Source organism: Salarias fasciatus, chromosome 12 (assembly GCF_902148845.1).
Source record: "Salarias fasciatus chromosome 12, fSalaFa1.1, whole genome shotgun sequence".
In the NCBI taxonomy this organism is placed as follows: Eukaryota; Metazoa; Chordata; class Actinopteri; order Blenniiformes; family Blenniidae; genus Salarias; species Salarias fasciatus.
This window is the reverse complement of record NC_043756.1, coordinates 32399760-32470535: the sequence shown is the minus strand read 5'-3', so window position 1 is coordinate 32470535 and position 70776 is coordinate 32399760. Positions and strand designations below refer to the sequence as shown.

The following is a 70776-nucleotide window of genomic DNA, read 5'->3' as shown; positions in this document are numbered from 1 at the left end:
CCTGGCCCGCCGCCGGGAGGGCGGAGTCAGCCGTCTGGAACTGAAACAACCACAAGACACCGTGAAGACGGGAGTCCAGGAAGACTGCTGGTTTCCAGCTGGAGGCTCTGATCCGGTCCCGGAGCGGCTCAGGTTCTGTCTGGAGCTCCAGTGAGAACCATGCGGACTGAGTCATTGTCTTGCAGCCGACAGGCCCACAGGGGGCGCTGCAGGACCACAGTAAACCATGGAGGGAGCTGCGGGTCCTGTTCTCCTTGCAGACCCTTCTAGAACCTCCCTGGTCCTGGAGAACCGGTTCTAGCAGAACTCTGGACTGGATCAGTCATGGAATTGAATTCTTTGTCATCTTATAGGGACCTGAGGCCAGATCCTGGCCAGAGTCCTGGATCAGATCCTGGCCAGAGTTCTGGATCAGATCCTGGCCAGAGTCCTGGATCAGATCCTGGCCAGAGTCCTGGATCAGATCCTGGTCAGAGCTCTGGATCAGATCCTGGTCAGAGCTCTGGATCAGATCCTGGCCAGAGCTCTGGATCAGATCCTGGTCAGAGCTCTGGATCAGATCCTGGCCAGAGTCCTGGATCAGGTCAGCTTCAGGAAGGTTTGACCTTCTGGCTTAGACCAGATTCTAGACCTTCAGAACCTTGGAGAACTGCCCTGGGGAACCAGGCCTTCGGGACCCGAGACCCTGAGAGAGTCCACCTGTTTTTACTGCCCCGCCTCCTGCCTGTAGCTCCTCCCCCTTACCTCCAGCTCCGCCTTGACTCCGTCGGCGGGCGTGTTGCAGATGAAGACGGCGAGGCCGTCTGATTGGCTGGTGGAGCTGTCGGGACAGGGCATGTCCTCCTGGCCCCGCCCCTGCCGGGTCAGCTGACTGCGCACCAGGCGCACCGGGACCTGGCTCACCGGGTTGTCCAGGTGGTCCTTGACCAACACCTACAATCAAGTAAACAACAGCAGTAAACAACAGCAGTAAACAACAGCAGTAAACAACAGCAGTAAACAACAGCAGTAAACAGTCTGATGAGCAGGGTCAGCAGCTGGTCCCGGGTCTGGGGGGTCCAGCTGGTCCCGGGTCTCGGGGTGCTGACCTGGACGTGGTAGGGCAGGCCGGGCTTGATGAAGGGCGGCGTGGAGACCAGGCTGAGGCGGTACGGGGACCGGAGGAACCGGACGGCGGCGAACTCCGCCTCCTGCGAGACGCCGCCTGACGGAGAACACCGGAGAACCTCAGAGGGCTGGAGGGGCGGCTCGGGTGTGTTTTGGGTGTTTTACAGGTGTGTTTCAGGTGCGTTTTGGTTGTTTCGGTTGTTTCAGGTGTGTTCCGGCTGTGTTACAGGCGTTTGGGGTGTTTCAGGCATTTGGGTGTGTTTGGGGTGTTTTACAGTTGTATTTCGGGTTTGTTTCAGGTGTGTTTTGGTTCTTTCAGGCGTTTCAGGTGTGTTTCAGGCATTTTGGGTGTATTTCGGGTGTTTCACAGGCGTTTCAGGTGTGTTCCATGTGTGTTTCGGCTGTGTTACAAGCGTTTGGGGGGTATTGGGTGTGTTTCGGCTGTTTCAGGTGTGTTTCAGCTTTATTTCGGGTGTGTTTCAGGCGTTTGGGGTGTGTTTCTATTGTTTCAGGTGTGTGTCAGGTGTATTTCGGGTGTGTTTCAGGCATTTGGGGTGTGTTTCTATTGTTTCAGGTGTGTGTCAGGTGTATTTCGGGTGTGTTTCTGTTGTTTCAGGTGTGTGTTTCTATTGTTTCAGGTGTGTGTCAGGTGTATTTCGGGTGTGTTTCTGTTGTTTCAGGTGTGTGTTTCTGTTGTTTCAGGTGTGTGTCAGGTGTATTTCGGGTGTATGTCAGGCGTTTGGGGTGTTTGGGCCGACCTGTGCTCTCCTCCAGCAGCACAGCCACGTACAGGAACTTCCCCTCCAGGCTGCTGAGCTCCGTCATTCCGTCCAGTTTGGAGAAGACCTCGTGCACGTTCAGGGTCACGTGCACGTCCCCGTCAGAGGACAGCTGCGGCAGAGACCCGCAGTCAGAGGGACGGCTACACCCGACCCGCCGGGCGGAGGCGGCGCCGCCTCACCCGCCGTCTGCTGACGGAGTTGGGGACGATGACCGGAGGACTCCGCCCGCTGACGTAGCCGTAGCGCAGGAAGACCTCGGCGTCCGCCACCGGGGCGCCGTGCACGTAGCTGACGGGACAGGGACCCCGGGACGTCAGCCGGACGGGGGGACGGACGGAGGGACAGAGGGATGGACGGAGGGATGGATGGAGGGATGGACGGAGGGATTGGATGGACGAAGGGACAGACAGACGGAGGGACGGACGGAGGGATGGAGGGACGGAAGGATGGACGAAAAGACGGATGGACAGAGGGACGGATAGACGCAGGGACAGAGGGACGGAGGGACAGAGGGACGGCGGTCTCTCACCGCGCCGACACCTTGAACCTGAAGCCGGTGAAGTGGGCGGAGCTGATGTAGCTGGACTCTGGCTCCACCCTGATGGACACGCTGGGAAGAACTGAGGACACCAAGACAGGTCAGTCTGTCCCCAGGTCAGTCTCACACAGAACCACAACAGAGCCACAACAGAACCAGAACGGAACCACAACAGAACCAGAACGGAACCAGAGCAGAACCAGAACGGAACCAGAGCAGAACTGACACCACTCTGCTCAGTGTTCCCCATGATCATCTCAGACACAGGACTGGTCCCCGTCCTGGTCCCTGTGCTGGTCCCTGTGCTGGTCCCTGTGCTGGTCCCTGTCCTGGTCCCCGTCCTGGTCCCTGTCCTGGTCCCTGTGCTGGTCCCTGTGCTGGTCCCTGTGCTGGTCCCTGTCCTGGTCCCCGTCCTGGTCCCTGTCCTGGTCCCTGTCCTGGTCCCCGTCCTGGTCCCTGTGCTGGTCCACGTCCTGGTCCCTGTGCTGGTCCACGTCCTGGTCCCTGTCCTGGTCCCCGTCCTGGTCCCTGTCCTGGTCCCTGTCCTGGTCCCTGTGCTGGTCCCTGTCCTGGTCCCCGTCCTGGTCCCTGTCCTGGTCCCTGTCCTGGTCCCCGTCCTGGTCCCTGTGCTGGTCCACGTCCTGGTCCCTGTGCTGGTCCACGTCCTGGTCCCTGTCCTGGTCCCCGTCCTGGTCCCTGTCCTGGTCCCTGTCCTGGTCCCCGTCCTGGTCCCTGTGCTGGTCCACGTCCTGGTCCCTGTGCTGGTGCCTGTGCTGGTCCGTGTGCTGGTCCCCGTCCTGGTCCCCGTGCTGGTCCCCGTCCTGGTCTCTGTGCTGGTCCCCGTCCTGGTCCCCATCCTGGTCCCTGTCCTGGTCCTGTTAGATCTTTTTGGACAGGACCTGCTGCTCCAGAGACTGGAACAGATGATCTGGATTAGGAGTTCTGCCTGAAACTGGTCTGGATCATGTTAGTCTGCCGGTTCCACGCGGTTCCACTCGGTTCCACTCGGTTCCACTCGGCTCGTGCTAAATTTAGACATGGAGTTCCACAGGGTTCTGTCCTAGAACCTGGACTCTGTTTATTTTCTTGGTGTTGTTGGTGAAGGACGCCTGCAGGACGTTCCGTCTGGGTTCTCAGGAGAACCTCGTCCTGAAGTACCGTATTCTTTGACTTCGAAGGTGGTTCTTGCGGTTGTGGTGAAGTCCTGGGAGAACGAGGCCTCGATGGACCAGACCCCCAGCCTGGAACACAAGTAGGAATCACACCGGGGACCCTGTCCGGGGACCCTGTCCGGGGACCCTGTCCGGGGACCGTCCCCTGAGTCTGGCTCACTTGGGCTTGACGGGGATCCTGAAGGGGTTCTGCAGGGACGGGATTCCATTGTTGATGTCCAGCATCTCTGCCGTGTCCACCGTGACGTGGTCCGGGTCCTGGAGGGACACAGAACCACAAGGATCTCAAGACCCGTTGACACTGGACACATCAAGACACCACCGACAGAGGACAGAGACCACCAGAGACCACCAACAGAGGACAGAGACCACCAGAGACCACCAACAGAGGACAGAGACCACCAGAGACCACCAGAGACCACCAACAGAGGACAGAGACCACCAGAGACCACCAGAGACCACCAACAGAGGACAGAGACCAATAGAGACCACTGACAGAGGACAGAGACCACTGACAGAGGACAGAGACCACTGACGGAGGAGACAGACCACCAACGGAGGCCAGAGACTCTGCTGGTACCCCACAGTCCCCGCCGGTCCCTGCCGGTCCCTGCCGGTCCCCGCCGGTCCCCCTGGTCCCCCCAGTCCCCGGTCCAGCAGGTGGACTGACCTTGAAGGTGAGGAAGACGCTGCGGTTGGCCGGCCTCAGCTCCTGGTTCAGGGACAAGGCCCGAACCCGGACTGGAAGAGAGGAAGAGACGGACAGTCAGTCTGGAGACCCGGGGACGAGGACAAGGAGGAGGACAAGGATGAGGACAAGGAGGAGGACAAGGACGAGGACAAGGAGGAGGACAAGGAGGAGGACAAGGAGGAGGACAAGGACGAGGACAAGGAGGAGGACAAGGAGGACGAGTGATGGAGGGAGGAGGGGTGAGTCCTCGGCTCAGGACATGAACAGGAACAACTGCTTTCCTCCAAACTGTCAGTGATCCCAGTCCCTGTTCTCCTGGACCTGGTCCAGTCCCTGTTCTCCTGGACCTGGTCCAGTCCCTGTTCTCCTGGACCTGGTCCAGTCCCTGTTCTCCTGGACCTGGTCCAGTCCCTATTCTCCTGGACCTGGTCCAGTCCCTGTTCTCCTGGACCTGGTCCAGTCCCTATTCTCCTGGACCTGGTCCAGTCCCTATTCTCCTGGACCTGGTCCAGTCCCTGTTCTCCTGGACCTGGTCCAGTCCCTATTCTCCTGGACCCGGTTCCAGTCCCTATTCTCCTGGACCCGGTTCCAGTCCCTATTCTCCGGGACCCGGTTCCAGTCCCTATTCTCCCGGACCCGGTTCCAGTCCCTATTCTCCCGGACCCGGTTCCAGTCCCTATTCTCCTGGACCCGGTTCCAGTCCCTATTCTCCGGGACCCGGTTCCAGTCCCTATTCTCCTGGACCCGGGTCCAGTCCTTATTCTCCTGGACCCGGTTCCAGTCGCTATTCTCCTGGACCTGGTCCAGTCGCTATTCTCCTGGACCCGGTTCCAGTCCCTATTCTCCTGGACCCGGTTCCAGTCCCTATTCTCCTGGACCCGGTTCCAGTCCCTATTCTCCTGGACCCGGTTCCAGTCCCTGTTCTCCTGGACCCGGTTCCAGTCCAGATTCTCCTGGACCCGGTTCCAGTCCCTATTCTCCTGGACCTGGTCCAGTCCCTATTCTCCTGGACCCGGTTGCAGTCCCTATTCTCCTGGACCTGGTCCAGTCCCTATTCTCCTGGACCTGGTCCAGTCCCTATTCTCCTGGACCCGGTTCCAGTCTCTATTCTCCTGGACCCGGTTGCAGTCCCTATTCTCCTGGACCTGGTCCAGTCCCTATTCTCCTGGACCTGGTTCCAGTCCCTATTCTCCTGGACCCGGTTCCAGTCCCTATTCTCCTGGACCTGGTCCAGTCCCTATTCTCCTGGACCCGGTTCCAGTCCAGATTCTCCTGGACCCGGTTCCAGTCTCTATTCTCCTGGACCCGGTTCCAGTCCAGATTCTCCTGGACCCGGTTCCAGTCCAGATTCTCCCTGACCCGGTTCCAGTCTCTATTCTCCTGGACCCGGTTCCAGTCCAGATTCTCCTGGACCCGGTTCCAGTCCAGATTCTCTGACAGTGTTGATGTGAGTGTGTTGTTCTCCGTGTTCTCCTGAAGCTCGGGGTTCCACCGTCTCATTTTCAGTGTTCTGAGGTGAATGTGGAGCCGAGGCGTCTCCGTGGAGACGGGCGTCTCACCGCTCTGGCGCGGGGTGTAGAGCGGTTTGTCCGTCTGGACGACCAGGAAGCCGTTGGAGCGACTGACGGGGACGGACAGGTGTCGGTTGAAGTCCGCCGACTGGACGTGGAGAACCAGGTGGGTCTGGCCGCGGTCCAGCTGCTGAGGGAAGACCTGCGGGGACGGACAGTCTCAGGTCTCCGCCCCCTCCGGACCGGCCGGGACCCGGGACGTCCGTCTCACCCGGACTCTGGCCACGCCTTGGTGCCGGTTCTGGGCGTTGAGGGTGACGGCCTCCCGGGCCAGAACCACGTGGTCCGGAGCCATGGAGGTCTTCAGGAAGACGTGGACCGTCACTTCGTCGGTGACCCCGAACAGCTGCAGCAGGACCGTTTCCACGGCGTCCAGACGCAGCGAGAGCGGCGCTGTGACCAAGAACCTGGAACAGCGGGACGGTTCTGGGTCTCTGGCTTCACCCGACTACAACGTCCAGACACAACCAGATCCAGGAGACACCGGGAGACCCGCAGGAGCAGGAAGAACAGCAAGACACACACTGAGCCCCGCAGATGCAACGGACTGCTACAACGGAACGCTACGACGGAACGCTACAACCAGCAGCTACAACGGAACGCTACGACGGAACGCTACAACCAGCAGCTACAACGGACCGCTACAACGGAACTCTACAACCAGCAACTACGACCAGCCGTCGCTACAACAACCAGCAGCTACAACCAGTCGTCGCTAAAACAACCAGCAACTACAACGAACCTCTACAAATAGCTGCTGCTAAAACCAGCTGCTACAGCTACCAATAGAAACAACCAGAGAGCTACAACCAGCAGCTGCTACAGCGGCTGGTTCCCTGCTTCAACACAGTGTGAACAGGCCTCAGTAAAGGGACTAACACACATCTGTTAACTAACCAGCACTGACCAGCAGTAACCAGCACTGACCAGCAGTAACCAGCAGTAACCACTAGGGCTGGGTACCGTTAGATATTTTTCGGGTACTAGTACTTTTTCGATACCTCACGTACGGTACCGGTTCCTGAACGGTACTGTTTTCGGCTCCTGCCTTCACGGCGCACAGATGACGCCATGACTGCATTTGCACTTCCTGCCACTAGGTGTGCTGTTTGCATGTTCAGCCTTATTTGACACAGACACCACAGAGGAAGCAGGCTGCAGGCTGCAGACCCTCTGCCTGCTGTTAGTGAGACAGGAAGACGTGGTCACATGTTCAACGATGGACGCAGCGTTTTCCAGTAAAAGAGAAGAACTGAACCATCGTTTCCACGTTTATTGACGCGCTGCCGCTTTAAGAACCGACACTGAGACCCGTACGCTCGGCTCTGGTTCAGTACCGGTATATACCCAAGTTTTTCGGTCGGTAATGAGGTACCGTTAAACGGTACCCAGCCCTAGTAACCAGCAGTAGCCAGCACTAACCAGCACTGACCAGCAGTAACCAGCACTAAGTAGAAGTAACCAGCACTGACCAAAAGTAGTCAGCACTAACCAGCACTAACTAGCAGTAACCAGCAGTAGCCAGCAGTAACTAGCAGTAACCAGCACTGACCAGCACTAACCAGCACTAACTAGCAGTAACTAGCACTGACAAGCAGTAACCAGCCGTAACCAGCACTAACTAGAAGTAACCAGCACTGACCAGCACTAACTAGCAGTAACCATCACTGACCAGCAGTAACAAGCAATAACCAGCACTTACTAGCAGTAACTAGCACTGACAAGCAGTAACCAGCAGTAACCAGCACTAACTAGAAGTAACCAGCACTGACCAGCAGTAACCAGCACTAACTAGCAGTAACCATCACTGACCAGCAGTAACCAGCACTAACTAGGGGTAACCAGCACTGACCAATAGTAACCAGCACTGACCAGCAGTAACCAGCAGTAACCAGCACTAACTAGCAGTGACCAGCACTAACTAGCAGTAACCAGCACTGACCAGCAGTAACCAGCAGTAACTAGGAGTAACCAGCACTGACCAGCAGTAACCAGCAGTAACCAGCACTAACTAGCAGTGACCAGCACTAACTAGCAGTACCCAGCACTGACCAGCAGTAACCAGCAGTAACTAGGAGTAACCAGCACTGACCAGCAGTAACCAGCAGTAACCAGCACTAACTAGCAGTGACCAGCACTAACTAGCAGTAACCAGCACTGACCAGCAGTAACCAGCACTGACCAGCAGTAACCAGCACTGACCAGTACTAACCAGCTCTCAGCTTATCTTGTCGTTATGAAGGAATTAAAGTCACTTACGATTTGGACTGAGAGGCCGACGTCCTGCAGACACACAACACACACAACACAAACACACACACTCTCATCCTGACAGTGAGGTACACACACACATACACACAACGACCACACACTGAGCACTGCAGACGCACAATGAACACACACTGAGCACTGCAGACGCACAACGACCACACACTGAGCACTGCAGACGCACAACGACCACACACTGAGCACTGCAGACGCACAACGACCACACACTGAGCACTGCAGACGCACAATGAACACAGACGAGTGTGTAATGGGTTATCCATCAATCACACTGTTTACTCCCAGCTGACGGGAACGGTGTGTGTGTGTGTGTGTGTGTGTGTGTGTGTGTGTCAAAGGTCGGGGTTTTCTGCTCTGAGCTAACTTTGTGCTCGACTCAGTTTGTTTTCTTCTCTCTGCTTCAAAAAACAAACATGAGGAAGCAGTTCAGTGCAGTGTGTGTGTTTGTGTGTGTGTGTGTTGAAATATGCCGAAGCAGAGACGTGGAGCTTCACACACCAGAGACGTCTCGACGTTGAAGTCCTGAACAGGGTTCTGGGTCCTGCAGGGTTCTGGGTCCTGCAGGGTTCAGGTTCAGCACAGCTGACTGCAGAGAGGAGCAGACCAGCAGGTTCTGGCTTTCCTGCTTCACCTGTGGGGTCAGGGGGCGTGGCCTGTCCTCACCTGGGGGGCCGGGGCCCGGGGGGGCTGGTGCCTGCTGGTCTTGGCTCCTTGGGGTCTCAGCCGGGACCTTCCTCTGCCCCCTTCTGGACCGGTGTGTGGAGTCTTCCTGGGGGGCTGGGATCTGGATCAGGTCTCTCCTGATGCTCTGGTGTAATTTGACACCTGGATCCTCAGCTTCATGTCCCAGATCACTGCCAGCTGTTCTCCAGCTGCAGTCCACAGGACGTCCTCTGTCTTCATGTCTTCATGCAGGAGCAGCGTCCACATCAACTGAAGACCGTCGTACCTGCTGTCGTCCGTCTCTCACTCTGTTGTTGTTGTTTGCTTGTCTGGTCACTTGTTTCCTTGTCTCTCTGTCTCTCATCCTGTCTTTCTGTCCCCCCGTCAGGTCCAGCAACATCATGTCTCAGAATTCAAAATAAATAATGTTCAGGAAGCTTGTTAGCAAGAGGAGCTCTGTGCTGTACGCTCGTCTTGGAAGAACAAACCTGGAACAGAACGGCAGAACTGAGGTTCTGCTGCTCCCGTGCTGGACGGGAATGAGGAACCAGGCAGAGTGGAGAACGCCAGGCAACATGAAGAACCAGACACCGACAGTCAGTGGAGTTTATTCCAGATGCAGAGCAGCTGTACAGACTGAAGCACTGATCCACGAGATGCGCCCGGCGGCGGCAACACGCCGGCTCGTACGGCGGCCGCATGTCAGCAAATATATCAGCCACAAGTCGGCTAATATATGTCACAAGTCGGCTAATATATCAGCCACACGTCGGCTACAAGTCGGCTAATATATCAGTCACACGTCGGCTACAAGTCGGCTAATATATCAGTCACACGTCGGCTACAAGTCGGCTAATATATCAGTCACACGTCGGCTACAAGTCGGCTAATATATCAGTCACACGTCGGCTACAAGTCGGCTAATATATCAGTCACACGTCGGCTACAAGTCGGCTAATATATCAGTCACACGTCGGCTACAAGTCGGCTAATATATCAGTCACATGTCGGCTACAAGTCGGCTAATATATGTCACAAGTCGGCTAATATATCAGCCACACGTCGGCTACAAGTCGGCTAATATATGTCACAAGTCGGCTAATATATCAGTCACACGTCGGCTACAAGTCGGCTAATATATCAGCCACACGTCGGCTACAAGTCGGCTAATATATGTCACAAGTCGGCTAATATATCAGCCACACGTCGGCTACAAGTCGGCTAATATATGTCACACGTCGGCTACAAGTCGGCTAATATATGTCACAAGTCGGCTAATATATCAGCCACACGTCGGCTACAAGTCGGCTAATATATGTCACAAGTCGGCTAATATATCAGCCACACGTCGGCTACAAGTCGGCTAATATATCAGCCACACGTCGGCTACAAGTCGGCTAATATATGTCACAAGTCGGCTAATATATCAGCCACACGTCGGCTACAAGTCGGCTAATATATCAGCCACACGTCGGCTACAAGTCGGCTAATATATGTCACAAGTCGGCTAATATATCAGCCACACGTCGGCTACAAGTCGGCTAATATATGTCACAAGTCGGCTAATATATCAGTCACACGTCGGCTACAAGTCGGCTAATATATCAGTCACACGTCGGCTACAAGTCGGCTAATATATCAGCCACACGTCGGCTACAAGTCGGCTAATATATGTCACAAGTCGGCTAATATATCAGCCACACGTCGGCTACAAGTCGGCTAATATATGTCACAAGTCGGCTAATATATCAGCCACACGTCGGCTACAAGTCGGCTAATATATCAGCCACACGTCGGCTACAAGTCGGCTAATATATGTCACAAGTCGGCTAATATATCAGCCACACGTCGGCTACAAGTCGGCTAATATATCAGCCACACGTCGGCTACAAGTCGGCTAATATATCAGCCACACGTCGGCTACAAGTCGGCTAATATATGTCACAAGTCGGCTAATATATCAGCCACACGTCGGCTACAAGTCGGCTAATATATGTCACAAGTCGGCTAATATATCAGTCACACGTCGGCTACAAGTCGGCTAATATATCAGTCACACGTCGGCTACAAGTCGGCTAATATATCAGCCACACGTCGGCTACAAGTCGGCTAATATATGTCACAAGTCGGCTAATATATCAGCCACACGTCGGCTACAAGTCGGCTAATATATGTCACACGTCGGCTACAAGTCGGCTAATATATCAGTCACACGTCGGCTACAAGTCGGCTAATATATCAGCCACACGTCGGCTACAAGTCGGCTAATATATGTCACAAGTCGGCTAATATATCAGCCACACGTCGGCTACAAGTCGGCTAATATATCAGCCACACGTCGGCTACAAGTCGGCTAATATATGTCACAAGTCGGCTAATATATCAGCCACACGTCGGCTACAAGTCGGCTAATATTCCAGCTACAAGTCGGCTACATTTCTTCAACACGGCTCACATTTCACACCATAAACGTTACAAACTCGAGGTGCTTCTACAGTTCCAGTGATACAGAAACAGGTTAACATGTGACGGAACGTCTTCGGGGTTCTTCTGACGCTCTAAAGGAACACGTGTTCTTCACTTCCTTCCTCAGGTCCGATGAACAAAACTCACAGAACCAGGAGAGAACTTCAGCTCAGCAGAACCGAGGGAACCAACAGTTCCACAATACCATCAGAACCAACAGTTCAAACAGAACCAGCAGTTCCATCAGAACCATTAGAACCGACAGTTCCAACAGAACTATTAGTTCACACAGTTCCATCAGTACCAACAGTTCTGTCAGAACAATCAACTCCAACAGAGAGTTCCAAGAGAACCAGCAGTTCCATCAGAACCAGCAGAACCATGGCCTCTGGTTCTGCTCTTGTCAAACCTACAGTTAGTTAAAACATCTTGAAAATAGATACTGAAGTGAATTCATATATTTAGAAGAACAAACAGCTGGTCAAAGGTAGAGAAACGTTCAGAATCAGTCAGAACCTGAACCAGAGTACAGATTCACCAGTAATAAACAAAACATCCGTCCCCCGTGGGAGGAGAGACGAAGGAAAGACGAAGGAAACAAACAGCACAACACACAGAATGAACCTCTGTGATCCAGAACGGGTCTGGTGACTAGATATCTATTTACATTGACAAACGACGGTGGTTTGAAGAAAGACGGGAAAAACTCATGACTGAAAGATCAGAACCAGCAGAGATCAAAACCCCAGTGTTGTCGTGGAAACATCTCCAGTGGGCGGAGTCGCCAGGTTTCATGACATCAGTGTCTGTGGGCGGAGTCGCCAGGTTTCTATGACATCAGTGTCTGTGGGCGGAGTCAGCAGGTTTCTATGACATCAGTGTCTGTGGGCGGAGTCAGCAGGTTTCTATGACATCAGTGTCTGTGGGCGGAGTCAGCAGGTTTCTATGACATCAGTGTCTGTGGGCGGAGTCAGCAGGTTTCTATGACATCAGTGTCTGTGGGCGGAGTCAGCAGGTTTCTATGACATCAGTGTATGTGGGCGGAGTCAGCGGGTTTATTCACCTTATTCAGCTCCGCCCATTTTCCTAGGGGCGGGACTTCCTGTTTTGAGTACCACTTCTGAAAACGTGACACTGGCGGTGTTCACAACTGAGGAAATGATGTGGGAAGAAACGAAAACCTCTAGAAAATCAAACGGATTGAGTTACAGAGTGGGAGGAGCCACAGGTCACATGTGGCGATATTTTCTCCTACTTCCTGTTGTCTCTCGGCGTTGGGGTTCGGACGGCTCGGCTGCGAGTTCTCGGAGCACTGAAGCCTCTCAGTGTTCGCACGACGTTGAAGTCGGCGCTGTTTAGTCACATGAAGAACGGGAACGTGCAGTCAGCCGAGTCCGGTTGTTCCTCCTCACACGGCCGGGACGGGGTGTAGGTACAGCCGGTGGAGTGGTGCAGACCGCGGGACGCCCCCGTGTCGCCGGGGTGGGACGGTCCTTCCGTCACGCTGCAGCCATATTATGGACGGTGAGTCACGACTCCGTAACGACGCCACTGAGCGGATCGGCGCCGAAGCTTTCCCAACACGACCGTCAGCAGCTGACGGAAGCTGCTGCGTCTCGACCGACGCAGCTAATTTAGCATGTCCAGCAAAGAAGGAGGCGATGACCTGACAGCAGCTCGGCGGCCGCCACGCGCCGCAGGCTAGCACGATGCTACCACCACAGCTAACGAGGAGGAGACAGCGGATGCTAACCAAGCTAACGCCGGCCTCACTGGCTGAACCAACAAGAGTCCAGATTAGGTCTTTGAAACTTGGCAACTATCGCTACTCAAACCAAGAAGGGCGGGGCCCGGCTGGAGCCCAGAGCCCGGGGCCGGGGCCCAGAGCCCGGGGCCGGGGCCCAGAGCCCGGGGCCGGGGCCCAGAGCCCGGGGCCGGGGCCCAGAGCCCGGAGCCCGGAGCCAAGAGCCCGGGGCCGGGGCCCAGAGCCCGGGGCCCAGAGCCCAGAGCCCGGGGCCGGAGCCCAGAGCCCGGGGCCGGGGCCCAGAGCCCAGAGCCCGGGGCCCGGCCGGGGCCCGGGGCAGGCGAACCGTTATGATGAAGCTGCTCTGCTGACGCCATGAAGGTGTCGGCCTTCAACAAACGGAACAGAATGATCTTCCAAGGAGCAACAATCACCGTCCGCCAGGATGGTCCACAACGTGCGCTCCAGCAGCTGTTCAGGACGCAGAACCCAGATACCCAGCTCCCCTTCGCTTCACTCAACAGGAAGAGCTTTTCTTCTGGTTCTGCTGAAGACGCTGCAGGGACGGACCGGGCGAGGAATCGCAATGATTTGAAAAAAACTTAGTTTGATTAGTGCTGGGCTACTCAACCCGCGGCCCGCGGGCCGCATGCGGCCCGCAAGCTGTAACGGTGCGGCCCACGGCTGATTGTAAGCAGTGAAAAAAAAAATCGACTTTTAATGAGGAAAAAAACGTTTCTGATATGCGAACACCAGAGGGCAGTGTGTTTGACCTGCTGACAAAAGGCAGATAAGTGTTGCAATTGTGGGGCTGTACCAGCTGGTGGCGGTAATGCGCCAATAGGCTGTTTGCTCACTGCCGAAAACAAAAGACTCAAAGAAGACTGATCGAAGTGGAGTTCATGGCTCCCGCCGGTAAAGTTAAACTAAAGTTATGTGATGAACACAGGAAAGTTCAACCGTCATGGGAGGAAGAATTTGCTTTTCTGGAGGTAAATAACAAGCCAGTGTGCCTTCTTTGCCAAAAACCGTCCATTCCTAAACGAGCGAATCTTCAGCGTCGCCGCGACAGCTGTCAGGAATTTATTACAGTAGGACTGCACCACTCAACCTGTGACAACACTGACACTGTTCTGTCACTGAGACACTTCCGAAAGTTTTGTTTTCCTTATTATTAATCCTACGTGAATTTGACTTTGCTAAGAAATGTGATACATCGTCCTGATTTCAGGTGAGGGTAATTGTTTTAGCTGTGACCTCCTGTAGGGCTGCTGTTGTGCACAATTTCTGAGTAATGCACACCTGTGTTTTTCTTCTGTCATTGTTCTCCAAAAAGTAATCACCTGCAGAGCTATGTTTGTATGCTTTACAATGATTGTTTTTTTGTTTTTTTTTTTTGCCCCCGGTGATCTTTTTTGTGATGCACAAGATTTAATTTTTACTTCATTTATTTCTTGCAGGAGTAGGCCAATTATTTTTGTAAAGAATCCCTTAATTTATTTACTTTTTTGTGGAAAAATACCTGCTTTTTTGTTGTAATTTAGTGAATTTCTCAAACGCATTGCTTGAAAAATATTTAAAATACTTATGTTTTGTTACAAAAAGTGCTCATATGTGTAGTAAGTATATTCATATTTTGTGAATAAAGCCTCATTTTATAATTTGATATCTGACTTTTTTTAAATGTCATGCCATTTCACCTTTTTGCTTTTTATTGGAAATGCAGAAAACAGCCACAAATAGATCTATAAGGCTTAGTGTAATATATTTTCAACAAAGTCTTATTTTAGTTTTACAAAAGACTAATGTAGTTGTCTTTCTATTGTAATGCATTTAAAATTTCATTATTGAATATTAATTACATTATTTAAATGTCTTTTACATAATTCAGTCATATAAATTAGCAAACCTAGGTTGCGGCCCACGCAAACAGAGATGTTTTTCTATGTGGCCCTCGAGCAATGGTAAGTTGAGTAGCCCTGGATTAGTGAATATACGATGCAAAGTAAGATACAGCTTTTTTGACATGATTCTACATTAATTATCTATAAATGTATAAGTATATAAATATAGTGTATACATGAATATAAGCTTCCCATGCCCTAAACAATTCCGAGAGAGAGAAAGCTTCATGTTTCCCACGGACAGTGACATTGATGCCAAACATGTTAAAATCGCTAAAAAGAACAGTTAAAGTAGCTACAGCAGCGACACGACGCCATGTTGTTGTAGCGCAAAGACGGTCGACCGGACGTTGCTCTCAAAAATGGCGCCGCACTGCCTCACTTCCTGAATAAGGTGAACATGACATCAGTGTCTGTGGGCGGAGTCAGCAGGTTTCATGACATCAGTGTCTGTGGGCGGAGTCAGCAGGTCTCATGACATCAGTGTCTGTGGGCGGAGTCAGCAGGTTTCATGACATCAGTGTCTGTGGGCGGAGTCAGCAGGTTTCATGACATCAGTGTCTGTGGGCGGAGTCGGCAGGTTTCATGACATCAGTGTCTGTGGGCGGAGTCAGCAGGTCTCATGACATCAGTGTCTGTGGGCGGAGTCAGCAGGTCTCATGACATCAGTGTCTGTGGGCGGAGTCAGCAGGTCTCATGACATCAGTGTCTGTGGGCGGAGTCGGCAGGTTGGAGGAATCGAATGGAGACTACTGACATTTTCAGCAAAGGGCATTTCCCAGCATGCCCTGAGGCGCTGGGATGGGAGGAGCTTCTGGGGCTCCATTGTTGTCAAAACAGGTGCGTTCACGATGGCAGAGCCAGAGGCAGACGGCGCCGCGGGGCGGAGTTATCAGTCTGCCTCCAACTCGGACAGCCCTGTGTTCTCCATGTTTGTGTTTCTCATGACTCCCACCGTGGGGGTGTGTATTTATGCAAATGAAGCGTGTTACCATTGATGAGGAGAGGGCTGGGGTCCAATCCCCGGCCTGTCTGAACCAGAGCGCTGGGCCAGGCAGCAGCAGCGGCTCCTCTGGGACCCATCTGGTTCGGGTCTCGCCAGTCTTCGACGCCCTACGTAGGTCCTACGTATCAGTGACCCGGGCCACATCTGGGCGGGGCGGCTCAGAAGCCTTGAAGGTCTGCCTCTGGCTTTGCCATCGTGAACGCACCTGTCAGGTTTTTCAATAACTTCCACCCAAAAGCCCAATTACACAGCGACCAGAACCACGAACTACATTACCCATGATCCTCAGCTCCATTACTGTCTGTATCCCAGAGGCTCCACCCATCTCAACAGTCTGATCAGCGTTAGCTCCACCCACAAGTCTGTCCACAACAGGAAGTGGATCAGAGATCCACCTCAGATTCAGATTTTGAGTCCTGGTCCAGGTCCAGGTCCAGGTCCTGGGAAAACTTTTCTGTGCTGGGTTTGCATGTTCTCCTTGTGAATGTGAATGTGACTGTTTGTCCTGTGGAGGACTGAAGGCCGGTCCACAGTCCCTGTCCTCACCAGGTGTGCCTGCTCAGACGTCCCACTTCCTGGTCTCTCTCTGGACCGTCTCCACTGGGTCCTGGTTCAGAGGGTTGTGATATTTTCAGATCAGTTCACCAGTTTGTTCTGATTGATCAGTTCCCAATAACCCCCGAACTGAAAGACCAGCTCCTGATCAGCTGGTTCCTGATCAGCTGGTTCCTGATCAGCTGGTTCCTGATCAGCTGGTTCCTGGTTGAAGGAAACATTAACGGCAGATTCCAGATGAAGAGGTGCAGTAGAACCAGCTGATAGAGCAGCAGGACCAGGATCCGGAGGTTTGACTGACAGCTAGCATCCAGAACCTACAGCTTCAGGGACGGCGAGCGACAGAAACCCACAAAAGAGGAAAAAGACTGAAGTTGGTGCATGAGTCCCCCCCCCCCCCCCTCCCCCCCCCCCCCCCTCCCTCCCCCCTCCCTCACACCACGGTGCTGACGGAGGGATCTGATAGGTTGAGCTGGCCGGTGATGTCAGTTGGGTATGGCTGGAACAGAAGAACACGGAGAGAGAACATTGAGGAACGTTTGTTCTTCTACAAGTCATCGAAATGAAGCATTTCCCATAACCTAAACCCAATCCTAGCTCCGACCCATACCCTAAACCCAATCCTAGCTCCGACCCATACCCTAAACCCAATCCTAGCTCCGACCCATACCCTAAACCCAATCCTAGCTCCGACCGTCACCCTAAACCCAATCCTAGCTCCGACCGTCACCCTAAACCCAATCCTAGCTCCAACCCAAACCCTAAACCCAATCCCAGCTCCAACCCAAACCCTAAACCCAATCCCAGCTCCAACCGACACCCTAAACCCAATCCTAGCTCCGACCCATACCCTAAACCCAATCCTAGCTCCGACCGTCACCCTAAACCCAATCCTAGCTCCAACCCAAACCCTAAACCCAATCCCAGCTCCAACCCATACCCTAAACCCAATCCTAGCTCCGACCGTCACCCTAAACCCAATCCTAGCTCCGACCCATACCCTAAACCCAATCCTAGCTCCGACCGTCACCCTAAACCCAATCCTAGCTCCAACCCATACCCTAAACTCAATCCCAGCTCCAACCGACACCCTAAACCCAATCCTAGCTCCAACCCATACCCTAAACCCAATCCTAGCTCCGACCGTCACCCTAAACCCAATCCTAGCTCCGACCGTCACCCTAAACCCAATCCTAGCTCCAACCCATACCCTAAACCCAATCCTAGCTCCGACCCATACCCTAAACCCAATCCTAGCTCCGACCCATACCCTAAACCCAATCCTAGCTCCGACCGTCACCCTAAACCCAATCCTAGCTCCAACCCATACCCTAAACTCAATCCCAGCTCCAACCGACACCCTAAACCCAATCCTAGCTCCAACCCATACCCTAAACCCAATCCTAGCTCCGACCGTCACCCTAAACCCAATCCTAGCTCCAACCCATACCCTAAACCCAATCCTAGCTCCGACCGTCACCCTAAACCCAATCCTAGCTCCGACTGACACCCTAAACCCAATCCTAGCTCCGACCCATACCCAAACCCAATCCTAGCTCCGACCGACACCCTAAACCCAATCCTAGCTCCGACCGACACCCTAAACCCAATCCTAGCTCCGACCCATACCCTAAACCCAATCCTAGCTCCAACCCATACCCTAAACCCAATCCTAGCTCCGACCGTCACCCTAAACACAATCCTAGCTCCAACCCATACCCTAAACCCAATCCTAGCTCCGACCGTCACCGTAAACCCAATCCTAGCTCCGACTGACACCCTAAACCCAATCCTAGCTCCGACCCATACCCAAAACCCAATCCTAGCTCCGACCGACACCCTAAACCCAATCCTAGCTCCGACCCATACCCTAAACCCGAAACCTGACTCTAAGGACAGAGGTCAGGGGTCGGGCGGGGTCCCCGGGTGCCACTGGTACCTGCAGGTTCTTCCTCCACACGTTGACGGCGGCGAAGGCGAGCTGCATCTGCTTCCTCCGGGCGTCTTTGTGTCGCTTGTAGGCGATTTCAATGAAGATGAGGAAGATTCCAGCCACGATCCCGCCGGCGACCAGCATGAAGACACCTGAGAACCGGGACAGAACCGGTACAGAACCAGGACAGAAACATGAAGACACCTGAGAACCGGGACAGAACCCTGAAGACACCTGAGAACCGGGACAGAACCATGAAGACAGAATCCTGAAGCCAGAACTGTGAAGACGGAACCCTGGTTCTGGAGCAGACTCACCGGCCATGTTCTCGAAGGTCAGCGTAGCGGGCGCGTTACTCCTGGAGTCGCACTCCTGGTACCGAACCCAGGTTTTATCCAGATCCTCCATGAAGCCATTCTCATGAGAACTGAGGGAGACAAGTTTGAGACCGTGTCAGACCGGAACCAGGAGAACCCAGCTCTAACAATGACCAGAGGGGAGACCCGGCCACTGGTAAATCTGGAACCCAATTTAAGATCCTGAAGAACCAGGTTCCGTCGAGGCCCACATGGTCCAGCAGAACATCGGGCTCTCAGAGTGTCTGACTGGAGCTTCCTGGGTTCTCTAACAGCAGAACCGTGGAACCGGTTCTGGAGGCCGACGGTCTTCAGGTTCTCTGTTCAACCGAGCTCCGGTTTCACACAACTGGAAAAAAATTACAACGTTCGAGAGGAGACTTCACCTTGTGCCTGCCGAGAGTGATCTGTGTGTGTGTGTGTGTGTGTGCGTGTGCATGTGTGCGTGTGCATGTGTTTGTTTATCTGTGTGTGTGTTTGTTTATCTGTGTGTGTGTGTGTGTGTGTTTGTTTATCTGTGTGTGTGTGTGTGTGTGTGTGTGTGTGTGTGTGTGTAAAGGCCTCAGTATTCTTCCCCGTCGCCACGGCGTGCACGCCGTAGCCCTACGCCGGGGCTCGACGTGCACCTCCTGAAAATCGTGGGTGCGTTGGACGTGAGAAAGCCAGAGGCAGACCTTCAAGGCTTCTGAGCCGCCCCGCCCAGATGTGGCCCGGGTCACTGATACGTAGGACCTACGTAGGGCGTCGAAGACTGGCGAGACCCGAACCAGATGGGTCCCAGAGGAGCCGCTGCCGCTGCCTGGCCCAGCGCTCTGGTTCAGACAGGCCGGGGATTGGACCCCAGCCCTCTCCTCATCAATGGTAACACGCTTCATTTGCATAAATACACACCCCCACGGTGGGAGTCATGAGAAACACAAACATGGAGAACACAGGGCTGTCCGAGTTGGAGGCAGACTGATAACTCCGCCCCGCGGCGCCGTCTGCTTCGTCTAGCTCCGTCTGAGGCCTCAGCATGCTTCCCCGTCGCAGCGACGCCGTTCCTACGCCGTGCACGTAGCAGCCTACGCCGGGGCGTGACGTGCACCTCCCGAAAATCGTGACTTCGCGTCGAGACGACGTGTGGTGACGTGAACGTCGAGGGCTGTGATTGGTGTGCTTTCGCGCTGTTGAATGAATGAATGAAGCAGAACTCACCCCGAAGGCTTTTCTGATCCCAACAGAGCTTCGGGAGAAATTTAGATCCAGAATGGAGCGGCGCACATCCCGTTAGCGGACTGTTAGCAGTGTTGGCACTGTTAGCAGACGGGGCTGTGTGTAGAGCCGCTCCCAGAACGGCTTTAATCGTCCAAAAGCTCATTAGTTTCACCAACATGTCCTCCTGGTCCGCTCAGCCTGTCCTCCTCCACAGCCCGGGTCCGATATGTCATATATGCAGATATATGTTCAGTCACAGACGGACTGTCATCACCGAGGGCCCACGGCCACCAAACAGACTGCGTCACACACACAACACTGGGCAATACACCACCTGGTGCTGTGCGCGACACTCGGCCCAATGACCTACATATATCAGCACTGATGCAGAACCAGGCCGCCTGACGGCAGCAGCTCAGTCGGTAGAGCGGGTCGTCTTATAACCGGAAGGTTGGCGGTTCGATCCCCGCTCCCGCAGGCGTAAAACTGTCGTCGTGTCCTTGGGCAAGACACTTCACCCACCTCGCCTCAGTGTGAAAGTTGTGAGAGTGAATGGTTGGTGGTGGTGGGAGGGGCCGATGGCGTCAGTCTGCCCCCCCCAGGGCAGCTGTGGCTACAGCAGCTCCCAGTGTGGAGTGAATGGGTGAATGTGATATTGCAGTGTGAAGCGCTTTGGCTCTGTCAGTGCAGGGTAAAAAGCTACACTGGACAAAAAATAAAAATTTAAAAGCCTGGCTGAGGGCCCCTATTGGCTCTTGGGCACATGCCCACTTTGCCATGCAGTGTTCGGTCAGTGCAGTATGTCTATAGATCTATCTACAGGTCTAAGTGAAGCCGCGTTGTTGTTGTGACCGCCAGCCGGCGGTGAAGTTGCAGAGGCGTTCCCTTGAGGCAGAAGCAGGATGTGCTCAGTAGCGGCGTAGGAACGACGTCGCTGCGACAGGGAGCGTCCTGAGGCTCCGCCATCTTCACTGTGAGCTCTGAGCTGAGATCAGCCATGACAGAGTCGCCAGGTGTGTGTTGCCATGGAGACCAGCTGCTCTCAGCAGGGGTGTGTGTTGCCATGGAGACCGGCTGCTGAGCAGCCATGACAGTGAATCAGCAGTTTCTCATCCAGTTTGTTTGGTTGAAGAAACGTCGTTTCTCCAGAACTCAGAGGTGAAACTGAATAATGTATTCCTCCACTGTGAGCGTCAGAAGCCGTTCATGGATTCATCCTGAGGTTTTCCTGTCTGTAGGATCACCCATTCATCTCTCTCTCTCTCTCTCTCTCTCTCTCTGTGTGTGTGTAGATCTGCTACAGGCTCGGAATGATGGACCAGGTTGGTGATGAATTTTACTCTTTTTCAGCCGACTCTTCTGCTTCACATGGATGAAATCCATCTTTCAGATCAGGCGGGTCAGAATGTCGACATGCTCACAGTATGCTCAGCACCCAGCAGGGGGCGGTGTGCTCATAAACACCCAGCAGGGGGCGGTGTGCTCATAAACACCCAGCAGGGGGCGGTGTGCTCATAAACACCCAGCAGGGGGCGGTGTGCTCATAAACACCCAGCAGGGGGCGGTGTGTTCATAAACACCCAGCAGGGGGCGGTGTGCTCATAAACACCCAGCAGGGGGCGGTGTGCTCATAAACACCCAGCAGGGGGCGGTGTGCAGCAGGGGCGGTGCAGGCTGCTGGGTCGCTGTGGGGCGTGGACGTCCATGCGTGGACGTCCGTCTCACCTGAGGATGGCCAGGGACACGTTCTGCTTCCAGGGACTGTCCTTCCTCATGCCGATCCCGAAGCCGGACCGGAAGAACAGTTCTCCGGTCGTCACCAGGTCGCACTTCTGCGACGCCTCGAACTCCAGAACGGCGCTGTCCCAGATGAAGGCGTGCAGCTTGCTGTCGGGCAAAGACAGGAGGGGTCAGGGGTCAGGGGTCAGGGGGTAGAGGGGCGGGGTTGGGGTGAGGGATCAGTTTCAGGGTGAGGGGCTGAGGGTTGGGGTTGGGTGAAGGGTCAGGGGTCAGGGTGGTTGCCTCGGTGGTGGGTCAGGTCAGGTTCAGGGGTCAGGGTCAGGTCAGGGGTCAGGGGTCAGGTCAGGTCAGGGGTCAGGGGTCAGGTCAGGGGTCAGGGGTCAGGTCAGGTCAGGGTCAGGTCAGGGGTCAGGGGTCAGGGTCAGGTCAGGGTCAGGTCAGGGGTCAGGGTCAGAGGTCAGGTCGCGGTCAGGATGGTGGGTGAGGTTCAGGGTCAGGATGGTGGGTCAGGTCAGGGTCAGGGGTCAGGGTCAGGGGTCAGGGTCAGCTCAGGGTAAGGGGGGCCAGCTCAGGGTCAGGGTCAGGTCAGGGTCAGAGGTCAGGGGTCAGGGGTCAGGTCAGGGTCAGGTCAGGGTCAGGATGGCGGGTCAGGTCAGGGTCAGGGGTCAGGGTGAGGGTCAGGTGGGGGTCAGGGCCTACTTGTCGCGGACGGCCTGGATGGCCTCGGCGGCGCTCTCGTAGTTGTGCTTCTCCATGTGGCGGTACATGGTGCTGAGCTCCACCTGCCGCCGGAAGTAGATGTCCACCGAGCTCTGCTTCACCGTGGCGTAGATGAACTTGTCGGACGGGTTTCGCAGCTGCGGGACACACGTGGGGGTCAGAGGTCGCGGCCGGGGCGCGGCGCGGGGCGGGGTCGACGGCGACCTCTGACCCTGGGGTCGTTGATGCCAGTGATGCGCTCCTCAGGCCGGTCCAGCACCAGGAAGGCCGCCAGGTTGGCGGTGTAGGAGGCCACGATGATCATGGCGAATCCGGCCCACACCATCCCCAGGATCCGGGCCGAGAAGCTCCGGGGAGCCCCTGCGGGACGGAGGGTCTGCTGAGGAACCGGACCCGGACCCGGACCGCCCGCGCCCCCCGCCGACGGAACCCACCTTCTCCGATCCCAGAGTTCAGCAGAACCCCCCACGAGAACCACATCGCGGAGGACAGGGTGAGGGCGTCTTCCTCCTCTTCCTCACTGTTCACTTTGAACCTTCCAAACGGGCTGCGCACACACACACACACACACACACACACACACACACACACACACACACACACACACACACACACACACACACAGACACACACACACACAGACACACACACACACAGACACACACACACACACACACACACACGCACACACGCACACGCACACGCACACACACACGCACACACACACACACACAGACACACACACACACACACAGACGCAAATGCACACGGACACGGACACACAGACACACAGACACAGACACAGACACAGACACACACAGACACACACACACACACACACTTTATAATCTCTCCATATATCATATAAAACACAGCAGCAGCTTGTAGCTCTGAATCTTCCAGTCCTCCTTAACCTCTCCATCCGAAACTAATGCTGTGTGTGAGTGTGTGTGTTCCAGTGTGTGTGTGTTCCAGTGTGAGTGTGTTCCAGTTTGTGTGTGTTCCAGTGTGTGTGTGTTCCAGTGTGAGTGTGTTCCAGTTTGTGTGTGTTCCAGTGTGTGTGTGTTCCAGTTTGTGTGTTCCAGTGTGTGTGTTCCAGTGTGTGTGTGTTCCAGCGTGTGTGTGTGTTCCAGTTTGTGTGTTCCAGTTTGTGTGTGTTACAGTGTGTGTGTGTGTTCCAGTGTGTGTGTGTGTGAGTGTGTACCTGAACCGGTCTAGTAGGTAGAGCATCACTGCCACCACGTGGACCGACAGGCCGACCAGCAGCCACAGGGTGCTCTGGAACGGCTGCATGAAGGAGTCCAGAGTGCTGCGAGGGATTTCCTGAGCCCAGGAGAACCGGGAGAACCGGGGGAACCGGGGAACCGGGGGAACCGGGAGAACCGGGGGAACAGGAGAGAACAGAGGAGAGAACAGAGGAGAAATTCATTGAACTTTGCACCACCGGAACACAGAACCATGTGTTCAGAAGAACAGAGACCAGCAGGACTCCAGAAGGCTGAGATCCTGCTCAGATGTTCTTTAAGGACCTGATCTGATCCGAGTCCTTCACCATGGACCCTGAGCTGAACCTGAGCCGGGTTCCGGGCGGGTTCCGCCAGGTTGTGGGCGGGTTCCGGGCTCACCTTCTTGACCAGGATGGTCAGGCCCTGGTACTTGAAGGGCTTGGAGAACTCGATGTACTGAGCGCGCTCGTTGTTGATGGTCAGCGGCGCCACGATCATGTCGGCCAGGCCGCTCAGCAGCTCTCCCATCATGCCGTTCCACTCCTTCTTGTTGCTGTTGTTGACCTGCAGGGGGCGGCAGAGGGGCGGGGCGGGGGGCGGGGCAGACAGGAGGACAGGTGTCCCCAGACAGAGCAGCAGCAGTCGCCGCGGCAACAAGCCTCCATGAGACAGGAAGACGAGTCAACAGGTTGTCTCACACACTCACACACTGTGTCACTCACTCACTCACTCACTCACTCACTCACTCACTCACTCACCCGCTCCTGCGTGCCAAATTTCCCATCAGCCACCAGGTGGACCTCGTAGGTGAAGTTCATGCTCATGGCCAGTTTGATGAGCAGGTCGATGCAGAAGCCGTAACAGCACTGAGGGACGATGGGCTGCCCTGGAACCGGGGGTCACAGGGGGTCACGGGGGGTCACAGGGGGTCGGGGGGGGTCACCGGGGGTCACAGGGGGGTCACAGGGGGTCACAGGGGGATCACAGGGGGTCACAGGGGGATCACAGGGGGTCGGGGGGGGGGTCACAGGGGGTCGGGGGGGTCACCGGGGGTCACAGGGGGGTCACAGGGGGTCACAGGGGGATCACAGGGGGTCACAGGGGATCACAGGGGGTCACAGGGGGATCACAGGGGGTCACAGGGGGGTCACAGGGGGTCACAGGGGGATCACAGGGGGTCGGGGGGGGGGGTCACCGGGGGTCACAAGGGGGTCACAGGGGGTCGGGGGGGGGTCACCGGGGGTCACAGGGGGATCACAGGGGGTCGGGGGGGGTCACCGGGGGTCACAGGGGGATCACAGGGGGTCGGGGGGGGTCACCGGGGGTCACAGGGGGGTCACAGGGGGTCACAGGGGGATCACAGGGGGTCGGGGGGGGTCACCGGGGGTCACAGGGGGGTCACGGGGGGTCACAGGGGGGTCACAGGGGGTCGGGGGGGTCACAGGGGGGTCACGGGGGGTCACAGGTGTGTCACAGGGGGTCACAGGTGGGTCACAGGGGGTCGGGGGGGTCACAGGGGGGTCACAGGGAGGTTGGGGGGGTCGGGGTCCCCCGGTACCTGGGATGGTCCCGTTGGGTCCGGTACAGATCACCTTCTTGATCAGGACCCCGTTGACGGTGAACTCCTCTCTGCAGGTCCCGTCCGGCTTGGTGGGCTTGACGTAAACAAACGGTTCCTGATGGATGGTGACGATCTGCAGAACCCAGCGCAAGAACACGCCGTCAAGAACAGGAACTGATGCGGACACAGGGACGGACATGAAGGACGGTTCTAAAAGATGGTTCTGAGGGACACCACACACACACCTTCAGCTTGGTGGACATCTGGTATCCGACGGGTTTCTCTGTCTCCCCTCCTGGCCAGATGATTTTCCTCTGAGGGTTCATCACCACCTGGACGGACGGACACACAGACACACGGACACACACACACACACACGCGCACGCGCGCACACACACACACACACACACACACACACACACACACACGTCTGGAACTGAGACGTCTCAGTGAGTCAAACCAGCAACAATAAATGCATTTAGACAGAGAAACATCTGGACAGCTGCACACAGGACTGAGGTGTAGGGGTGTGTGTGTGTGTGTGTGTGTGTGTGTGTGTGTGTGTGTGTGTGTGTGTGTGTGTGTGTGTGTGTGTGTGTGTGTGTGTGTGTGTGTGTGTGTGTGTGTGTGTCCTGCTCCAGTAGGGGGCGCTGCTCCTTTGGCCTCACTCACAGCATGCTGTGGTTCCTGCCCCTCAGTTTTAACTGCAAACAACATTCACTTCTTCACCAGGGAGGGGGGCAGCAGAGGAGCTCCGCCCACATGCTCCCTGCAGCAGAGCTCCGCCCACATGCTCCCTGCAGCAGAGCTCCGCCCACATGCTCGATGCAGCAGAGAAGCTCCGCCCACATGCTCCCTGCAGCAGAGGAGCTCCGCCCACATGCTCCCTGCAGCAGAGGAGCTCCGCCCACATGATTCCTGCAGCAGAGGAGCTCCGCCCACATGCTCCCTGCAGCAGAGCTCCGCCCACATGCTCGATGCAGCAGAGGAGCTCCGCCCACATGCTCTTCGTTTAGCTCAGACAGACATTTTTCCCGACAGACCGGTTCTCCAGTCGTCCAGCTGTTCCGTACCTGGGACCCGTTGAAGACCCCGACCTGGACCAGGCGCCCGGGCTTCTGGTAGTTCAGGATGCTGTAGGTGGCGAAGCGCCGGTCCCCGTCGTCGTTGAACTCGATCCGGCCCGTCAGCCCGTCGGGAAACTTTGATGACATCAGCACCCTGAGGAGCCAATCAGAAGGCGGGAGGGCCGCCGTCAACCTCGGCGTTTCTCGGCGGGCGGGGGTCCGTCCGGGCCCGGCGGGCGGAGCGGCCGGCACCGACCGTTTGAAGAGCGGGCCGGTCCTCCAGATGTTGGTGTTGCCCACGCAGCCCCGCGGCGGCTCGGTGATGTTCTCCTTGTCAAACAGCTCGCTGAGCGACTGCGCCACCACCGCCACCGCGTCCCAGATGTGAGCCGACTCGTTCTTCCCGTGGATCAGCTGGAGGCCCAGCAGGCCTGGGCCGGACGCACAACGCCACGCAGCACAGACGCACAACACAGGGAGACAACACAACGCAGACACACAACACAGGGAGACAACACAACGCAGACACACAACAACAGTTAGCTTCCACCAGTGACACACTGCTAACACCGTTAACAGCCGCCAGTGGCGCACTGCTAACACCGTTAGCAGCCGCCAGTGGCGCACTGCTAACACTGTTAGCTTCCGCCGGTGGCGCACTGCTAACACTGTTAGCATTCCCCAGTGATGCACTGCTAACACGGTTAGCATCCGCAAGTGGCGCACTGCTAACACCGTTAGCATCCGTCAGTGACCCACTGCTAACACCGTTAGCATCCGTCAGTGGCGCACTGCTAACACTGTTAGCAGCCGCCAGTGGCGCACTGCTAACACCGTTAGCAGCCGCGAGTTACGCACTGCTAACACTGTTAGCTTCCGCCAGTGGCGCATTGCTAACACCGTTAGCATCCATCAGCTGAAGAAGTGAGCGCAGAACCTTTGGAACGTGATGGAGGTGAAGAACACCGTCAGCATCCTTCTGGAGTTCTGCTCTGCAGGTTCTGTTCGGGATCCGTCGCTCAGCACCGGTCAGAACAGGTTCTACTAGGTTCTAGTCATTGGACACTGAGCCCAGCAGCTGCTCAATCCACAGGACAGGATTCTGGGACCCACATCAAGTGCAGAATCAGAACCAGAACCATGACCAGGACTCGTGAAACTGAGGAGATGGATAATCCTGGTTCTGGACTTGATGTGGGTCCAGTCCACCACTCCCAGACGGGTTCTGAAGGTAGAACCCGTCGGCTCTCAGCGTTCTAATGTGGGCTGCAGACCAGTTTCTGCTGACTTACCCAGAATCCCGTTCTGTCCCCTCAGAAGCAGAGGACGATTGGTCCCAGACCCCCTGGGGGGGCGGCACTGGGCGCTTCCCTGAACACAAACCTGAGAAACCTCAGCAGCCACTGGACCCTGACCTCTGACCCTGACCTCAATCTAGGACCCTGACCTGAGACTCTGACCTGGGACCTGAATCTGGTACCCTGACCCTTCCTTTTGTTTTTGCGACCTTCAGACCCCCCGTTGACCCTGGATCTTAACTTTTCTGGTCCAGGCTTCTTTAAATGAAGAAATAAAGCAGACCCTGACTCTGACCTAGAACCCTGACTCTGACCTGTGACCCTGACTCTGACCTGTGACCCTGACTCTGACCTAGAACCCTGACTCTGACCTGTGACCCTGACTCTGACCTGTGACCCTGACTCTGACCTAGAACCCTGACTCTGACCTGTGACCCTGACTATGACCTGTGACCCTGACTATGACCTGTGACCCTGAGTCTGACCTGTGACCCTGCCTCTGACCTGTGACCCTGCCTCTGACCTGTGACCCTGACTCTGACCTGTGACCCTGACTCTGACCTGTGACCCTGACTCTGACCTAGAACCCTGACTCTGACCTAGAACCCTGACTCTGACCTAGAACCCTGACTCTGACCTGTGACCCTGACTCTGACCTAGAACCCTGACTCTGACCTAGAACCCTGACTCTGACCTAGAACCCTGACTCTGACCTGTGACCCTGACTCTGACCTAGAACCCTGACTATGACCTGTGACCCTGACTCTTACCTGTGACCCTGCCTCTGACCCGTGACCCTGAGTCTGACCTGTGACCCTGACTCTTACCTGTGACCCTGCCTCTGACCCGTGACCCTGAGTCTGACCTGTGACCCTGACTCTGACCTGTGACCCTGAGTCTGACCTGTGACCCTGAGTCTGACCTGTGACACTGACTCTGACCTGTGACCCTGACTATGACCTGTGACCCTGACTCTGACCCGTGACCCTGAGTCTGACCCGTGACCCTGAGTCTGACCCGTGACCCTGACTCTGACCTGTGACCCTGAGTCTGACCTTGGACTTGGTCAGCGCTGCTCCTAAACAAAGATTCCTTCCCTCATGGCTGTCTCTGATTGGCTGAGCCTGGTCAAAATTCCAGGAGCCAATCAGAGCAGAGGGGCGGAGCTCATGCTGGCTGACTGATCAGCTGTAGCCCCTCCCATCAAGGTGGGCGGGGCCTCCTCTGATCAATGGGAACGGATCAAGCAAGCAGCAGGGGGCGGCGGCTTCTTACCAGTGCTGTGATTGGACACACGTCACCGTCACCATGGCAACACTGACTGCGTTCACACACTCACCAACACACAACACCCTCCCCCTCCCCCTCCCCCTCCCCCATCTCACCAGCTCCTCCACCCTAGACCCCACCTGCACCGACTGCTCAGCTCCTCCACCCTGCCAGTGCAGTGCCACCAGCTCACCCCTCCCCCCTCCCCCCTCCACCCCAGCTGTACAGTCTGTCCACCCCTCCACCCCCCACCCCCCTCCCCCCTCCCCCCTCCACCCTCCACCCCAGCTGTACAGTCTGTCCACCCCTCCACCCCCCTCCCCCCTCCACCCCCCACCCCAGCTGTACCTTCTGTCCACCCCTCCACCCCCCGCCCCCCTCCACCCTCGCACGGAGCTCATACGGCGGCTGGACGACAAACGCTACGAATGAAAGAAACACAGATGTTAGAGACATTTAAATCCAGCAGAGTCCAGGAGACCCTGACAGAGTCCAGGAGAGTCCAGGAGACCCTGACAGAGTCCAGGAGAGTCCAGGAGACCCTGACAGAGTCCAGGAGAGTCCAGGAGACCCTGACAGAGTCCAGGAGAGTCCAGGAGACCCTGACAGGGTCCAGTTTTGAAACATTCAACCAGCCAGAAGAAAAAAAACCATGAAGTCTTTTGGGGGTTCTTTGGCGTGCTTAGGGAATTCTGATGGGTTCTAGGGAGTTCTGTGGGGTTCTGGGGAGTTCTATGGGGTTCTGGGGAGTTCTGTGGGGTTCTGGGGAGATCTATGGGGTTCTGGGGAGTTCTGTGGGGTTCTGGGGGGTTGTGGAGGGTTGTGGAGGGTTGTGGGGGGTTGTGGAGGGTTGTGGAGGGTTGTGGGGGGTTGTCGGGGGTTGTGGGGGGTTGTGGGGGGTTGTGGAGGGTTGTGGGGGGTTGTGGGGGGTTGTGGAGGGTTGTGGGGGGTTGTGGGGGGTTGTGGAGGGTTGTGGGGGGTTGTGGAGGGTTGTGGGGGGTTGTGGAGGGTTGTGGGGGGTTGTGGGGGGTTGTGGGGGGTTGTGGGGGGTTGTGGAGGGTTGTGGGGGGTTGTGGGGGGTTTTGGAGGGTTGTGGGGGGTTCTGGGGGGTTTTGGAGGGTTGTGGGGGGTTGTGGGGGGTTGTGGAGGGTTGTGGGGGGTTGTGGGGGGTTGTGAAGAATGCTGGTGGTTTTCTGATGTTGGAAGAGTCAGATTAAAAATAGAAACTGTGGTGACAACCGGATGGAGGTGGAGGAGATGGAGGAGATGGAGGAGCAGAGCAGAGGGCGGAGGGTGGAGCAGGGTGGAGGAGGGTGGAGGAGGTGGAGGAGATGGAGGAGCAGAGCAGAGGGCGGAGGGCGGAGCAGGGTGGAGGAGGTGGAGGAGATGGAGGGTGGAGGAGGAGCCTCACCGTCCGGAGCTTCACTCAGAGCCTTGCCGGTCATCTCTCTCTCTCCAACCAGCCAGACGTAGCCGGAAGACGTCATGTTGAGAAGACGAGCCGCTTTGTAGACCGAGGCCGCTTCGTCCTCACTGGGGTGGAGGAGGACGGGAGGACGGGTGGAGGACGGGAGGACGGGTGGAGGATGGGAGGACGGGAGGACGGGTGGACGGGTGGAGGACGGGTGGAGGACGGGAGGACGGGTGGAGGATGGGAGGACGGGAGGACGGGTGGACGGGTGGAGGACGGGTGGAGGATGGGAGGACGGGAGGACGGGTGGACGGGTGGAGGACGGGTGGAGGATGGGAGGACGGGAGGACGGGTGGACGGGTGAAGGACGGGTGGAGGACGGGTGGAGGACGGGTGGAGGATGGGAGGACGGAAGGACGGGTGGAGGACAGGTGGAGGACAGGTGGAGGACGGGTGGAGGACGGGTGGAGGACGGGTGGAGGACGGAAGGACGGGAGGACGGGTGGAGGGACAGAGAGAGGTGGAGAGAACCTTTAAATTTACAGGAGTTGGAACTCAGTCTCACTGTCAACCGTCTTATATCATCGACACCAGATCACTCCTGTCTCTCACTCCTGTCTCTCACTCCTGTCTCTCACTCCTGTCTCTCACTCCTTTAAAGGAATACTCTGAAGATTTTGGACCCACGCCCTTTCCCCATCATTTACAGAGTGAGAGCAGCTCATAAATACCTTTTTTGTGTCCGTTCGTCCAGCGGCTGGCTCCCAGCTGTTAGCATCGTAGTTAGCTTAGCTCAACTGCTGGAGGTGAAGAGGAGACAGAGCCGGACTGACGAAAGTGGACAAAATCCTCCGGAGCACAGCGGCAGCAGCCGTAGACTCGGCCGCTGTGCTCCGGTATTTCCTTCCGCTGCGCCGCCATGCGCAGGTCTGCGTATCAGAACGTTATTTTAACGGATTGAAAAGAAAACCCGTCTTTTAAAATGTTTTATAACCATTGGGATTTACTTCACGTGCTAACACACCGTCCCCTGGACCACTGGAAGGAGGATTTTGTCCACTTTCTTCAGTCCGGCTCTGTTTCCTCTTCACCTCCAGCAGCTGAGCTAAGCTAACTACGATGCTAACAGCTGGGAGCCAGCAGCTGGACCAACGGACACAAAACAGGTATTTATGAGCTGCTCTCACTCTGTAAATGATGGGGATAGGGCGTGGCTCCAAAATCTTCAGAGTATTCCTTTAACTCACTCCATCCTGTAACTCACTCCATTCTCTCACTCCTCCTTTAACTCACTCCATCTTGTCTCTCACTCCTCCTGTAACTTACTCTATCCTGTCTCTCACTCCTTTAATTCCATCCTGTATCTCACTCCTATTGCAGCTCACTCCATCCTGTGTCTCACTCATTTAACTCACTCCACCTTGTCTCTCACTCCTACTGTAACTCACTCCATCCTGTATCTCACTCCATACTATCTCTGTCCTCCTGCAGCTCACTCCATCCTGTATCTCACTCCTCTTGTAACGCACTCCATTCTGTCTGTCACTCCTCCTTTAACTCACTCCATCCTTTCTCTCACTCACTCCTCATGTAACTCACTCCATCCTGTCTCACTCCTGTAACTCACTCCATCCTGCCTCTCACTCCTCCTTTAACTCACTCCATCCTGTCTCTCACTCCTCCGTTAACTCACTCCATCCTGTCTCTCACTCGTTATGTAACTCACTCACCCTGTATCTCACTCCTCATTGGCCCAGTTTACATGGGTGTTTTTTTCAATCGGATTGTAAACAATCGTATTAAACGGAGTGTATTCATGAAGTGATCCACGATGAATCCTGGTTTACCAGGACCCTGGGTGAAGCGGATTATACAGCGTCCTGTGACATGCGCACAAAGTCTCACGAGGACCTTGCAGGTCTTCCTCTCAGCAGCAGCAGTCCTCAGCGCCGAGCAGAGAGTTTTTATCTGCTGATATCTGCTCAAATAATGTCCCAAAAGTCCATGATACCTGCTGGAGGAGCGGCTGCTCCCCTGGCTGCAGCACCGCTGCACCGAGCGCCACGTCCCGGTGTGAGCTCTGCCTCTGCTCCGCGTGTCGATGTTTCGAATTAACTGGTGCCCGTGTTAACTTGTGACCAATACATGATTGAAACATGTAGTCGTTCTTGCGAACGTCGGTTATCGACAGTTACAGTGAGTGTATACGTTTAAAGTCATTTGTGAGTCTTACTTTAACAACTGCTGTAATCAAAATGTGTTTACACAGACCTCCGCCGTCATTCGTTAACACGGGAACCAGTTAATCCATAACACCAGCCGGCGATCGCTCGTATTCTGCTATAGAGCTCTTTATACAACTCGCTATTGCGCGATTTGGTTCCATCTCGCCTCTCCAATGTTTTTTCTGTCGGGGTTTTTTACTAAAAAAGTGTTTTTCCACCACCGTGGCGTTCTCTGCTGGTTTTCTGACTGTGCTGCTTCCCGTTTACTGACACGTCACTACATGCATGCGCAGAACAAACACTCCCCCAGTACAATCCGCTCCGCTGTCAGACTCGTTTATAAGGGACACAGAGCGGATTGTCGATCGGCGTAGACCACCTCATACAATCGGCTCCAAATTACAATCCGCTCCGAGTGAAGCGGATCCACTCGGTGTTTACATGACACATTTTACAATCCGCTCCACGTACAATCCGCTTATATGTGGTCCATGTAAACGTGCCCACTGTCTCTCACTCCTCCTGCGACTCCCTCCATAATGTATCTCACTCCTCTTTTAACTGACTCCTTCCTGTGTCTCACTCCTCCTTGTGTCTCACTCCTCCCGTGTCCGGGTGGTTCTGGTTCTGGTTCTGGACCCACCTGGCAGACAGGATGATGACCCGGGCCTCCAGGTCCTTGGCCTCCAGCAGCAGCGCCGTCAGGTTGGTGTCGGGACCGAACAGCAGAACCTTCTCCGCCTGGAGGGAACCCCACCAGGGGGGCGGAGCACCGGGGGGGCGGAGCCGCAGACCGCCACGCCGTCGTCGCCGGGGGCGATTGAACAACAACCCAGAAGAAGACAGCACAGGACAGACGGAGGACGAACCAATTAGCTCCTGATCGCCACCTCCGCCTCAACACCACCCACACCCGGACCTCCACCAGGCTCCTCCCCCTCCTCGCTGTCATGGCAGCAGGGGGAGGGGCCAGAGAATGAGACAGGAAGTACTGAGAGGAAACTGAAAGGGGGAGGGGCAGGAGGTGGTGCGGTGGCTCATGCAAACCAGGTGCTTTCAAGACTCCAACCAATCAACCAATCAGGGACGGCGTGCAAGTCGAGAGAGCGCTGATGAAGGAGAGAGGAGGAGGGTGGATGTTGCAGAGGAGGATCCAGGTGGGCGGAGGTCCTCAGAGATCTGCAGACAGAGCCAAGCGTCAGCCCGGCCGCATGCAACCCTTCACAGGAGGAGGTGGAGGGGGGAGGGGTGGAGGCGGGAGGGGTGGAGGGGGGAGGAGGGGGGAGGGGTGGAGGGGTGGAGGGGGGAGGAAGGGCGTCTCTCCTGCCGGCGGAGTGCAGGGTTATGGAAACTGAACAGAAAGATGGCGGGGAGCGGGCGGCCGCCGGGCCGGAGCGTCTCTCTGGGCGGGGCTGTGGGCGGGGCCGGCCGGGCGAGCTGCCAGTGGGCGGGCTCAGAGATTGGTTGGGCGGCGTGCATCGTTTGACCATGCGGCGGATACCTTGGGCGTTCTCCGGAAGTCAAAGGTCTGTTGGTCGAGGTTTTCATAGTTCCTGTTTTTAGTCTGATGGTGACGAAGAAGATACGCAAACAAGAACAGGTTACACAAGACCAGCCAGCCAATCAGATCACTGCGTCAGCTCCGGTCCAATCAGCCAATCAGCCAATCAGCCAATCAGATCACTGCGTCAGCTCCGGTCCAATCAGCCAATCAGCCAATCAGCCAATCAGATCACTGCGTCAGCTCCGGTCCAATCAGCCAATCAGATCACTGCGTCAGCTCCGGTCCAATCAGCCAATCAGATCACTGCGTCGGCTCCGGTCCAATCAGCCAATCAGATCACTGCGTCAGCTCCGGTTCAATCAGCCAATCAGATCACTGCGTCAGCTCCAGTCCAATCAGCCAATCAGATCACTGTGTCAGTGCTGGTCCAATCAGCCAATCAGCCAATCAGATCACTGTGTCAGTGCCTGTCAATCAGCCAATCAGATCACTGCGTCAGCTCCGGTCCAATCAGCCAATCAGATCACTGCGTCAGCTCCGGTCCAATCAGCCAATCAGATCACTGCGTCAGCTCCGGTTCAATCAGCCAATCAGATCACTGCGTCAGCTCCAGTCCAATCAGCCAATCAGATCACTGCATTAGCTCCAGTCCAATCAGCCAATCAGCCAATCAGCCAATCAGATCACTGCGTCAGCTCCGGTTCAATCAGCCAATCAGATCACTGCGTCAGCTCCAGTCCAATCAGCCAATCAGATCACTGCATTAGCTCCAGTCCAATCAGCCAATCAGATCACTGCGTCGGCTCCGGTCCAATCAGCCAATCAGATCACTGCGTCAGCTCCGGTTCAATCAGCCAATCAGATCACTGCGTCAGCTCCAGTCCAATCAGCCAATCAGATCACTGTGTCAGTGCCTGTCAATCAGCCAATCAGATCACTGCGTCGGCTCCGGTCCAATCAGCCAATCAGATCACTGCGTCAGCTCCAGTCCAATCAGCCAATCAGATCACTGCATTAGCTCCAGTCAAATCAGCCAATCAGATCACTGCGTCAGCTCCGGTCCAATCAGCCAATCAGATCACTGCGTCAGCTCCAGTCCAATCAGCCAATCAGCCAATCAGCCAATCAGATCACTGCGTCAGCTCCGGTCCAATCAGCCAATCAGATCACTGCGTCAGCTCCGGTCCAATCAGCCAATCAGATCACTGCGTCAGCTCCAGTCCAATCAGCCAATCAGATCACTGCATTAGCTCCAGTCCAATCAGCCAATCAGATCACTGCGTCAGCTCCGGTCCAATCAGCCAATCAGATCACTGCGTCGGCTCCGGTCCAATCAGCCAATCAGATCACTGCGTCAGCTCCGGTCCAATCAGCCAATCAGATCACTGCGTCAGCTCCGGTCCAATCAGCCAATCAGATCACTGCGTCAGCTCCAGTCCAATCAGCCAATCAGATCACTGCATTAGCTCCAGTCCAATCAGCCAATCAGATCACTGCGTCAGCTCCGGTCCAATCAGCCAATCAGATCACTGCGTCGGCTCCGGTCCAATCAGCCAATCAGATCACTGCGTCAGCTCCAGTCCAATCAGCCAATCAGATCACTGCATTAGCTCCGGTCCAATCAGCCAATCAGATCACTGCGTCAGCTCCAGTCCAATCAGCCAATCAGATCACTGTGTCAGCTCCAGTCCAATCAGCCAATCAGATCACTGCATTAGCTCCGGTCCAATCAGCCAATCAGATCACTGCGTCAGCTCCAGTCCAATCAGCCAATCAGATCACTGTGTCAGTGCTGGTCCAATCAGCCAATCAGCCAATCAGATCACTGTGTCAGTGCCTGTCAATCAGCCAATCAGATCACTGCGTCAGCTCCGGTCCAATCAGCCAATCAGATCACTGCGTCAGCTCCGGTCCAATCAGCCAATCAGCCAATCAGAACACTGCGTCAGCTCCGGTCCAATCAGCCAATCAGCCAATCAGATCACTGCATTAGCTCCAGTCCAATCAGCCAATCAGATCACTGCGTCAGCTCTGGTCCAATCAGCCAATCAGATCACTGCGTCAGCTCCGGTTCAATCAGCCAATCAGATCACTGCGTCAGCTCCAGTCCAATCAGCCAATCAGATCACTGCATTAGCTCCAGTCCAATCAGCCAATCAGATCACTGCGTCGGCTCCGGTCCAATCAGCCAATCAGATCACTGCGTCAGCTCCGGTTCAATCAGCCAATCAGATCACTGCGTCAGCTCCAGTCCAATCAGCCAATCAGATCACTGTGTCAGTGCCTGTCAATCAGCCAATCAGATCACTGCGTCGGCTCCGGTCCAATCAGCCAATCAGATCACTGCGTCAGCTCCAGTCCAATCAGCCAATCAGATCACTGCATTAGCTCCAGTCAAATCAGCCAATCAGATCACTGCGTCAGCTCCGGTCCAATCAGCCAATCAGATCACTGCGTCAGCTCCAGTCCAATCAGCCAATCAGCCAATCAGCCAATCAGATCACTGCGTCAGCTCCGGTCCAATCAGCCAATCAGATCACTGCGTCAGCTCCGGTCCAATCAGCCAATCAGATCACTGCGTCAGCTCCAGTCCAATCAGCCAATCAGATCACTGCATTAGCTCCAGTCCAATCAGCCAATCAGATCACTGCGTCAGCTCCGGTCCAATCAGCCAATCAGATCACTGCGTCAGCTCCGGTCCAATCAGCCAATCAGATCACTGTGTCAGTGCTGGTCCAATCAGCCAATCAGCCAATCAGATCACTGTGTCAGTGCCTGTCAATCAGCCAATCAGATCACTGCGTCAGCTCCGGTCCAATCAGCCAATCAGATCACTGCGTCAGCTCCGGTCCAATCAGCCAATCAGCCAATCAGAACACTGCGTCAGCTCCGGTCCAATCAGCCAATCAGCCAATCAGATCACTGCATCAGCTCCGGTCCAATCAGCCAATCAGATCACTGCGTCAGCTCCGGTCCAATCAGCCAATCAGATCACTGCGTCAGCTCCGGTCCAATCAGCCAATCAGATCACTGCGTCAGCTCCAGTCCAATCAGCCAATCAGATCACTGCATTAGCTCCAGTCCAATCAGCCAATCAGATCACTGCGTCAGCTCCGGTCCAATCAGCCAATCAGATCACTGCGTCGGCTCCGGTCCAATCAGCCAATCAGATCACTGCGTCAGCTCCGGTTCAATCAGCCAATCAGATCACTGCGTCAGCTCCAGTCCAATCAGCCAATCAGATCACTGCGTCAGCTCCAGTCCAATCAGCCAATCAGATCACTGTGTCAGTGCTGGTCCAATCAGCCAATCAGCCAATCAGATCACTGCGTCAGCTCCGGTCCAATCGGCCAATCAGATCACTGCATCAGCTCCAGTCCAATCAGCCAATCAGATCACTGCGTCAGCTCCGGTCCAATCAGCCAATCAGATCACTGCGTCGGCTCCGGTCCAATCAGCCAATCAGATCACTGCTTCAGCTCCAGTCCAATCAGCCAATCAGATCACTGCGTCAGCTCCGGTCCAATCAGCCAATCAGATCACTGCGTCGGCTCCGGTCCAATCAGCCAATCAGATCACTGCTTCAGCTCCAGTCCAATCAGCCAATCAGATCACTGCGTCAGCTCCGGTTCAATCAGCCAATCAGATCACTGCTTCAGCTCCAGTCCAATCAGCCAATCAGATCACTGCGTCAGCTCCAGTCCAATCAGCCAATCAGATCACTGCTTCAGCTCCAGTCCAATCAGCCAATCAGATCACTGCGTTAGCTCCGGACCAATCAGCCAATCAGAAGAACCCGTCTGCGGCTCTGTGCTGCTGAAAGAACTCCAGTTCTCCTCAGAGAACGTCAGAACAAAGAACCGGAGAGTCAGGAGGAAGAAGACAGTCAGGAATGACAACCGAGTGTGTTGTTGGAGTGTGTACTTCTAGTGTGTGTGGTGTGTTTACTTGTTGAGTGTGTCCTTTAGGAGAGTGGTTCTCTGTCTGGTTCTTCATGTGGTTCACTGTCTGGTTCTCTGTCTGGTTCTCATTAAGGTTCTCCGTGCGGTTCTGCGGCGGTTCCCACCTTGGTCTCGCGCTCCTCCAGCAGCGTCTCCAGCCTCTTCTGCGCCGCCCGGCCTTCGTGGTCGTCGCTGACGATCAGGATGATGTGGTTCCAGCGGAACTCCCTCATCAGGTCGAACCACACCTGCGCCTGGTGCGAGTAGGGCGGGACCGTCCGCAGGAACGACAGGTGGATGCTCTAGAACCACACACAGGGGTCAGGGGTCAGGGGTCAGGGGGCGGGACCGTCCGCAGGAACGACAGGTGGATGCTCTAGAACCACACACAGGGGTCAGGGGTCAGGGGTCAGAGGTCAGGGGGTGGGACCGTCCGCAGGAAAGACAGGTGGATGCTCTAGAACCACACACAGGGGTCAGGGGTCAGAGGTCAGGGGGTGGGACCGTCCGCAGGAAAGACAGGTGGATGCTCTAGAACCACACACAGGGGTCAGGGGTCAGGGGTCAGAGGTCAGGGGGTGGGACCGTCCGCAGGAAAGACAGGTGGATGCTCTAGAACCACACACAGGGGTCAGGGGTCAGGGGTCAGAGGTCAGGGGGTGGGACCGTCCGCAGGAAAGACAGGTGGATGCTCTAGAACCACACACAGGGGTCAGGGGTCAGGGGTCAGAGGTCAGGGGGTGGGACCGTCCGCAGGAAAGACAGGTGGATGCTCTAGAACCACACACAGGGGTCAGGGGTCAGGGGTCAGAGGTCAGGGGGCAGGACCGTCCGCAGGAACGACAGGTGGATGCTCTAGAACCACACACAGGGGTCAGGGGTCAGAGGTCAGAGGTCAGGGGGCGGGACCGTCCGCAGGAACGACAGGTGGATGCTCTAGAACCACACACAGGGGTCAGGGGTCAGAGGTCAGAGGTCAGGGGGCGGGACCGTCCGCAGGAACGACAGGTGGATGCTCTAGAACCACACACAGGGGTCAGGGGTCAGAGGTCAGAGGTCAGGGGGCGGGACCGTCCGCAGGAAAGACAGGTGGATGCTCTAGAACCACACACAGGGGTCAGGGGTCAGGGGTCAGGGGGCGGGACCGTCCGCAGGAAAGACAGGTGGATGCTCTAGAACCACACACAGGGGTCAGGGGTCAGAGGTCAGGGGGTGGGACCGTCCGCAGGAAAGACAGGTGGATGCTCTAGAACCACACACAGGGGTCAGGGGTCAGAGGTCAGGGGGTGGGACCGTCCGCAGGAAAGACAGGTGGATGCTCTAGAACCACACACAGGGGTCAGGGGTCAGGGGTCAGAGGTCAGGGGGTGGGACCGTCCGCAGGAAAGACAGGTGGATGCTCTAGAACCACACACAGGGGTCAGGGGTCAGGGGTCAGAGGTCAGGGGGTGGGACCGTCCGCAGGAAAGACAGGTGGATGCTCTAGAACCACACACAGGGGTCAGGGGTCAGGGGTCAGAGGTCAGGGGGCAGGACCGTCCGCAGGAACGACAGGTGGATGCTCTAGAACCACACACAGGGGTCAGGGGTCAGAGGTCAGAGGTCAGGGGGCGGGACCGTCCGCAGGAACGACAGGTGGATGCTCTAGAACCACACACAGGGGTCAGGGGTCAGAGGTCAGGGGGCGGGACCGTCCGCAGGAACGACAGGTGGATGCTCTAGAACCACACACAGGGGTCAGGGGTCAGAGGTCAGGGGGCGGGACCGTCCGCAGGAACGACAGGTGGATGCTCTAGAACCACACACAGGGGTCAGGGGTCAGAGGTCAGAGGTCAGGGGGCGGGACCGTCCGCAGGAACGACAGGTGGATGCTCTAGAACCACACACAGGGGTCAGGGGTCAGAGGTCAGAGGTCAGGGGGCGGGACCGTCCGCAGGAAAGACAGGTGGATGCTCTAGAACCACACACAGGGGTCAGGGGTCAGAGGTCAGGGGGCGGGACCGTCCGCAGGAACGACAGGTGGATGCTCTAGAACCACACACAGGGGTCAGGGGTCAGAGGTCAGAGGTCAGGGGGCGGGACCGTCCGCAGGAACGACAGGTGGATGCTCTAGAACCACACACAGGGGTCAGGGGTCAGAGGTCAGAGGTCAGGGGGCGGGACCGTCCGCAGGAACGACAGGTGGATGCTCTAGAACCACACACAGGGGTCAGGGGTCAGAGGTCAGAGGTCAGGGGGCGGGACCGTCCGCAGGAACGACAGGTGGATGCTCTAGAACCACACACAGGGGTCAGGGGTCAGAGGTCAGAGGTCAGGGGGCGGGACCGTCCGCAGGAAAGACAGGTGGATGCTCTAGAACCACACACAGGGGTCAGGGGTCAGAGGTCAGGGGGCGGGACCGTCCGCAGGAACGACAGGTGGATGCTCTAGAACCACACACAGGGGTCAGGGGTCAGAGGTCAGGGGGCGGGACCGTCCGCAGGAACGACAGGTGGATGCTCTAGAACCACACGCGGGGCTGGATGTGACTGCAGAACGATCAGAGTTCCTGCTCAAAGGCACTCAGGCAGCAGCTGCCAGGACAGAGTGTTCTCCAGCTGGGTTCTTGTTTCTGTCAGAGGGGCGGAGCCTCAGGATGTTTCTCACAGAGGGGGCGGAGCCTGAGGTCTGTGGAACCGTGATTTGTGGCGTTTGTTGGTTCTCCGTGTGACGAGCGGAACGTGGCGCCGGAGGTTCCTTCATCCGGAACACGGCGGTTCTCAGCTGGTTCCACCGCGCCGGAACGTTCCGTCCTGTCCTCCCGCAGCCGCACTTCTACAATATTGATGGCGCGTCCCGGAACGTCCTGGAAGCTCTCTGATTGGAGGACGTCTCTCCGTCCCGGAACGTCCTGGAAGCTCTCTGATTGGAGGACGTCTCTCCGTCCCGGAACGTCCTGGAAGCTCTCTGATTGGAGGACGTCTCTCCGTCCCGGAACGTCCTGGAAGCTCTCTGATTGGAGGACGTCTCTCCGTCCCGGAACGTCCTGGAAGCTCTCTGATTGGAGGACGTCTCTCCGTCCCGGAACGTCCTGGAAGCTCTCTGATTGGAGGACGTCTCTCCGTCCCGGAACGTCCTGGAAGCTCTCTGATTGGAGGACGTCTCTCCGTCCCGGACTCTCAGCAGCCATGAAATATTCAGGCTGCCCGGGCGCGCTGGATTCGCTCACCAGCAGGAGGGAGGGGCTGCTGCCGTTCCCCAGGTTCTCAATGCAGAACACGGAGAACACCCCTCTGTCCCTCCCTGTCCCCCCGTCCATCCCCCTGTCCCTCCCTGTCCGTCCCTCCCTGTCCGTCCCTCCCTGTCCGTCCCCCTCACCTTGTCAGAGTAGATGGACATGCGGGTGGTGAGGCCCACCACGGGGATCCGGTAGAACCCGGCGGTGTAGGACACCGGGGTCGGGGTCAGGTGGTCGTTGGACTGAGGAGGGTGGCTGACCAGGATGGCGTAGACCTGCAGGGACCAGAACCTACCGTCAGCAGAACCCTGTAGACCTGCAGGGACCAGAACCCTCTAGACCTGCAGGGACCAGAACCCTGTAGACCTGCAGGGACCAGAACCCTCTAGACCTGCAGGGACCAGAACCCTGTAGACCTGCAGGGACCAGATGGACCTGCCAGCTGCAGTGGGACAGGGGGACTAGTGTGTGTGGTTCTGGTTCTGGTCCGGGATTCGACTGATTTTCTCTGACACTGCCATGAGGACCGTGACCTTTGACCCGGAGCCATCAGAGGTGAAGCCGTCAGTGAGAGAGGAAGAGCAGCTGTGATCATCATCATCATCATCCTCCATCCCTCCACCCCTCCACCCCCGCTCAGGGAGGATTACATCAGAGATAATCCACACACACACACACACAGACTCACACACACACACACACACACACACACACAGACTCACACACACACACACACACACACACACACAGTCGGCCATGTTGGCCTCATTTCTTCTGTAAAGGAAACAAAGACGATTTCACTGAGAGGAGAACCTGCAGAACCAGACTGAGAGAACCTGCAGAACCAGAACCCCAGGAGCCAGGCGGACTGGTCCAGACCCGGTCCCTCTGGTTTAACTGATCCTGGTTCAGGTTGGCTCGTCTCAGTTTAGATGAAGCAACATGTTCAGGATCAGGTTCCTGGAGAACCGGGCCGAGGCAGCGGACCAGGGTCCATTCAGAACTCTGATCCCCTCATCAGTCCAGAACCAGAACCAAGAGGAGAACCTCTGAAAGTCTCAGTCTCAGGGTGTTTTCACACCGGCCCACTTCAGCTCCACCAGCAGAGTTCTGGACCCAGACCGGCGGACCGGGTTGGTGTGACGGCGCCGCTCGCTCCAGCTCCGCTCTGACTGCCCGGCCCAGACCGGCTGGAAGGGGGTCTGGGAGCGGTCTGGGTGGTCCTGGTCTGGGAGCGGTCTGGGTGGTCCTGGTCTGGGAGCGGTCTGGGTGGTCCTGGTCTGGGAGCGGTCTGGGTGGTCCTGGTCTGGGAGCGGTCTGGGTGGTCCTGGTCTGGGAGCGGTCTGGGTGGTCCTGGTCTGGGAGCGGTCTGGGTGGTCCTGGTCTCGGAGCGGTCTGGGTGGTCCTGGTCTGGGAGCGGTCTGGGTCCACCTGGTCTGGGAGCGGTCTGGGTGTAGCTCAGTGCCAGCCTCCTCCTGGTCGTCATGGAAACGCCACGCCCCCTGTCGAGGCTGCTCTGGATTGGTGGAAACCGAAACATTGTATCTTTTCACTGGGGCTCTTTTGGCTCCGCCCACACCTCTGAGAACATCCTGGACCTCCTGAAGTCCAGCTGGAGACAGAAGACTCTTCTCCTGGTCCTCCAGATCCACGTCCTGGGTTCTGGTCTGAAGGTTCAGACAGTCACTCAGTCTGGTTCTGGGTTCTGGTCTGAAGGTTCCAGATCAGAATCTAACATTCATGTAGTTTTAAACATGTTTTAGACATGGAGTTCCACAGGGTTCTGTCCGAGAACCTCTACTCTTCATCCTCCAGTCTTCCTGTAGGAACATCATCAGGAACTCCAGTACCTTCACTGTTCTGCAGGTGATCCACTGATCTACTGATCTAGAACCAGGTGATCCACTGATCTACTGATCTAGAACCAGGTGATCCACTGATCTACTGATCTAGAACCAGGTGATCCTGATCAGCTGGTCAAACTAGAACTTTGTCTTAAAGATAAAAAACCAGGACGAGTCGGAACGTTCTCCTGAATCCAGATCAAACAGAAGTTCTTACATTCAGAGAGAAATGTTCTAAAGTACCGTATCGTCCCGACACGAGACGATCCTGACTTTCAAATATCACTTAGGGAAAATAAAAATAGGATGAAGACAATAAGGTCACTCATAAAACAACGTTTTATTGGACAATTGTTCTAAACTCAAAAACTCACAACAGAGAAAACATTTCACCTGATTTAAGATAAAAAAATATTACTGCAGTATTAAATAAATATATTCTCTTTCTCAAGATAAGAAACAAGAAGCAACAATTCAGAGCCTCAAAGGTTCAGTGACTGCATGACCAGGAGCGGAACCACCGCCTGTCTCCAGACAAGCAGTCCGCGCCGCTAGCTCAATGCTAACTATTCATGGAAGCGCCATAGACATGCTAACGGAATTAGCATCTGCGTTGAAACTTCAAAACAAACTGACAAACTCACAAGTATCAGTTCCCCCTCCATCCTGAACATCAGCTGAGTATACTCGAGTACTGACAGGCAGGTATTCTGGATGCTGTTTGAAATGAAGCTTAGAAAAACCAGCAGCAGCCACACTGCTCAGTCTTCTTCTCTCACTGCTGCAGGCTGACTCTCTGTCCAGCTCACTAGCTCCCCCTAACGGGGGGCGGAGCCACTGCATGGAGCAGAGGCAGTCCAGCTCCCCGGGACTCTGGCTCCACCCAGCGGCGCGGAGGTGTAACGACAGTCTAGTCCTGGATTACAGAAAACTGATTCTGGAGAAAATATCGTCCTATAGTCGAACAACACGGTACTAGTGTGTGTGTCCCTCTGTGTGTGTGTGTGTGTGTGTGTGTGCGCAGTGTGTGTGTGTCCCTCTGTGTGTGTGTGTGTGTGTGTGTGTGCGCAGTGTGTGTGTGTCCCTCTGTGTGTGTGTGTGTGTGTGTGTGTGCGCAGTGTGTGTGTGTCCCTCTGTGTGTGTGTGTGTGTGTGTGTGTGTGTGTGTGCGCAGTGTGTGTGTGTGTGTGTGTGTGTGTGTGTGTCCCTCTGTGTGTGTGTGTGTGTGTGCGCAGTGTGTGTGTGTCCCTCTGTGTGTGTGTCCCTCTGTGTGTGCGCAGTGTGTGTGTCCCTCTGTGTGTGTGTGTGTGTGTGTGCGCAGTGTGTGTGTGTCCCTCTGTGTGTGTGTCCCTCTGTGTGTGCGCAGTGTGTGTGTGTCCCTCTGTGTGTGTGTGTGTGTGTCCCTCTGTGTGTGTGTCCCTCTGTGTGTGCGCAGTGTGTGTGTGTGTGTGTGTGTGTGTGTGTGTGCAGTGTGTGTGTGTCCCTCTGTGTGTGTGTGTGTGTGTGTGTGTGCGCAGTGTGTGTGTGTGTCCCTCTGTGTGTGTGTGTGTGTGTGTGCAGTGTGTGTGTGTCCCTCTGTGTGCAGTGTGTGTGTGTCCCTCTGTGTGTGTGTGTGTGTGTGTGCAGTGTGTGTGTGTCCCTCTGTGTGCAGTGTGTGTGTGTCCCTCTGTGTGTGTGTGTGTGTGTGTGCAGTGTGTGTGTGTCCCTCTGTGTGCAGTGTGTGTGTGTCCCTCTGTGTGTGTGTGTGTGTGTGTGCAGTGTGTGTGTGTCCCTCTGTGTGTGTGTGTGTGTCCCTCTGTGTGTGTTATGTGTGTGTGTGTGTGTGTGTGTGTGTGTCCCTCTGTGTGTGTGTGTCCCTCTGTGTGTGTGTGTCCCTCTGTGTGCAGTGTGTGTGTGTGTGTGTGTCCCTCTGTGTGCAGTGTGTGTGTGTGTGTCCCTCTGTGTGTGTGTGTGTGTGTGTGTGTGTGTGTGTGTGTGTGTGTGTGTGCAGTGTGTGTGTGTCCCTCTGTGTGTGTGTGTGTGTGTGTGTGTGTGTCCCTCTGTGTGTGTGTGCGCAGTGTGTGTGTGTCCCTGTGTGTGCAGTGTGTGTGTGTGTGTGCAGTGTGTGTGTGTCCCTCTGTGTGTGTGTGTGTCCCTCTGTGTGTGTGTGTGTGTGTGTGCAGTGTGTGTGTGTCCCTCTGTGTGTGTGTGTGTGTGTGTGTGTGCAGTGTGTGTGTGTCCCTCTGTGTGTGTGTGTGTGTGTGTGTGTGCAGTGTGTGTGTGTCCCTCTGTGTGTGTGTGTGTGTGTGTGTGTGTGTGTGTGTGTGTGTGTGTGTGTGCAGTGTGTGTGTGCCCCGGGCAGTGGTGACCTCTGACCCACCTGGTTGGAGATGAGGTCCTCGCAGACGGACAGCGCCATCTGGATGGCGTTGGGCTTGTGCGTGACGGAGATGGCGTTCATGCGGAAGCGGTCGCGGCCGTAGAGGGCGTTGGCCTGAAGCACCGCCTCCTTGAACACCTGCTCGTAGCGCTTCTGGCTCAGCACCGCCCCCACCGTGACCCCCCGCGGCTCGCAGCCGCTCAGCGCCACGGAGCAGCCGCTCAGCACGGCCAGCAGCAGCACGCCGCCGCCGCCGCCGCCGCCGCCGCCGCCGCCTCGCACTGCAGGGGAGGGGGGACAGTCAGCAACATCACAACACTCACCTGACCTCTGATCCCTCCCCCAACACCACCCAGAACCCAGAACTCTCCAGGATACAGTCCTGGTTCTGGTCCAGGACCCTTCAGGATACAGTCCTGGTCCTGGTCCTCCAGAACCAGGAAGCTGCAGCTCAGAACCTCGGATCAGGACTTCAGTTATTTTTCAGAATCATGGATTCAGTTTACATCTGTGGAGAAAAGTCTCTTGACCTTTGACCTCAGCGTGCATCTGTGTCATGACCAGTGTGCCAACTGTCCCGCGGCCGTGGGGGCGGGGCTTCCATCGTGCCTCAGAGCAGGACTCACATCCTGTGTTACCGGCGTTCAGGGCACAGCGCCCCCAGTGTAATGGTGAGGACCGGTACTGCAGGCTGTGAGAGCGTCACTCTGCTGCGACCCGGAAGGGACCCGGCAGGAGGAATCTGAACCATAACAATAATAACAATGACAATAATAATATTACCCCCCCAGCCCGCCGCCTGTCACCACGGCAACGCCAGAGAAGAAGAGAGGAGGAGGGTTCCAGGGTCCAGGCTGGGTGGAGGTGGTCCGCCTGTATCTATCCGGTCCCTATCAGCCTCCCTCACAGCTCAGGCTCCTCCCCCCAGCGAGGGGACATTCCAGGTCCCGAGAGCTGGTCTCTGTGTCTGAGGATCGGGTCTCCGGGCGCCCTACCATCAGCTGCCACCCAGTCCACCCAATGGGTTCTCTTACAGCCCCACAGCTCAGCACCAGGTGTTGGAGTTCACCGCAGTGGACCAGAGGTTCTGGTCCCTGGTCCTTCGGGTCGGGGACCGGTTCCTCACTGGTGTCTCGGCTTACGGGTCAAACAGCAGTCAGAGTACCTGGACTTCCTGGAGTCCCTGGGAGGGGTGCTGGACAGTGCTCCAACTGGGGACTCCATGGTTCTACTGGGGACTCCATGGTTCTACTGGGGACTCCATGGTTCTACTGGGGACTCCATGGTTCTACTGGGGTTCTACTGGGGACTCCATGGTTCTACTGGGGGACTCCATGGTTCTACTGGGGACTCCATGGTTCTACTGGGGACTCCATGGTTCTACTAGGGACTCCATGGTTCTACTAGGGACTCCATGGTTCTACTGGGGACTCCATGGTTCTACTGGGGAACTTCAAGGCCCACGTGGGCAGCGACAGTGAGACCTGGAGGGGGGACTGGATCGCACGGCCTCCCTGATCTGAACCCAGTGGAGTTCTGTTGTTGGACTTCTGTGCTAGCCACAGTTTGTCCAGAACCAGCACCATGTTCCAGCACAGGGGGGTCCATGAGACCACCTGAAACCAGGACACCCTAGGTCGGAGGTCGATGATCGACTTTGTTGTCGTGTCATCTGACCTCTGACCTCGTGTTTTGGACACTCGGGTGAAGAGAGGACGGAGCTGTGGACCGACTCCCCCTGGTGGAGGAGGAACCTGGACAGACCCGGCAGGACCAGACCTGGAGCAGGACAGCTACGCTACAAATGTAGAGGTTGATTGACACGTTAGAAAACCAACAGATAAGGAGGCTGCTCGTCACTGATTGGCTGAAGTCCAGAGTTGATTCATGGTCATGATTCTTTTCGGCTGCTGCAGCTCAGCGGCGCCAAATCTCAGCTTTAGTTCATGTTTGTTAGTAACAAAGATCTTCGATCCAACCTTCAGGCTCCGGATGTGCAGGACGGTCTCGGCTGACACGTCTCTGGCGGTCGGGGACAGAACCTCTGGACTGGCAGACCGGGTGCTGGTCCCTGTTTAAGAAGGGGGACCAGAGGATGTGGTCCAGCTACAGGGGGGTCAGACTCGTCAGCCTCCCTGGGAAAGTCTGTTCCAGGTCCTGGAGAGGAGGATTCCACCGATAGTGAACCTCGGATCCAGGAGGAACAATGTGGTTTTCGTCCTGGTCCCTTAACCCTGGAACCCTGGACCAGCTCAAGACCCTCCATGGGGGCCTCGAGGGTTCATGGGAGTTCGCCCAACCAGTCCACATGGGTTTTGTGGACCTGGAGAAGGCATTCAACCCTATCCCTCCTGGATGTCTTCTGGGGAGGGGGGCTCTGGGAGAACGGAGTCCGGGGCCCCTTGTTCAGGGCCGTCCGGTCTCTGTAGGACCGCAGTAGGAGTCTGGTCCACATTGTCAGCAGTAAGTCAGACCTGTTCCCGGTGCATGTTGGACTCCAGCAGGGCGGAACTCTGGACCGGTTCTGTTCAGAATCTTTATGGACAGCCAGGAGCCGGAAGGGGTCCGGTTCAGGGACCAGGGGCTGGATGGGGTCTGGTTCAGGGACCAGGAGCCGGAAGGGGTCCGGTTCAGGGACCAGGGCCTGGAGGGGGTCTGGTTCAGGGACCAGGAGCCGGAAGGGGTCCGGTTCAGGGACCAGGGGCTGGAGGGGGTCCGGTTCAGGGACCAGGGGCTGGAGGGGGTCTGGTTCAGGGACCAGGGGCTGGAGGGGGTCTGGTTCAGGGACCAGGGGCTGGAGGGGGTCCGGTTCAGGGACCAGGGGCTGGAGGGGGTCTGGTTCAGGGACCAGGGGCTGGAGGGGGTCCGGTTCAGGGACCAGGGGCTGGAGGGGGTCTGGTTCAGGGACCAGGGGCTGGAGGGGGTCCGGTTCAGGGACCAGGGGCTGGAGGGGGTCTGGTTCAGGGACCACAGGATTTCATCTCTGCTTTTGCAGATGATGTTCTCCTGTTGGCTCCATGGAACCTGGACCATCATGCACTGGGGCGGTTCTCAGCCGAGTGTGAAGCGACAGGGATGAAGATCAAAACCTCCAGATCCGAGGCCCTGGTCCTGGACCAGAACAAGGTGGTCTGCCCTCTCCAGGTCGGTGGAGAGACTCTGGTCCAGGTGGAGGAGTTTCAGTATCTTGGGGTCTTGTTCACAGTGGGGGGCGGGTGGAGGAGAGACTGACAGGGGGGTGGAGGAAGGGTGGAGGAGAGACTGACAGGAGGGTGGAGGAAGGGTGGAGGAGAGACTGACAGGAGGGTGGAGGAAGGGTGGAGGAGAGACTGACAGGAGGGTGGAGGAAGGGTGGAGGAGAGACTGACAGGAGGATCGGTGCAGCGGCTGCAGAGATCAGTCGTCGTTTCGGTCCGTCGTGGTGAAGAAGGAGCTGAAAGGAGAAGCTCTGGATTTACCGGTCAGTCTACGTTCCCCCCTCACCTCTGGTCCTGAGTCTGGGTCAGGACCGAAAGGACAAGATCCTGGATACAAGCGACTGAAATGAGCTTCCTCCGTAGGGGGGCTGGACTCCCTTAGAGACAGGGGGAGGAGCTACGTCACCAGGGGGAGGAGCTACGTCACAAGGGGGAGGAGCTATGTTACCAGGGGGAGGAGCTATGTCACCAGGGGAGGCGCTACGTCACCAGGGGGAGGAGCTACGTCACCAGGGGGAGGAGCTACGTCACCAGGGGGAGGAGCTATGTCACCAGGGGAGGCGCTACGTCACCAGGGGGAGGAGCTACGTCACCAGGGGGAGGAGCTACATCACCAGGGGAGGAGCTACGTCACCAGGGGAGGAGCTACGTCACCAGGGGAGGAGCTACGTCCCCAGGGGGAGGAGCTACGTCACCAGGGGGAGGAGCTACATCACCAGGGGAGGAGCTACGTCCCCAGGGGGAGGAGCTACGTCACCAGGGGAGGAGCTACATCACCAGGGGGAGGAGCTACGTCACCAGGGGAGGAGCTACATCACCAGGGGGAGGAGCTACGTCACCAGGGGAGGAGCTACGTCACCAGGGGAGGAGCTACGTCACCAGGGGAGGAGCTACATCACCAGGGGGAGGAGCTAAGTCACCAGGGGAGGAGCTACGTCACCAGGGGGAGGAGCTGGGAGTAGAGCCGCTGCTCCTCCACATGGAGAGGAGCAGTGAGGAGGATCAGCTCCTCTTTAGGATGGAACCTCCTGGACGCCTCCCTGGGGACGAGTTCTGGACATGTCCCACTGTGAGGAGACCCCGGGGAAGACCAGGACACCCTGGAGAGACTATGTCTCTGGGCTGGACTGGGAACACCTTGGGATCCTCCCAGAGGAGCTGGAGGACTGGAGTCTGGGGACAGGAAGTTGTGGACAGGAAGTTGTGGACAGGAAGTCTGGGGACAGGAAGTTGTGGACAGGAAGTCTGGGGACAGCAGGTCTGGGCATCTCTGGTTAGACTGCTGCCCCTGAGACCCGGCCCTGGATAAGCGGTGGAAGATGGATGGATGGATGGATGGATGGATGGATGGATGGATGGATGGATGGATGGATGATAATATTAATAAAAATAATGATAATAAAGGAGAAACACGGGGAAACAGCATTCTGACCATATTCAGGGAAAACCCTGAATTTCACAAATCCTGTTCGGGGGCTCAGGTCTCAGACCCCCCTGGCCCCTGGTGTTCGCACCCTGATCAGGATCAGTACTGACCAATCAGACGCTGAAAGGAAGTGATGACAGTTCAGCATGACAGGAAGTCCCGCCCCCTCTCTGCTCGTTCACTGTGGAGTCTCTGCATCACGTGACCCGGGAGCGGGGGAGGCCCGCCGCCATGTCGGAGTGAAACAGGAAGTGAGGCGGTTTCATTCATAAGCAGCAGCGCATTCAGGGTTCTGTCACGGTGACAGAGGGACTGAGCAGGAGGACAATCTGGACGGAACAAAGACCGGGACCCGGAGAGACTGAGGGCTTCAGGCTGCAGCAGGACCCGGATCCACGGCCGAGACTCCAGAACCCCGATCTGTGAACCCGACATTTACTGTTCTCTGATCGACGGTTCTTCTGTCAACCAGATCCTGGATTCAAACCAGGATCTAGTCTCTGGGACAACAGGGACCCGGTCCTGTAGACCTGCTTCCTGTCAGAGCTGAACTGCAGCCAGGACGGACCTGTTCATCAGGGAGTCCTTTAACCCGTTCAGCCCGACGAACCCGGAACCGTCCTGGTCCTGGTACCGGTCCTGGTCCTGGTCCTAGTACCGGTACCGGTCCTGGTCCTGGTCCTAGTACCGGTACCGGTCCTGGTCCTGGTCCCAGGTCCAGCTGTCTGCTCCACTTCACTGAGGGTGAAAAGAGACTGAAGAGCTGTGAGGAGGATTCTGTAGACCAGGAGCTCCAGGTGACCCCCTGACGCCCGGCCTGAGCGTTTCACTCCAACATGGCCGCCACTACCCAGCATGCACTGCGAGGCCAGGTGTGACGTCAGCTGCAAACACTCTATAGACCTGCTGTCAACAGGAGGCTGAGAGACCCAGGCTGGACCTGGACCTGGACCCAGGCTGGACCTAGACCTGGACCCAGGCTGGACCTGGACCTGGACCTGGACCCAGGCTGGACCTGGACCTGGAACTGGACCCAGGCTGGACCTGGACCTGGACCCAGGCTGGACCTGGACTTGGACCCAGGCTGGACCTGGACCTGGACCCAGGCTGGACCTGGACCTGGACCTGGACCCAGGCTGGACCTGGACCTGGACCTGGACCCAGGCTGGACCTAGACCTGGACCCAGGCTGGACCTGGACCTGGACCCAGGCTGGACCTGGACCTGGACCTGGACCCAGGCTGGACCTGGACCTGGACCCAGGCTGGACCTGGACCTGGACCCAGGCTGGACCTGGACCTAGACCTGGACCCAGGCTGGACCTGGACCTGGAACTGGACCCAGGCTGGACCTGGACCTGGAACTGGACCCAGGCTGGACCTGGACCTGGACCCAGGCTGGACCTGGACTTGGACCCAGGCTGGACCTGGACCTGGACCCAGGCTGGACCTGGACCTGGACCCGGACCCAGGCTGGACCTGGACCTGGACCTAGGCTGGACCTGGACCCAGACCCAGGCTGGACCTGGACCCGGACCCAGGCTGGACCTGGACCTGGACCTGGACCCAGGCTGGACCTGGACCTGGACCTGGACGCAGGCTGGACCTGGACCTGGACCCAGGCTGGACTGGGACCAGTACCTATGATGTCCTGAGGAGACGGTGGTCCAGGGTCCAGGGACAGAAAGCCTGATAAACAGGTTCTGGACCAGGTTTTACTCAGAGGGGAGTTTTTAACCGCAGAGGGGGTCTTCAGTCCCCGGGGGGGGGGTCTTCAGTCCCCGGGGGGGGTCTTCAGTCCCCGGGGGGGGTCTTCAGTCCCCGGGGGGGTCTTCAGTCCCCGGGGGGGGGTCTTCAGTCTAACAGCAAAAAGCTTCCAGCAACACACAACAAACCACAGACACACAATAGAAAGTGACAATCACAATCAACACACACACACACACACACACACACACACACACACACACACACACACACACACACACACACACACACACACACACACACACACACACACACACACACACACACACACACACACACACACACACACACACACACACACACACACCTAAAAATAGCAGGGTTTGAGCTTCAGCTGCTCTGAACGTGTTTCAGGGAAGAAGCTTCATTTCAGCACAGACCAGGTCCAAGTCCTGGGACCAGATCCCCGGGTCCAGATCCCCAGAGCCAGGAGACCTGCTGTGATCCACCATCCAAGGTCAGCAACAGAAGAAACAAAGCCTGACCTGGGTCTGGATGAGGTCTGGGTCTGGATGGGGTCTGGATGGGGTCTGGGTCTGGATGAAGTCTGGGTCTGGATGGGGTCTGGATGGGGTCTGGGTCTGGGTCTGGATGAGGTCTGGGTCTGGGTCTAGGGGGCCTGGGGGGTCTGGAGGACTTCACATCCATGCAGCAGTGAACAACAGGGCCCCTCCAGAGCCACACAGAGCCTGACCCACTTCACTCCTGATCCACCTGGACCGGCTGGACCGGCGGGACCACCACGGTCCTGGACCAGCTGGACCATCTGGAACTGAAGCCAACATCAAGACCCCCACAGCTCCGGAACCTGGTCCTGGTCCAGGTTCTCAGTGACTTCATAGACCGGATTACACATCCGGGTTCGAACCGAACACTCACTGTTCAGCTGCTGCTGGTTCTGGTTCTGGTCCTGGTCCCGGTCCTGGTCTGGTCCCGGTCCTCTCGTGGTTCCACTGCCTTCCTGTTGGATTCAGAACCTTCCAGGTCGGTCGGGTTGGGAATGTGGTCCTGGGGATCAGTGCGGTTCCGGTTCAGGTCCAGTCTGGACTGGCTCCTCTCCTCCGGGTCCGGAAGCACCGTCAGCGGTCCTGCTGGTCCTGGTCGGGTCCTTCAGGGTTTGGATCGCAGCGGGCTCTTCTCAGCCGAGCTGGCGCCCAGACCCGGTCCCGCTCCCGGTCCGGTCTGGTCCCGGTCCCGCTCCCGGTCCCGCTCCCGCTCCCGGTCCGGTCCGGTCCGGTCCGGTCCCGCTCGGGCTCGTGACGCTGCAGGTGACCTGATGCTTCGCGCTCCTCGCTCCCTGGATCCTGACGCGCGCTCACGGACTAAAGAGCGCGCTCCCGGGAGGAAGCGTGCAGCAGCCTCGTTCACGAGCGTCACGTGTTGATGTTCCTTATAAGGCGTCGATGACGTCACCGCCGCGTCATCGCTCAGGCGGCAGCGGATCACAGCGAGCCCCGGACCGGGTCCCGGGGCCCCGGACCGGGTCCCGGGGCCCCGGACCGGGTCCCGGGGCCGAGCCCAGAAGCTGCGCGGACGTCAGGAAGTTCCGGCCTCCGGTGCGGCCGTGTCACTCTGCAGCAGCGGAGTGATGTGAGGAGTGACACGGAGGCGGGGTGATATTCACACAACCTGCAGGACTGAAAGCAGGAGATCAGGCAGGTGCGTGTAGAGTGACTCTGGTCAGTGTCACTCCTCACATCACTCCGATGGAGGCGGTCACTCCGAGGCCAGCAGCTCCTGAGCGCCACACAGCAGCGAGGAGCAGCGGACACCGGAGCCGGACCAGATCCTGGACCTCGTCCCTGAAACAACGTCTGACTGGTTCCTGACTGGACCCTGGACCGGACCCTGGACCGGGTCCCTGACTGGACCCTGGACTGGACCCTGGACCGGGTTCCTGACTGGACCCTGGACCGGACCCTGGACCAGGTTCCTGACTGGACCCTGGACTGGACCCTGGATTGGGTTCCTGACTGGACCCTGGACCGGACTCTGGACCGGGTTCCTGACTGGACCCTGGACCGGACCCTGGACCGGGTTCCTGACTGGACCCTGGACCGGACCCTGGACCGGGTTCCTGACTGGACCCTGGACCGGACCCTGGACCGGGTTCAGCAGGGCCAGATGAATGTTAACATGAATGAAGGACAAACTGTTCAAATCACATTTTATTATGAGCTCAATCATCACTTCATCACCACACTCACCACTTCATCACCACTCACCACTTCATCACCTCATTAACCACTTCATCACCACTCACCACTTCATCACCACACTCACCACTTCATCACCTCATTAACCACTTCATCACCACACTCACCACTTCATCACCACTCACCACTTCATCACCACTCACCACTTCATCACCTCATTAACCACTTCATCACCACTCACCACTTCATCACCACACTCACCACTTCATCACCTCATTAACCACTTCATCACCACTCACCACTTCATCACCACACTCACCACTTCATCACCTCATTAACCACTTCATCACCACTCACCACTTCATCACCTCATTAACCACTTCATCACCACTCACCACTTCATCACCTCATTAACCACTTCATCACCACACTCACCACTTCATCACCACTCACCACTTCATCACCTCATTAACCACTTCATCACCACTCACCACTTCATCACCACACTCACCACTTCATCACCTCATTAACCACTTCATCACCACACTCACCACTTCATCACCACTCACCACTTCATCACCTCATTAACCACTTCATCACCACTCACCACTTCATCACCTCATTAACCACTTCATCACCACTCACCACTTCATCACCACACTCACCACTTCATCACCTCATTAACCACTTCATCACCACACTCACCACTTCATCACCACTCACCACTTCATCACCTCATTAACCACTTCATCACCACTCACCACCACTCACGACTTCATCACCACACTCACCACTTCATCACCACTCACCACTTCATCACCACACTCACCACTTCATCACCACTCACCACTTCATCACCACACTCACCACTTCATCACCTCATTAACCCATTCATCACCTTATTACAGTTTGCACCCATTGCTTGAGCTACAGACTCAAGCTTAAACCAAAGTAACTTGAAGTTGTTGTTCCTGCACCTTCACCGAAGTGTCACCACACCCGAAACAAAGCGCTGCTTTACACTTTAGTTGCAATTTTGAAACACACTTGCTCCTGCACACTACACACTTGCTCCTGCACACTACACACTATTTCATACGTAAGACACTTAGTTCAAAATGAAATCTCAAGGTACCACTGGGAAAACACATCTATTCCAAATACAACTCACACTGGTTCATTGAAAACACTGAGGCGTGTGCCTGAAAACACTGACTTGCAAAACTGAAGACCAATCAGCCAGATACATAAAGGCCTCCGTGAAGCCATATGGAGAACTCTGCAAGCATGGAGGCAGGGAGAGCGAGAGGCAGAGGAAGAGGAGGACAGAGAGAGAGAGCAGGACGTGGTCGAAGAGGCCGAGCGAGGGACATTACTTCCAATGACATGAGAGCAGCGTTGGTGGACCAGGTCCTAGACATGGTCTGACTGTGAGGGAAGCTGGCAGAGAGTCCAGCCTGATCTGAGCCGTTTCACACTTTCATCCATAATCAGAACATTCCGACTGGACAACAGGTATGTCTTCAACTCTCTACTCTACTCAGACTGTAACTAGAGTATTTACAGTACTGTACCGTATCACGTTACCGTGTCACATGTGCTGCACCGCAGGGGGGCTAACGCTCTCTTTCAAACTAAAGTGGTTGCTTTGTGAAACATGCGGTGACAACGTGTGGAGGTGTTTCAGTACTGTGGATGGTAAATACAGTTCAGTACAGTATACACAGTACTGTAAAAAAGAAGCAAACAGTAACTATTTGTTGTTACATTTTTCTCCAGAATGGCTAGAAGACCTCCTGGGGGGGCGCCAGCGCCTGTCCACCCAACAGCAGGACCTGTCCATCGTGAACCAGTCAGAGCAAACGATGCAGTGTGTCTCCACCAGCTACAGCAACACATTCCTGCAGATCGGCACGTATTCAACAACACAGATCGAAGAAGCGTTTCCTCGGACGCATCTGGGTAAAGCACAACATGACCATGAAGCGACTGTACAGACTCCCGTCTGAGAGGAACAGTGTCAGGGTCAAAGAACTTCCACATGAATAAGTACAGCTGACTGTTACAGTCCTTCACATTTACAGGACAGAATGGGTGCAATTGTGAAAATTGTGCCAAATTTTTGCTTTTTGTGTTTTAGCAATCAAAAAAAAACTGTCAGCCCACACACAACTGTGCTTTTCTGTGTTGACAGTATGTTTTTTGTTTTATTTTTGCTTTAACTGAATTGACTGGACTGTAAAATGCTCTACTGCAATGTAATGATTTTGGATTGAGTATTTTATTTTGTGGTTGCTGTGAAAACGTGTCTTCTGTGGAACTGAATAAAAAGAGTGAAAACAAAACACGGCAGTGTTTTATATAAAGCAGACTGGTGTGTTGCTGCCGATCTGAAAGTGATTTCATAAGATGCAAGTGGGATCATTTTGTCATCAGTGACATTTTGACAAAGGATTGTCAGGTTTTGATCGCAGAGTTTCAGTCTGACCCAGATGTGAACGGTTCACTTCCCAGAGGTGTGTCTCCTTCGCTTGTGTGTAGAGTTTTGACACAACGAGCCAAGTTTTGCAAAATGTGTTCAAGCAACAGGCAGAAACTGTAACCACGTCATCACGAATCATCCCACATGTCAGAGTGTGTCAGAGTGTGTCAGAGTGTGTCAGAGTGTGTCAGAGTGTTGGTGTGTGTCAGTGTGTGTCAGAGTGTGTCAGAGTGTGTCAGAGTGTTGGTGTGTGTCAGTGTGTGTCAGAGTGTGTCAGAGTGTGTCAGAGTGTGTCAGTGTGTGTCAGAGTGTGTCAGAGTGTGTCAGAGTGTGTCAGTGTGTGTCAGTGTGTGTCAGAGTGTGTCGGTGTGTGTCAGTGTGTGTGTGTCAGTGTGTCAGTGTGTGTCAGTGTGTGTTGGTGTGTGTTGGTGTGTGTCAGAGTTTTAGTGTGTTGTTATTTGAACTTTGAATCATTTATTGAGGCTGCTTGGCCCCGCCCACTCGGTTTGGCTCCGCCCACTCTGAGATCAGCTGAGAACAGGAAGTAGGACAAGTCTGTTCTCCTCCATCACTTTGATCATGAGGAGGCTCCATCAGCTTCCAGGCCACTGAGCACACACACACACACACACACACACACACACACACACACACACACACACACACACACACACACACACACACACACATTACTGTAGGGAGATTCAAGGGACAAAAGCATCCCAGCATGCATCTCTGTCCGCTGTGTGTGTGTGACTGTCTGTGTTTCCAGTGTCGCTGATGTGAGGTCATGAATTGGTTCTCAAGCCATTAAGGACTCACTCACTCATTCACACACACACACACACACACACACACACACACACACACACACACACACACACACACACACACAGGTTTGTATTTCTATCCTTGTGAGGACACTCATTGAAATAATGCATTTCCTAGCCCCTGATCCTGACCCAGACCCAGGCCCTGACCCAGACCCTGACCCAGACCCAGACCCTGACCCAGACCCTGACCCAGACCCAGACCCAGACCCAGACCCTGACCCAGACCCAGGCCCTGACCAGACCCTGACCCAGACCCAGACCCAGACCCAGACCCAGGCCCTGACCCAGACCCTGACCCAGACCCAGACCCTGACCCAGACCCAGACCCTGACCCAGACCCAGACCCTGACCCAGACCCTGACCCAGACCCAGACCCTGACCCAGACCCTGACCCAGACCCAGACCCAGACCCAGACCCTGACCCAGACCCTGACCCAGACCCAGACCCTGACCCAGACCCTGATCCTGACCCAGACCCTGACCCAGACCCAGACCCTGACCCAGACCCTGACCCAGACCCAGACCCAGACCCAGACCCTGACCCAGACCCTGACCCAGACCCTGACCCAGACCCAGACCCTGACCCAGACCCTGACCCAGACCCAGACCCTGACCCAGACCCTGACCCAGACCCAGACCCTGACCCTGACCCTGATCCTGACCCAGACCCAGACCCTGACCCTGACCCAGACCCTGACCCAGACCCTGACCCAGACCCAGACCCTGACCCAGACCCTGACCCAGACCCAGACCCAGACCCAGACCCTGACCCAGACCCAGGCCCTGACCCAGACCCTGACCCAGACCCAGACCCTGACCCAGACCCAGGCCCTGACCCAGACCCTGACCCAGACCCAGACCCTGACCCAGACCCAGACCCTGACCCAGACCCAGACCCTGACCCAGACCCTGACCCAGACCCAGACCCTGACCCAGACCCTGACCCAGACCCAGACCCAGACCCAGACCCTGACCCAGACCCTGACCCAGACCCAGACCCTGACCCAGACCCTGATCCTGACCCAGACCCTGACCCTGACCCAGACCCTGACCCAGACCCTGACCCAGACCCAGACCCAGACCCAGACCCTGACCCAGACCCTGATCCTGACCCAGACCCTGACCCAGACCCAGACCCTGACCCAGACCCTGACCCAGACCCAGACCCTGACCCAGACCCTGACCCAGACCCAGACCCTGACCCTGACCCTGATCCTGACCCAGACCCAGACCCTGACCCTGACCCAGACCCTGACCCTGACCCAGACCCAGACCCTGACCCAGACCCTGACCCAGACCCAGACCCTGACCCTGACCCTGATCCTGACCCAGACCCAGACCCTGACCCTGACCCAGACCCTGACCCAGACCCTGACCCAGACCCAGACCCAGACCCAGACCCAGACCCTGACCCAGACCCTGACCCAGACCCTGACCCAGACCCAGACCCAGACCCAGACCCAGACCCTGACCCAGACCCTGACCCAGACCCTGACCCTGACCCAGACCCTGACCCAGACCCTGACCCAGACCCAGACCCAGACCCAGACCCTGACCCAGACCCTGACCCTGACCCAGACCCTGACCCTGACCCTGACCCAGACCCTGACCCAGACCCTGACCCAGACCCTGACCCTGACCCAGACCCTGACCCAGACCCTGACCCAGACCCTGACCCAGACCCAGACCCTGACCCAGACCCAGACCCTGACCCAGACCCTGACCCTGACCCTGACCCAGACCCTGACCCAGACCCTGACCCAGACCCTGACCCTGACCCAGACCCAGACCCAGACCCTGACCCAGACCCTGACCCAGACCCTGACCCAGACCCTGACCCAGACCCAGACCCTGACCCAGACCCAGACCCTGACCCAGACCCTGACCCAGACCCTGACCCAGACCCAGACCCAGACCCTGACCCTGACCCAGACCCAGACCCAGACCCAGACCCAGACCCAGACCCAGACCCTGACCCAGACCCTGACCCAGACCCTGACCCTGACCCAGACCCTGACCCAGACCCTGACCCAGACCCAGACCCAGACCCAGACCCTGACCCAGACCCTGACCCTGACCCAGACCCTGACCCTGACCCTGACCCAGACCCTGACCCAGACCCTGACCCAGACCCTGACCCTGACCCAGACCCTGACCCAGACCCTGACCCAGACCCTGACCCAGACCCAGACCCTGACCCAGACCCAGACCCTGACCCAGACCCTGACCCTGACCCTGACCCAGACCCTGACCCAGACCCTGACCCAGACCCTGACCCTGACCCAGACCCAGACCCAGACCCTGACCCAGACCCTGACCCAGACCCTGACCCAGACCCTGACCCAGACCCTGACCCAGACCCAGACCCTGACCCAGACCCTGACCCAGACCCTGACCCAGACCCAGACCCAGACCCTGACCCTGACCCAGACCCAGACCCAGACCCAGACCCAGACCCTGACCCTGACCCTGATCCTGACCCAGACCCAGACCCTGACCCTGACCCTGACCCAGACCCTGACCCAGACCCAGACCCAGACCCAGACCCAGACCCTGACCCAGACCCTGACCCAGACCCTGACCCAGACCCAGACCCAGACCCTGACCCAGACCCAGACCCAGACCCTGACCCTGACCCTGACCCAGACCCTGACCCAGACCCAGACCCAGACCCAGACCCAGACCCTGACCCAGACCCAGACCCAGACCCTGACCCTGACCCTGACCCAGACCCTGACCCAGACCCTGACCCTGACCCAGACCCAGACCCAGACCCTGACCCTGACCCTGACCCAGACCCTGACCCAGACCCAGACCCAGACTCTGACCCAGACCCTGACCCAGACCCTGACCCTGACCCTGACCCAGACCCAGACCCTGACCCTGACCCAGACCCAGACCCAGACCCTGACCCTGACCCTGACCCAGACCCAGACCCTGACCTTGACCCAGACCCAGACCCTGACCCTGACCCTGACCCAGACCCAGACCCTGACCTTGACCCTGACCCAGACCATGACCCAGACCCAGACCCTGACCCAGACCCAGACCCTGACCCAGACCCAGACCCAGACCCAGACCCTGACCCAGACCCAGACCCTGATCCTGACCCAGACCCAGACCCTGACCCTGACCCAGACCCTGACCCAGACCCAGACCCAGACCCTGACCCAGACCCAGACCCAGACCCAGACCCTGACCCAGACCCAGACCCTGACCCAGACCCTGACCCAGACCCAGACCCTGACCCAGACCCTGACCCTGACCCAGACCCAGACCCAGACCCTGAACCAGACCCAGACCCTGACCCAGACCCAGACCCTGACCCTGACCCTGACCCAGACCCAGACCCTGACCCTGACCCAGACCCTGACCCTGACCCAGACCCAGACCCAGACCCTGACCCTGACCCAGACCCTGACCCAGACCCAGACCCTGACCCTGACTCAGACCCTGACCCAGACCCAGACCCTGACCCAGACCCAGACCCTGACCCTGACCCTGACCCTGACCCAGACCCAGACCCTGACCCAGACCCAGACCCAGACCCAGACCCTGACCCAGACCCAGACCCTGACCCTGACCCAGACCCTGACCCTGACCCTGACCCTGACCCAGACCCAGACCCAGACCCTGACCCAGACCCTGACCCTGACCCAGACCCTGACCCAGACCCTGACCCTGACCCAGACCCTGACCCAGACCCAGACCCAGACCCAGACCCTGACCCTGACCCAGACCCTGACCCTGACCCAGACCCTGACCCTGACCCAGACCCTGACCCAGACCCAGACCCAGACCCTGACCCAGACCCAGACCCTGAACCAGACCCAGACCCTGACCCAGACCCAGACCCTGACCCTGACCCTGACCCAGACCCAGACCCTGACCCTGACCCAGACCCTGACCCTGACCCAGACCCAGACCCAGACCCTGACCCTGACCCAGACCCTGACCCAGACCCAGACCCTGACCCTGACTCAGACCCTGACCCAGACCCAGACCCTGACCCAGACCCAGACCCTGACCCTGACCCTGACCCAGACCCTGACCCAGACCCATACCCTGACCCAGACCCAGACCCAGACCCAGACCCTGACCCAGACCCAGACCCTGACCCTGACCCAGACCCTGACCCTGACCCTGACCCTGACCCAGACCCTGACCCTGACCCTGACCCAGACCCTGACCCAGACCCAGACCCAGACCCAGACCCTGACCCTGACCCAGACCCTGACCCTGACCCAGACCCTGACCCTGACCCAGACCCTGACCCAGACCCAGACCCAGACCCTGACCCAGACCCTGACCCAGACCCAGACCACCACACAGCCGAACCCTAAAGAAATGTTTTCAGTAACAACAACATGGTGAAGAAAACACTGTTTCCCTCATCAGGACCAGAAGAAGGTCCCACAAGGCACATCGAGCTGGTTTTACTATCCTTGTGGGGACCAAATGTCCCCACAAGGATAGTAAAACAAATACACACACACACACACGTTTGTACAGCTATATGTTGTGAGGACACTCACTGACATAATGCATTTCCAGCCCCGAACCCTAACCATCAAAATTAATGCCGAACCATAACCCAGACCCCAAACCGAAAACCAGATCTGAACCTCAAAAAGGCCAACAAAGGTCTGTGGAATAGTGAGGACCGGCAAGACTGTCCTCACTTTCCAGAAATGTCCTCACTGGTAAGGTTATAAACCCACGGTCCTCCCAGAGGGTCCTCACAGCTGCAGCTGTACAAGGACACTTCTGTTCAGGACTTCACCGTCCAGACGTCTCCGGTGTGTGAGGCTCCACGTCTCTGCTTCGGCAGATTTCAACACACACACACACATACACACACACACACACACACACCTCAGGCGACAGACCCAGTTGCCCTGCTGACCGGAGTCCTCCTGAACCTGGACAGGTGAGCCCGGACTGGAATCCAGAATGCAGACTGCTGTGGTGGAGCAGGACGTGAGCCGGCCTCTGGTGGTCCACCAGGGACTGAAGGGACTCGGGGAGAACCTCGTCCCCCCCGGTGCCTTGAGACCCAGGAGCTCAGTCCTCTGAGACAAGTCTCTCACTTACCTGTGAAAAACGGGCGGAGCTAAAGTAGGGCAGCAACCAATGAAAAAAAGCCAGTGAGCCCCACATGACAAAGCTTTTTTTCATTGGTTGTTGTGCTACTTTAGCCCCGCCCCTTTCCTTTTTGATCGACAGGTGAGTGACAGGCCTGTTCGGTCCTCCCGGATATTTACCGGTGAAACAGTGAGGTGAGAAAGACCAGGATCTGGACCGGGTTGGGACCAGATCCAGTTCAGCTGGACCCACGGAGCCCCGCCAGGCTGCAGGGCCCGGCTGGACTGGATCCAGAGCCCAGCCCGGCCGGCCCTGTGGGCGAAGACCCAACCCCAGACCTGGCTCCAGGGTGGGTCTGGCTCCAGGTCCAGGGTGGGTCTGGCTCCAGGTCCAGGGTGGCTCTGGGCTCCAGGGTGGGTCTGGCTCCAGGTCCAGGGTGGGTCTGGCTCCAGGGTGGGTCTGGCTCCAGGTCCAGGGTGGGTCTGGCTCCAGGGTGGGTCTGGCTCCAGGTCCAGGGTGGGTCTGGCTCCAGGGTGGGTCTGGCTCCAGGGTGGGTCTGGCTCCAGGTCCAGGGTGGGTCTGGCTCCAGGGTGGGTCTGGCTCCAGGTCCAGGGTGGGTCTGGCTCCAGGGTGGGTCTGGCTCCAGGTCCAGGGTGGGTCTGGCTCCAGGGTGGGTCTGGCTCCAGGTCCAGGGTGGCTCTGGGCTCCAGGGTGGGTCTGGCTCCAGGGTGGGTCTGGCTCCAGGTCCAGGGTGGGTCTGGCTCCAGGGTGGGTCTGGCTCCAGGTCCAGGGTGGCTCTGGGCTCCAGGGTGGGTCTGGCTCCAGGGTGGGTCTGGCTCCAGGTCCAGGGTGGGTCTGGCTCCAGGGTGGGTCTGGCTCCAGGTCCAGGGTGGGTCTGGCTCCAGGGTGGGTCTGGCTCCAGGTCCAGGGCGGGTCTGGCTCCAGGTCCAGGGTGGCTCTGGGCTCCAGGGTGGGTCTGGCTCCAGGTCCAGGGTGGGTCTGGCTCCAGGGTGGGTCTGGCTCCAGGTCCAGGGTGGGTCTGGCTCCAGGGTGGGTCTGGCTCCAGGTCCAGGGCGGGTCTGGCTCCAGGTCCAGGGTGGCTCTGGGCTCCAGGGTGGGTCTGGCTCCAGGGTGGGTCTGGCTCCAGGTCCAGGGCGGGTCTGGCTCCAGGTCCAGGGCGGGTCTGGCTCCAGGTCCAGGGTGGGGCTCCGGCGGCGCCGTCCTGGGCGACGTCAGGGTCCTGGATTCAATCCGTCTCGTGGGGGTTGTTGACCTGGTCTTGGTCTGGCCCAGCACCAGGACCTGTTGCCATGGAGACGCTGCAGTCTGAGTTTTATTTTCAGCTTCAACAATAAAACACAGTAAAACACAGAAAACTGGAGCCAAGCTGGTCCAGCTGGACCAGGATCAGATCTGTTTATTGATCGTTTCAGACACATCTTCACTTCTCCGACATTTTCATTGTTACGTTTTTGTACGGAGAATCCTGACCCTGACCCTGATCCTGGTCCTGATCCTGACCCTGACCCTGATCCTGGTCCTGACCCTGACCCTGACCCTGATCCTGACCCTGATCCTGACCCTGACCCTGATCCTGACCCTGATCCTGATCCTGACCCTGATCCTGACCCTGACCCTGATCCTGACCCTGATCCTGATCCTGACCCTGATCCTGCTCCTGCTCCTCCTCTTCCTCCTCCTGCTCCTCCTCCTGGTTCTGGGCGGGGCTCTGGGTCCTGGGGACTCTCTTGGGGACGGCGTAGTCGTCCACCCGGGGGTTGTAGGGGAACTGGTGTCCTCTGGGGTCTGCAGCAGTTCCCATGATCCTCCAGGCGTCCCCTCTCATCTCTTCGGGGTCGTCGTAAACCGACGTGGCGTCCGGGGCTGGGGGCGGGGCTGGGGGCGGGGCGGCGGCGGTCCCCTCCGGTTCGTCGTAGATGTGCTCCCCCCTGGCGTAGGCGGGTCCCAGCGTTTTCCCCACCTGCAAGTCGTCGATGCTGTCGTACAGCGGGTCGGCGCCGGGGCCGGGGCCGGCGCCAGGCCCGCCGTGCGGCGCCCGCCGGGGGTTCCGGCCCACCGTGTCAAAGGGGAGCGAGTACTCGGACTCCCTGGCAGGGGGCGGAGCCACACGGCTCCTCCTCTCCGACAGCGAGATCTGAGAGCAGGTCCGGTCAGTGGCGCCCGGGCGCGGGTTTGGGCTGAGGCGGACGGCGGGGGCGGGGCCAGGGCCGGGGGCGGGGCCGGGGGAGGCGTCTGGGGTGACGTGGGGCAGCGGGCAGCTGGAGATCATCTTCACCTGGTTCTTCCGTGGAACCAGGAGACCCGGACCAGAGTCCAGGGTCAAACTCCTGACCCCGGTCACCGGAGAACCTCCACAGACCTGAAACCAACCAGACCAGGATCAGTTCCCCCGGTTCTGATCAGCAGTCTGTCACCGACCCGGTTCTCCTGATTGTTGTTATTGTTCGTGTGTGTGTGTGTGTGTGTGTGTGTGTGTGTGTGTGTGTGTGTGTGCTACCAGCAGGGGGCGGTGCTGCTCTCTGTCTTTGTGGTGGATGGTGGAGGTTTCCGTGACAACGCTGTAGACACTGCAATCCTGCACACACACACACACACACACACACACACACACACACACACACACACACACACACACACACACACACACACACAGCTTATCAACCGTTCCCTCAGGGACTGGGGGGTCTGCTGGTCTCTGGTCCCACCTGGGCTGCAGGGTCCAGGTTTAACGGGGACAAGTTCAGACTTTGGGGACTCCCTGGACCTGCTGGAATTGCTGGAACTGCTGGACCCGGGCCGCAGGTCTTCCTGTGGGACAGCCGGGTTCTCTGCAGGTTGATGGCGGCGTCCACGGCCTGGAACAGCTGGTTCCCCCGACGGGTCTGGAACTCGAAGCTGCCTTCTCCAGAGACACAGCGGCGGCCCGCCTCGAAGGAGAACGAGGACTGGAACACAGAACCAGGGACAGCATGAAGAACCAGGGACTGGAACACAGAACCAGGGACAGCATGAAGAACCAGGGACTGGAACACAGAACCAGGGACAGCATGAAGAACCAGGGACTGGAACACAGAACCAGGGACAGCATGAAGAACCAGGGACTGGAACACAGAACCAGGGACAGCATGAAGAACCAGGGACTGGAACACAGAACCAGAATTCTGTTAGAATGAAGGCCGTGTTTGGGCCAGTCCTGGTTCCTGGTCTCCACCCCAACCTGATGGAGGTTTGACTGGACCGCTTTGGGACAGACAGGAGAACTGTTCCAGACCAGCCCGGACCGGAACCGCACGGAACAATTACAGCATATCAGTGCTGGTACTGGTCTGGTTCGGGGCTGGTACTGGTCTGGTACGGGGCTGGTTCGGGGCTGGTTCGGGGCTGGTACTGGTCTGGTTCGGGGCTGGTTCGGGGCTGGTGCTGGTCTGGTACGGGGCTGGTTCGGGGCTGGTACTGATCTGGTACTGGTCTGGTTCGGGGCTGATTTGGGGCTGGTACTGGTCTGGTACTGGTCTGGTTCGGGGCTGGTTTGGGGCTGGTACTGGCCTGGTACTGGTCTGGTTCGGGGCTGGTTTGGGGCTGGTTTGGGGCTGGTACTGGCCTGGTACTGGTCTGGTTTGGGGCTGGTTCGGGGCTGGTACTGGGCTGGTTCGGGGCTGGTACTGGTCTGGTACGGGGCTGGTTTGGGGCTGGTTTGGGACTGGTTTGGGGCTGGTTTGGGGCTGGTTTGGGGCTGGTTTGGGGCTGGTACGGGGCTGGTTTGGGGCTGGTTTGGGGCTGGTTTGGGGCTGGTACGGGGCTGGTTTGGGGCTGGTTTGGGACTGGTTCGGGGCTGGTTTGGGGCTGGTTTGGGGCTGGTTTGGGGCTGGTACGGGGCTGGTTTGGGGCTGGTTTGGGGCTGGTTTGGGGCTGGTTTGGGGCTGGTACGGGGCTGGTACGGGGCTGGTTTGGGGCTGGTACTGGCCTGGTACTGGTCTGGTTCGGGGCTGGTTTGGGGCTGGTTTGGGACTGGTTTGGGGCTGGTACGGGGCTGGTTTGGGGCTGGTTTGGGGCTGGTACTGGCCTGGTACTGGTCTGGTACGGGGCTGGTTTGGGGCTGGTTTGGGACTGGTTTGGGGCTGGTACTGGTCTGGTACTGGTCTGGTACGGGGCTGGTTTGGGGCTGGTTCGGGGCTGGTTTGGGGCTGGTTTGGGGCTGGTACTGGCCTGGTACTGGTCTGGTTTGGGGCTGGTTCGGGGCTGGTACGGGGCTGGTGCTGGTCTGGTACGGGGCTGGTTCGGGGCTGGTACTGGTCTGGTTCGGGGCTGGTTTGGGGCTGGTACTGGCCTGGTACTGGTCTGGTTCGGGGCTGGTTTGGGCCCGGTTTGGGGCTGGTACTGGTCTGGTTTGGGGCTGGTTCAGGGCTGGTTTGGGGCTGGTATTGGTCTGGTTTGGGGCTGGTTCGGGGCTGGTTTGGGGCTGGTACTGGTCTGGTTTGGGGCTGGTACTGGTCTGGTACGGGGCTGGTTCGGGGCTGGTTCGGGGCTGTTACTGGTCTGGTTCGGGGCTGGTTCGGGGCTGGTGCTGGTCTGGTTCGGGGCTGGTTCGGGGCTGGTGCTGGTCTGGTACGGGGCTGGTTCGGGGCTGGTACTGGTCTGGTACGGGGCTGGTTTGGGGCTGGTTCAGGGCTGTTACTGGTCTGGTTCGGGGCTGGTTCGGGGCTGGTACTGGTCTGGTACGGGGCTGGTTTGGGGCTGGTACTGGTCTGGTACTGGTCTGGTTCGGGGCTGGTTCGGGGCTGGTACTGGTCTGGTACTGGTCTGGTTCGGGGCTGATTCGGGGCTGGTACTGGTCTGGTACTGGTCTGGTTCGGGGCTGATTCGGGGCTGGTACTGGTCTGGTACTGGTCTGGTTCGGGGCTGGTACTGGTCTGGTTCGGGGCTGGTACTGGTCTGGTTCGGGGCTGGTACTGGTCTGGTTCGGGGCTGATTCGGGGCTGGTACTGGTCTGGTACTGGTCTGGTTCGGGGCTGGTACTGGTCTGGTACTGGTCTGGTTCGGGGCTGGTACTGGTCTGGTACTGGTCTGGTTCGGGGCTGGTTCGGGGCTCAGCTGATCTGCTGTCTGCTGCTGATGAACCAGTCGTCTTCATCACCACGACCCCCGGCAGACTCCACGGCCCGCTTCCTCCAGCAGGGACCAGATCCCATCCTCATGGACCCAGTGGGTCCCTCAGCTTCCTCCAGCAGGGACCAGATCCCATCCTCATGGACCCAGTGGGTCCCTCAGCTTCCTCCAGCAGGGACCAGATCCCATCCTCATGGACCCAGTGGGTCCCTCAGCTTCCTCCAGCAGGGACCAGATCCCATCCTCATGGACCCAGTGGGTCCCTCAGCTTCCTCCAGCAGGGGGTCAAACCCTGTCCTGGTTCTCGTTTTACAATCCAGACTTAGAACAGGACCGCTTTGTCGGGACAGACGAGGTGTGTGTCTCACCCTGTCCCTGCCGAAGCGCCTCTGGTGTGTGTGTGTGTGTGTGTGTCTCACCCTGTCCCTGCCGAAGCGTCTCAGGTGTGTGTGTGTGTGTGTGTCTCACCCTGTCCCTGCCGAAGCGTCTCAGGTGTGTGTGTGTGTGTGTCTCACCCTGTCCCTGCCGAAGCGTCTCAGGTGTGTGTGTGTGTGTGTCTCACCCTGTCCCTGCCGAAGCGCCTCTGGTGTGTGTGTGTGTGTGTGTGTCTCACCCTGTCCCTGCCGAAGCGTCTCAGGTGTGTGTGTGTGTGTCTCACCCTGTCCCTGCCGAAGCGTCTCAGGTGTGTGTGTGTGTGTCTCACCCTGTCCCTGCCGAAGCGTCTCAGGTGTGTGTGTGTGGTGTCTCACACTGTCCCTGCCGAAGCGTCTCAGGTGTGTGTGTGTGTGTGTCTCACCCTGTCCCTGCCGAAGCTCCTCTGGGTGTGTGTGTGTGTGTGTGTGTGTCTCACCCTGTCCCTGCCGAAGCGTCTCAGGTGTGTGTGTGTGTGTCTCACCCTGTCCCTGCCGAAGCGTCTCAGGTGTGTGTGTGTGTGTCTCACCCTGTCCCTGCCGAAGCGTCTCAGGTGTGTGTGTGTGTGTCTCACCCTGTCCCTGCCGAAGCGTCTCAGGTGTGTGTGTGTGTCTCACCCTGTCCCTGCCGAAGCGTCTCAGGTGTGTGTGTGTGTGTGTCTCACCCTGTCCCTGCCGAAGCGCCTCTGGTGTGTGTGTGTGTGTGTGTGTGTCTCACCCTGTCCCTGCCGAAGCGTCTCAGGTGTGTGTGTGTGTGTCTCACCCTGTCCCTGCCGAAGCGTCTCAGGTGTGTGTGTGTGTGTCTCACCCTGTCCCTGCCGAAGCGTCTCAGGTGTGTGTGTGTGTGTCTCACCCTGTCCCTGCCGAAGCGTCTCAGGTGTGTGTGTGTGTGTCTCACCCTGTCCCTGCCGAAGCGTCTCAGGTGTGTGTGTGTGTCTCACCCTGTCCCTGCCGAAGCGTCTCAGGTGTGTGTACTCCCAGCTGAGCAGGACGTGTCTGTCCTGGTCCAGGAGCTGCAGGACGTCTCGATCGGCCCGAAGGATCAAGTCTCCTCTGAGACCACAGCGATCGGACGCCTCGGTCCTCCGCACACACACCCTGAAGTCACACACTGACACACACACACACACACACACACACACACACACACACACACACACACACACACACATTTTTCAGCATCATTTTCATGATTTCTTTTTGATTTTAATCTAAAAATAAACTAAAATCAATTCAAAATTCAGTCTGTGTGTGTGTGTGTGTGTGTGTGTGTGTGTGTGTGTGTGTGTGTGTGTGTGTGTCCAGTGAGTTACACAATCAGCCGTTTGAAGCAGACTAACTGCTTCGTTCACACCAAACGCTTCCTGTTGCTATTTTTAGCTGAGCGGAGCTCGACCGCAGCAGCAGAGCTTCCGTCACACACACACAGTAACACACAGTAACACACACTAACACACAGTAACACACAGTAACACACAGTAACACACACTAACACACACTAACACACAGTAACACACACTAACACAGAGTAACACAGAGTAACACACACACAGTAACACACAGTAACACACAGTAACACACAGTAACACACACTAACACAGAGTAACACAGAGTAACACACACACAGTAACACACAGTAACACACAGTAACACACAGTAACACACAGTAACACACACTAACACACAGTAACACACACTAACACAGAGTAACACAGAGTAACACACACACAGTAACACACAGTAACACACAGTAACACACACTAACACACAGTAACACACACTAACACAGAGTAACACACAGTAACACACAGTAACACACAGTAACACACAGTAACACACACTAACACACACTAACACACAGTAACACACACTAACACACACTAACACACAGTAACACACAGTAACACACAGTAACACACAGTAACACACACTAACACACACTAACACACAGTAACACACACTAACACAGAGTAACACAGAGTAACACACACACAGTAACACACAGTAACACACAGTAACACACAGTAACACACACTAACACAGAGTAACACAGAGTAACACACACACAGTAACACACAGTAACACACAGTAACACACAGTAACACACAGTAACACACACTAACACACAGTAACACACACTAACACAGAGTAACACAGAGTAACACACACACAGTAACACACAGTAACACACAGTAACACACACTAACACACAGTAACACACACTAACACAGAGTAACACACAGTAACACACACACAGTAACACACAGTAACACACACTAACACACAGTAACACACAGTAACACACAGTAACACACAGTAACACACAGTAACACACACTAACACAGAGTAACACAGAGTAACACACACACAGTAACACACAGTAACACACACTAACACACAGTAACACACAGTAACACACACTAACACACAGTAACACACACTAACACAGAGTAACACACAGTAACACACACACAGTAACACACAGTAACACACACTAACACACACTAACACACAGTAACACAGAGTAACACACACACAGTAACACACAGTAACACACAGTAACACACACAGTAACACACAGTAACACACAGTAACACACAGTAACACACAGTAACACACACTAACACAGAGTAACACACACACAGTAACACACAGTAACACACAGTAACACACACACAGTAACACACAGTAACACACAGTAACACACAGTAACACACAGTAACACACACACAGTAACACACAGTAACACACACTAACACACACTAACACACAGTAACACACAGTAACACACAGTAACACAGAGTAACACACACACAGTAACACACAGTAACACACAGTAACACACAGTAACACAGAGTAACACACACACAGTAACACACATTAACACACAGTAACACACAGTAACACACACACAGTAACACACAGTAACACACAGTAACACAG

General features: G+C 56.9%; 3 protein-coding genes across 3 annotated transcripts in view; all 3 read right to left on the bottom strand.

The window, feature by feature from the left end:
• The window catches only part of c5 (complement component 5), a 34185-nt gene extending 25997 nt beyond the window's left edge, over positions 1-8188 (bottom strand). The window contains 12 exon segments of the mRNA XM_030104951.1: positions 1-40; positions 745-933; positions 1089-1204; positions 1866-1998; positions 2069-2177; positions 2419-2509; positions 3586-3668; positions 3760-3857; positions 4270-4340; positions 5850-6003; positions 6073-6295; positions 8142-8188. The exon segment at positions 1-40 is cut by the window's left edge and continues 164 nt beyond it. Coding sequence (XP_029960811.1) covers positions 1-40; positions 745-933; positions 1089-1204; positions 1866-1998; positions 2069-2177; positions 2419-2509; positions 3586-3668; positions 3760-3857; positions 4270-4340; positions 5850-6003; positions 6073-6295; positions 8142-8188 — 1354 coding nt within the window.
• Positions 8189-16885: 8697 nt separating this feature from the next.
• Positions 16886-45545, bottom strand: LOC115398172 (glutamate receptor ionotropic, NMDA 1-like). The gene is made up of 20 exons (XM_030104833.1): positions 45353-45545; positions 41291-41425; positions 38059-38235; positions 33990-34052; positions 33132-33229; positions 30264-30385; positions 26544-26716; positions 26292-26441; positions 25464-25550; positions 25216-25351; positions 24416-24543; positions 24057-24221; positions 23636-23754; positions 22866-22978; positions 22643-22791; positions 22411-22568; positions 21697-21858; positions 18736-18845; positions 18425-18570; positions 16886-16984 (listed from the first exon to the last, which is right to left on the bottom strand). Exons 1-20 carry the CDS (start codon positions 45431-45433, stop codon positions 16919-16921), a joined length of 2538 nt encoding a protein of 845 aa, XP_029960693.1. The 5' UTR covers positions 45434-45545; the 3' UTR covers positions 16886-16918.
• Positions 45546-63673: 18128 nt separating this feature from the next.
• Positions 63674-70776, bottom strand: part of LOC115398828 (docking protein 2-like) — a 43957-nt gene continuing 36854 nt past the window's right edge. The window contains exons 7-10 of the mRNA XM_030105826.1: positions 68775-68944; positions 65023-65262; positions 64815-64892; positions 63674-64676 (exon numbers count right to left, since the gene is read on the bottom strand). Coding sequence (XP_029961686.1) covers positions 63738-64676; positions 64815-64892; positions 65023-65262; positions 68775-68944 — 1427 coding nt within the window. The 3' untranslated portion in view covers positions 63674-63737. The remainder of the gene's footprint in view (positions 64677-64814; positions 64893-65022; positions 65263-68774; positions 68945-70776) is intronic.

Bases quoted from the DNA above. Each gene is read 5' to 3' on its own strand.
- LOC115398172 (XM_030104833.1), bottom strand. From the start codon at position 45,433: ATGAACGCCATCTCCGTCACGCACAAGCCCAACGCCATCCAGATGGCG. The intron at 26,717-30,263 runs GTGAGGCTCCTC...CGTCCGGCCCAG, and splicing joins TCTGAGTGAAGCTCCGGACG to GCCTGCTGGGCCTCCAGCTG. The intron at 26,442-26,543 runs CGGTCGGTGCCG...GATTGGCTCCTC, and splicing joins GGACCGGCCCGCTCTTCAAA to AGGGTGCTGATGTCATCAAA.